The 63757-nt window shown below is 44.3% G+C and overlaps 2 protein-coding genes and 1 long non-coding RNA gene across 8 annotated transcripts; 2 read left to right on the forward strand and 1 right to left on the reverse strand.

Annotated features, from left to right (window-relative positions):
- The first annotated feature begins 13726 nt into the window (after positions 1–13726).
- Positions 13727–17064, forward strand: CDKN2AIP (CDKN2A interacting protein). Its single transcript, XM_075421818.1, has 3 exons — positions 13727–13993; positions 14099–14229; positions 14993–17064. Exons 1-3 carry the CDS (start codon positions 13758–13760, stop codon positions 16783–16785), a joined length of 2160 nt encoding a protein of 719 aa, XP_075277933.1. The 5' UTR covers positions 13727–13757; the 3' UTR covers positions 16786–17064.
- A 4974-nt stretch (positions 17065–22038) lies between these two features.
- Positions 22039–28796, reverse strand: LOC142361461 (uncharacterized). 5 transcript variants are annotated; one of them, XR_012764096.1, is made up of 6 exons: positions 28099–28305; positions 27285–27375; positions 23694–23936; positions 22969–23043; positions 22702–22882; positions 22039–22621 (listed from the first exon to the last, which is right to left on the reverse strand). It is a non-coding gene; the product is annotated as an uncharacterized LOC142361461 (long non-coding RNA). The 5 variants fall into 5 exon arrangements; XR_012764097.1 differs by having other exon boundaries at positions 22039–22384; positions 22480–22621; positions 22702–23043; XR_012764095.1 differs by having other exon boundaries at positions 22702–23043.
- On the forward strand, positions 28586–35842 carry ING2 (inhibitor of growth family member 2). 2 transcript variants are annotated; one of them, XM_075421819.1, is made up of 2 exons: positions 28586–28790; positions 31431–35842. In XM_075421819.1, the coding sequence occupies exons 1-2, from the start codon at positions 28601–28603 to the stop codon at positions 32099–32101; spliced, it is 861 nt and encodes a 286-aa protein (XP_075277934.1). In that variant the 5' UTR covers positions 28586–28600; the 3' UTR covers positions 32102–35842. The 2 variants fall into 2 exon arrangements, 1 of the variants encoding a protein (XP_075277934.1); XR_012764093.1 differs by lacking the exon at positions 28586–28790 and adding an exon at positions 28900–29048 and having other exon boundaries at positions 31431–31512.
- Positions 35843–63757: the final 27915 nt, after the last annotated feature.

The following is a 63757-nucleotide window of genomic DNA, read 5'->3' on the forward strand; positions in this document are numbered from 1 at the left end:
TCACATGACACTGTCTTCTCAGCATAGTAATGTTTCATCTGGTCTTTGGTGGAACACAGATAGGTTTGATATCTTTGTTCGTTATCTGCTATATGAATTTATTGAGCAACTCTTCTTACCTAAATAAAAGCATAGGTCTACATTTGGCATTCATTTCTTACCAATAGATTCCTTCGTACTGAATTATGCAATGGTTACATTGTCTTAATTCTCTCTATACTGTTTTCAGCTGTAGTGTTTTTCTTTAAGAAAGGGGTTTATTTCCTCAGTTTTGAATAGATTAAATTTGAACACTTTTAAGCCACTGTTCTGCATTTAAATAGGAGGACAAGAAAAGAGAAAGTACCCTTCTACAAACTCATCAGGAGTTCCCATCTTGGAGATCATTTATCTTATTGTTTTACTGTATTCAGCAGATAAACAAATACAAGCTTGTGCTTATGGCATCAGCAGTCAAGGCTATAGCTTATAAATGAAATGAATAACGTGGTATCCATAAGTTTAATATTTTGCTTGTGTTGTTGCCAGCCCCTTCTTGTTCGTGTAAATGATCTCCAAGCACTTCCTGTAGAAACAAAACTCTGGTGCTGGCCGAGAATGCGAACATATTTGATTTTTGTACCTGTGTTAGATTCTGAGTTCCTGTCTGCAGTAATTAATTATAAACCATTGCTCCCAGGCCTTCTTCTCTATTACTGTTTTCTAAACAGCAGCTCTGGATTTTGTATATACAATTATTGTTATTTCTTCCCAGGTGTATTACCTTACATTTATCTATATTAAATCTCACATCTCTTTCCTCTGTCCATCTCACAGAAGTTGCCCCTAACCTTATTCTCCAGTGAGGAGAGATTCGTTCTCAGAGTTGCTTTGTTTATGGCATGCATTGCTGCAAGTGCATAAAAGGGAAAATAATTGTGTAGCTCTTCTAGACTTCTCATTTCCTCTTTTCTGCATTCCAATTCTGCTTCCTCTGATGTAGTCATTCACTTCAATTCAATCAAGAACAAGCATTTAAAGAGCTGGCTCATTGTCTGGATAATGGCAGTAGTCCAGTTATTGAAGTTTCTTAATCCCTTGTTTGGATTAAATTTCTTGTTCTCTTCTGAAACAGGCATGGGGGATGAGAGACGAGATTAAACTATATTACACTGCATCCCAGGCCAACAAAGAATATTTCATAAAAGTGACTTGTAAATACTCTCAGTGTCTGCTGTTTTTCTGCACCTGAAGGAAGTTGTTTCATTTCGTGCCAGCACTTTCATTTTGGCCTGTCTGGATTCAGTTGTCTCTCTACTGGACTTAGGTTTGATTTTTACCTGACAGATTTTTGGTTCTGGGCTAGCTTTTGGCACAGCAGCCCCAGTACTGTACATCCATATTGATTTGTACCCTGATGTCTCTCAAGTCTTCTACAATTCTCTCTGCATATCAGCAAAATGAAGATCAACTAGCTGAGAGCAACCCTTCGGGTTTTAGATAGCCTTTGACAAAATCTTGCCCAGGAAGTAGATTTGCCTGATCCCTCCCATCAGCCTAACTGAATCTGGGCAAGCCCCTCAGACAGAGAAGAAAGTGAATCTTTTCCACCAGTGTCACTTTAAATGTTCTTGAAAGGCTCTGTAGATGCCAACAGTTGCTGCAGTAGCCTGCTCGGGGGTTTGGGAGTGCCTGCTCCCTGCCTGGCTTTACACTAATGATGCTGCAGTCCCGCAGGGAGTCAGCTGAGCAATGATGCTATTTAATTACTGCAGACAGACGCTCAAAATGTAACATTGTTGAAAAAATCAAATACCTGTCTTGTTTTGTCTGCAGCTGGTCTCTAATGGCTGGATTTGGGGAAAATCTTCAGCACAGCTAACAGAAAAGCTCTCTCTCACTCTGCTGTTCAAGCAAGTAGCAAATCCAACACATTAGAAACTGGCTAAAGTAAAATACAGAATAAAGAAAAATTAGTTCTCAACAGTTTTAATAGTAGGGTGCTCTTAGGAAGGAAATTGCTAGAAACACAAGACTGGGAGAGACCATCTGGGTCACTGAGTCAGTCTCTGTAAACACAAGCTGTCATTCAGTAGTCACCGAGTCCAGAATGATCCACAGAATATCAACTCCGCACGCCTCCAGATGCAACAGGCCTCTTTCAACATCTTACAATAATTGTAAGATCTACCGAGAACACTAAAAGCCACATCAATAATGTGCTTCAGCAAAAGAACAAATGAAATCATGGACACTGTCAGTGTCTGAGGACACAGATTCACGATCCGGCCTTTATCCCTTCCCTTTCTCACCCCACGTACCAGCACAATGCATCAGATCACGTCACAGCTTTGGCTGAAAACTCACTGTATAAAACAGTGATTCATTTTCAGCCATATCAACTCCCTGAAACCAGTCGAGAGGGAGCAGTTCTTTTTTTTGGCAAGCTTAGTTCTTGGCTGCAGAGCTCGCTGGACCAACCTACCGCTCAGCTGCACAAATACCAAGAGGGACCATGGTAGCTCTAACTTAGATAAGGATACACTGCTATGGAACTGCACTCCAGAGATGAAATTTGTCATTGCAGCAAAGCCAACCAAATGGCTAGCTGCCACTGGCAGGAGTGGTTCCATCCAAGTCTGTCCCAACTGGCGCTGCTACTCCACAAACCATTCAAGAACTACTCACCTTTTATGGTGAGGTTTGCTGTCCTCTAGCTCAGCTTGCCATGGCCACCAGAAAAGTGGAAATGCATGGACAAAGAGGTGAGGGAGAAGTAGAACAACCTCACTTTTTTGTACCGGCAAACTGCTACAGTTGTGTGGTTGCATGGCAAAGCTGTGCTGCATAAGCTGCTCCCTTTGGATGCTCATATCTGCTCCTGTACCATTTGTATGCCAGCATCCATAGTCATACAGCCTTGTGATGGACAGGATCAAGGACCTAATCAAACTCAAGAGGTCTGGAGAAAAATAAAGCATCATTTTTTTCCAGGCAGGGGTGTTCCCTCATCAAGTTCACATCAGAGGCGAACAAGATTTGCCTGCATGATGGCAGAACAAGAAAAAGCGGATAGATGCAGTGGACAAGGAGTTGTGGACAAAATTTTCAGATGACCTAAGGAGACCCATTCCCAAGCCAGTGTTGGTGATTGCCTGCTTCAAGCATAGAGCTGGACTAGATGAATTCCAGACGTCCCTCCCAAACAACATTTCTGTGATTTTATAATTCCCCATTACAGGAATTAAAAGCCATACACCAGCACTCATAGCAGTTTTTGTACAAGTGCTAAATGAACTATATTAAGAAGTGCATTTTAAACCTTCACAAGCTATTAATGACAATGTTTCTCCTACCAGCTTTTCATGTGTCCGGACTCAAGCCAGCCAGCTCTGTTAAATTTCAGCTCTTCTTGCGGAAATCTCCCAAGTGGGTGTTATTTCCACTCTCCTTCTGCCCAAGAAAGCAGTCACTCAGCGCCTTCTCAGAAGACTGCCACTGCACTCTCTCAGTGCTTCTTTGCCCTTATTCCTCCTTTATTTCTTCTGCTCTGAGCACAGCAATAGAATAGCTCCTCTGCTTCTCTTCCTAGTGCAGGACCTCTCCTACAGAAAGGACAAAATTCACTCTTTACAATGTAGCCTTTCACTCTTTATTTAGAAAAAGTGGGATTACAATTTATATGTATTAGTAGGATTTATGGATCAGTAAAAAGGGACATAATGTGACAGAAGGTCTGGCAGGCATTGTTCCTTTAATTTGCAGCACACATTAGGGTAATGCGAGCACACATTCCGAGTGCAAGTGTCACACCTCCACAGTTCTAGGGACTGTATCTACCAATCTATCAATACACACAATGTATCTAGCAAATGTCAGCTGCAATACATGATAACTGTTTATCAGCTGTATGAAAAAAGAATATAACTATTAGGATTTGACCTTGCTCTACACAGAGCATCAGAAAAAAACAGTGCCCATGGTTCAAGAAGGATATGTAAACCCTAGAAAAAAATCAGAGGGCAGCAAAAATGATCCAGAGGTTGAAAAACAGTCTCTAGGGTATCAGGTTTAAGAAATCTATTAAATGTATCCAAGAAGAGTGGTGACTGGCTCACTGTGCACATATATATACATATGGAAAAGATACGTGATAGCAGGGGGGGCCGTTCAATCATGCAGACAGAAACATAACAAGATCTAATGACTGGCAACTAGAGTTAGACAAATTCAGGATTGAAATAAGATGCAATTTCTTAGCAATGGGGGTAATTTAAACACTGGGAACAACTTACGAGGGGAGGTGGTAGAGTTGACCACTGCTTGGAGTCTTTTAAGGCAAAATGAGGTATTTCCCCAGGAGACATACTTCAGCCCAGCTTCTAGGAAAACTCTGGAAGAAAATTAGGCAAAATGATCACTAAGGTTGATTAGAGCCTTCCAGCCAGCAAGCCATTTCATACACGTCTATGAATGAACCCCAACAGAGTGCCTGCTACACTGTTTGAGTTGGGGAACTAAGGCTGGGCCTACAGTGTCAAATTTATAATGTCCCTTCTGGAAGAAACAGCACCCTCGTATCCCAGGCACCAATTTGATATAAATATTTCTCATCTGCTAGGAGCAGATGGATTTTTTTAAATTTAAAAAAAAAAAAAAAAAAACCAAACCAAAAAAGCCCCCAAACATATACTGCCTATAAATATTTACATAACTTTCATGGATAATGTTGGCTTTTGTGTGTCTCTCTTCAAAAGCATTTTGCTAAGTAGCATGACTTTATAGGTTAGAGATATCTAGCTGTGCATGCATAAATTTTCCTGGCAGACACAGTAGAAAAAAAAACTAATTGAAGATAGTATCAAAAAAGGATTAAAGAAAAAGAAAAAAATACCCAACTTTGTTTTCTTGACTACTTACTCTGTGTCTGTCTTTCATTTCGCAATATTAGTTTTTAAAATCTATGTTCCTGCTATCATGCTCTCACTACCACTGTCATACCTTGGATAAAAAAAAATAGGTTGATGACATTATAAAAGTTTACAATCATTGCTCAACTCTTCAGGGAACTGGATCCCTCCCCGTGACATTAAACAATTTACAAAACGCCAGGAACAACCATTCCAATATCAAGAAGCTATTAATTTTCATCATTTTCATAATTTCACTGGTGTCAAATCTTAATCCATTATGCCCAAGCATATTATGCTGCATAGTTCCTCGCTGACTTGCCATGGGCTAATTATGGATGGTTCACTACATTCTAATAAAATCTCTATCTCATCTGTCTGTCAAATGGAAATGAAATAACAGAGAGAAGTTGCCAAAATGACTACTTGAGATCCTTTAAAAAATACACAAGAGGAGAAGGATGTTCTATTACCTCCCATCCCACAGCTCATTCTGAACACTGCCTCTTGAATGGTTTTGTTTGCTTCTTCAGTTCACCTTTTTCTTGCTAATAAGCACCAGCCTTCCTACAAACATCAACCTGAATCTTCGAATTATTTTGAAAGAATGCTATGTTTAGGGATATATTAATCAGTTCTTTGAGTAGACAGCAATTCTGCTGGTAGTGCTTTGGGAATACACTTGCCACCCTGTTACACAGTCAGAATTTACGCTGTAGTCACGATCGTATCTCTAACCTGAAACATTGCTTTGTCTCACTGAAGGGGGAAGGTAGGTCTCCTGATAAATGTACCAGAGGAGACTGTGCTTTGCTCTTTGCCGTACTGCTGTCTGCTTCCATGACCTCGCAGCAGATTCACAATTTCTGTAAAGTTATGGTGGCTGAAAAAATTACGATACTCATCTTCCCTGCTCCTCTGTCAGTACTCACTGTCTTAATTAAGATGTAAAACAGAACAGTTTTAAGAAGCAGCTACATTGGACGACCATTATCCCACAGCAACAACTCACAGCCTGAAATACACACTTAAAAGGGCATCTTCTGTTTTTACCAAGAGGGAGGTAATCCCTGGCACAAAGCCACATCCGACACCTGTATGTGGCAAATGCATCTGCTACTGCGGCTAAGCCCGACAGGCATCGTGAACAAGAGGCCACGGGCAAACGATTTCTCTCTCTGGACACGCACATATGGCTTGATGCAGCACTATGTGCGGAATCCTCCAGCCAGGTCTGAGCCAGAGTCACAGGCACCGTGTTATTTGCATGACCACAGTGTTGTAGCTAACCTAATTAGCACCGTGTCCAACCTAATTAGCACCACCTACCAACAGGGTTAAGTACTTCGGGTGCAGCAGCACACACATGCGAGTCTAGAGCTGCTGCTTCCTATTCTGCAAGTAACTTGATGAGTGTGTGCTCTGTTGCATGGTGTAGAGGTGCCCTCTGTCATGTTCTTTTTTAAATAGCAAACACAAATAATTTCACTTTATTGCTTCCAAGGCAGTGTGAAGCTTCACTCACTGCTGATTTTCCATACATTTTCTGTTTAACTGAATAGGATAAGAAATACTTAGCATACCAAAACACCAGGATAAAATATGTTTAGGATATGCTTCTGTATGTGCATGAAAAGAACCCAAATAATGAAAACAACTAGGTGAAAAGAAATCCCTAAGTCCTTATGCTCAGCTGCTCACGTAAGTGCTGACTCTCTGCTACCTTGTCTCTGGGGCACTAATTTACAATTCTGTAAGATCCTACTGTAAACTGCTTAGTAGCAATGCTGTGTCCATTTGCACAAGCATGAATGATGATCCAAGGTGTGAAGCAACAGAAAACCAGCCTCTTGTATTTATATATGACCTTAGGGAAGTACATCTCCTTCAAGGCATAGCTTTGGGAATTTCTGTTTTCCAAAAAAAGGATTCTGTGCAAGTCTAATCCCTTTTAGCTTCTCAAATAAACTCAAAGAGTATGCCCATTTCAAGCTAATACATGGACACATGCAGCGTAGTAGTGAAATCCAAGTAACTAAGGTGGGCACTATCAGCTGGCAGTTTAACATGTGTGTCATGGTAGAAGAAATCTTGAGAGATTTGAAGGCTGCAGCGACTGCTTCAGGGAGGGGATTCCGTATGTTGAGGGTGACCAGAAGGACATCATTAACACCGCTACAAGAAAAGCAGATGGAGTAGATACAGAGACTGAGAGAGGACAGCAGATGACAGGAAAAGGCAAAGTTGTGAAGTGCTGTGGTACAACTGAGAACGCAGCCGAGCTGACAGAGCACCCAGCTGCTGCTGAGCGGGTGGGCTCCACGGGCACTCGGCAGAACAACCAGGCAAACCCTTGCAAGACGTGAATGCTTCTGTGCCGGCTTAGCTCCCAAGGCTGGCTCGCCGGGGTGAGATGAGCACCGGTGTTGGCACAAGTGCCAGGAACCAGCCCACGAGGAGGGGTGAGCAAGGAGGCGCAGCACTACCCTTTCAGCAGCAGCAGCTAGCTACCAGCTTGGCTTAGCCCTATCATCCAAATCAGGTCACGGCTCGACAGCTACCAACCAGCATAAGCCACTGCTGCTCTGCAACCCCACGTCTCTCACCGCTCGTCTCTGCCCCAGACCTAAGCCCTCAGCTGCACCAGCACAAGTGCTGCCTGACGGACCATCTCGGAGAAACAAGCTGGTTGAAAAAGGTGCCTCTCCTCCCTCCCCCACGCTGCTTTTCAGCCAAACCAAGTTCCTAATCTGGTTTACCACACAGCTGAACAAAACAACTGCGCCAGCAAACTAGCGGGTGTATCAAAGAGAGAGGAACGAATGGCTGGGAGCTGAGACTGGCTTAGGCCAGCACAGCTGCCAGAAAAATTGTCAAACTGCACTCTCAGAGGGCTAGAGGGCTTGCGGAGACAGGGAAATCTATGGAGACACGCTAAAGAGGTAAGTACAGAAAGGAGCCACAGAAATAGGCCAGGGAGATAAGCGCAAGAATGGTGTTTCAAGGGACCCTTTTGACAGGTCAGGTCAGGTGTAGGGAAAAAGCTGTCATAAGCAGAATGAGAGATAACAAAAGCCTAAAAAAAGCATATCTGTGATGTGGACAGAGATAAGAGGCAACTTTAGAGAAGAAAAGGAAACAAAATTCATACACATGAAGATAAACAGGTCAAAAAAGACAGCAAAGATGACTCCCAGGTTATAGGTGCAATGGACAGAAAGTGATTGTGTGCTTTCTGGACAGAGGCACAAACTCCCTGCCCAGGCGAAAAAAGGGGTGCTTGTGTGGGGACTGCAGATGGAGTTTCAAGTCGGGAGGTTCTCTGAAACACTATACATTTCCTCAACAGGTGGAAGCTTTTAATTCTGAATGAATTCCTACTTATTTCTTTTTTTTTTTTTTTCAAATGAGCGTAAAAGCTAACATACTTGCACTTGCTCATGATGGCAGAAGTGGCCAGTATTGACAGCACTGCCATGGAGGGCAGGCACCTAAAATTATTCAGATGTTTTGCAAACCTTCACATAAGAATCCAGAATGGGCCAAAGCTGCATCTTTTGTCCCTTACCTTTTTGAGGGGAGAAGCAGTATTCAGATTCAGAAGCCCTGTCTCTGCCTCTGCTGTAATTCTGCTACTGTCAAAAACTAGAACTACAGCTAGGAGTGTTTAAGAGTTGGTTTTGACGACAAATTATTACATCAGGATGGAAAATGAGTCCACATTTGTCTATTTCAGTAATGGAATGAAAAAGTAAGCTACTCTCACTTTTTGGAGTTATACTCAACTTCTGCAGACATTTTATTGCAAATCTTATCTCCTTCAGTGCCATCCAGTGGAATTCCTGTGAAATATCATGCCTGTGCACAGGGAGGATACACAAAAATACCACAGCACACAAAACAGCTCTGCATTTTCGGGAGGTGCTGTTCACACCAGGTAAATTGCAGGTTGTCAGGGATATTGGTATAACAATAATGAAAAACAGAACCATGATTTTCAATAGCAATAATTCAAATTAGATCTGACATTGTTGCCTGGAGTCTCAGGAAAGCTCCTTACATAATTTCTAAAATAGTTATTTGTGTCTGCAAAATATGTAGCGCATACAAAATTCATTCTGGTACAGCATGGTATAAAGATTTAATAGCATCCATTTGTGTAATGTGCCTACCCACAACCCAAGCCAATAAAATATTAGTTGCAATTTTTCTTTTCCTTCAAGGCATGATAGTTTGACTGAAGGAGTAGGGGTATAGGTACATACACTCTCAATAATACAAGTATTTTTAAAACATATTCACACATATCTATATTGTATTACATATGCGTGTGTAGACATGCATGTGTGTTGTATACATACACATGCACACACACATACAAACAAAAGTTCAGTATGTTATAGCCTCATAATAGATCCCTTTTTTCAGGTAAGACCTCCTTGTCCTTTTAGTGCTTTCCTGAATCCTCTTGAATTACAATGAACTCGTGCCAATATTTGCATTAAGATTCCTAAGGCGGTTTTCTTGCTTTTTCCAACTTTAGGGTAGAGCTGCCTGCCAAAGGCCTAAGGCTTCCCACCTAAAAACTCTTTAAGGGTGGCTTGCAAGACAGATTTCTGCAAACAAATGGATTTCTACTTCTTTTGTTCCTTCACAGCACACAGAAAAGACATGAAAATATCTTATACTAAATTAGAACGGCAGAATATTTTCTTCGTCTTACCCTAGCAGATGTCTACTGCAATGGAAAAAGCCATTGAAATGCTAATGTCTCTGTGCTCTCTGAGTTTTAACTTTCCTTTCTCAAAGTCTCTGTTCAAATCCCAGTGGTTCCTCTGTCAATGCTTCCCTTCCCATCACAGCTTGTCCCTTTGCTCAGAGTCAAGACCTGATTCTGTTTGATTTTGCCTGCTCTGCCAATGTGCTCTCACTCTTCTGGTTTCCTCACTGACTTCCACATCAATCCTCTCTCGGTTCTCTTGGTCCTAGGCTCCTGGCATACAGTCCTCCTCCAGTTCTTCATCAATACATACATGTCCTCTTGCCTTGAACTTCTCCTTCATTTCTCCTTGAGTATTTAATTTCCTTCCTCACCTAATCCCAGTATCCTATCCCTATTACTCTCCGGTTAAGCCTTTCTATCCCCTCGTAGTTTCAGTCCCAGCATATGTCCCGCCTCCACGCTCACTGCTTCCCTCCCCTCAGTCGGGTCCGTGTCCCCTCACCATCACGCGCAAGCACCTGTGCAGAGGAGACAACGGCAGCTTTTGGGGAGTGCAGGGGATGGTCTCCACAGCCTCACCCTCCGTCCAGAGACACCCCCAGCACATAGTGGCAAAGACAGGACTCTTTCAGGCCCTGCAGCCCACAACTTGGGTAGCAGCAAGGAGGGTGGGAGCACATGCTAAGTCAGGAATCTGGTAAATTTATTTCTTCAAAGGCTTATAAATTATGCTAAGTGTAATCAGAAGCTCAGACACCCCCCTCACAATTCAGTTTTTCACGGCAAATTCCAAGTCTGCTCTAGAGCATAAAGGCATTTAAGGACTTCAGAGATAACATCTCCACAATATTTTATTCTAGACAAAGCCCTTTTTTTCCTGCCTTTGTTTAGATCATGTCTGGTAGCAGTAAAGTCATCCTAAATTCCCACCCTCAGCATGGAAAATTTCACGCCAAGCCACTGACGTTTAGTAAATGGTATGGCATGGTTCAGCAAGCAAAATATAGCAAGTGGTACACTACCTTTAGCTGTGGTTAAAGCTTAACAAACTCATTTCAAGGAAAAGACTGACAACCCTATTGTAGACATTGTTATGTATTTCAAGTATAACATACTACTAAATGCAAAATAGTATTTAAGCTAGTAATAAGAGCACGCACATGTAAAGGAAAATTATCATCAATGAAGCTCTTCATTTTTACCTTTAGTTTTATCCATTGCAATTACACAATATGTTTTCCTCAGTTGGGAAATCTCAGAAGAGTGGATGATTTTGTAATCCAGAGCTGCTTACAGTAGCGTAACAACAGTTGCATAACTGTGGTGAAATAAAAACACAGATTTTCCCTAACTTCCCTTCCATTGGCAAGCCTACACACTCATTAATGCTCTTTTAGCAAGCATTTTCTTTTATTCCAAGGATTAGCTTGCTGAACAGTAACGACTGGCTACCTTGGCACATGCAGACATGTCTCCCTGGAAGTGCTGTCCCTTGCCTGGCTAGGAGACCTTCAATGATCTGCTCCACCAGAACATGTACATTATCTTAGAGAACAGCAAAATGCCTCCTCCTCACCCTTCCTCGAGCTGCGTTTCTCATGAACTCCAGCCAGGGCTCTCGAGTGTGTATTTACTAATTACAGCAGGGACCGACCTACAAGCGGTGCTCAGAGGATTTATTGCGACGGGCCAGTAAGATCCCACTGCCACTGCCTTTCTGCGGCAATAACTCTGAGCTTTATCTTCCCGTTGTTGGGATGTTAAGGGCACACTTCTCATATTAAGCTGAATAAAGAGTGTCACTATATATTAACCTTAACTGCACAGAACATAATCGAACTCAGTGGGGCCACTGCCCTCTGTGTTTCAGCGGGACTTGACTTTGAAGAAATAATAATTCACTGGTTTACGAAGGCAGAAATAAACTTCCTTTATTATACAGGAAGTGCAGGTGCAATCCTGTGATTATAGACACTGGCATGATTCACCTTGAGATTTCAGCTGTATCTTGCCAAAAGAAGCTATTATCAAGCCCCAAATGACTCTAACACCACTACTATCAATGTGGCATTTAGAAGTTTCTTCCCTAGTGGGAACACAACCATCTCTTTTCTTCCGACGTTGAAAATTAAATGCACAGTATTATCACCACCAATGAGGTGTTTAACTTCAAAATTGCCTTTCCTGGTGAGAATGAAAACGCTACTTGTTTCCTTTTTCAAAATTAACAGCAGCTTTTTTCTCTCTTTTCTACTACACGCACTTGTTTAATCAACCCGAGACACAGTATGTCTCTAGTGCTCGGAGAGCACTGCGGGAACACACCTATGCTTGTCTGTGCGTGCACGTGCGACATCCCATGCCCCGGTGCTGGGATCTAGCCTGTTCCCAGTCTGATTCAAGCATATGATAATGAAGTAGAAGGAACATGTCTGGAAATAACAGCTAGGGAAGGCAAAAGGCCTGGCTGGATTCCTGCTGTCCCTGAGGGGCAGATCTCAAGCCCGGGCCAAGTCTCAGCTGGCTTCGTTAGAAAGCAGCCTGGTTCACTGAAGAGTGTGTACAAACGGGCTGGCAGCACGGACGATCTCGGCTCGAGTGAACTCAAACTGTTTGCCCGGGATTCCATTCACCATCCCCTTCTGGGGTCTGTATCGACACTGGGGTCAAAGACCGTGGTACCACAGACCCAGGGGTCTAGGAGACAGGCTCACCGTGCTGCTAGGTGGAAATCCTGATGTGACAGATCCTGTCCTTCATATATTCCAGGCTACATCACCGGACAACCACATGCAGGACTGACACAGCTAAAGCCTGGAAACAGACAGGTAACACTAGACTGGTTGGTGGTGACCACACCGCTGTCCCTAAACCTTCCCACAGCGTTTTTAAACAAACCTGCTGCTCCAAGACACCCACACCAGGGAGTATGCAAACTTTCTGCCCTTTGCTTCCTCTACGTGCAAATACAAAACAATAGTCAGTTTGTCAGGTCCCATCGCGCTCACCACTGCTCGCTCGTGCTCTGCCACTGAATAGTTCTTGCCAATACACCAACTAACACTGCGTGGGCTAACTGAGAAAGTGAAGGAAAAACACTTCCACTCTAACAATGGATACAGAGCAACAGTGCATAGGACGATTTTCTTTTTTTCCTGGCTTAGTTTCCTTAATCCCTCTGTTTTGCACCGTAGAGGTACTACAAGTCAAACCGCTGCACGACAATTTCTGTGAAATAGGACACTAACGTCACGTAAGGGGAAACACTCCCTCCTCAAATGCAATCTGTCTTGTAGTTCACGATGACACGTGTCAAAAATTGAAAACTGAAGCAAACACAAATTTTGGGGAGAAATCAATACAGCTCTCCTGTGACAGCCCTTCACAATTTAAAACTCCCTCCTCTGTCGCACTCATTCAGCAAGTACGATCTCGGCAGACTGGAGCTTGTGGTATCTTGACAGCGCGCTTATTGCTTTTACACAAGGAATTCCCCATCTGGTTTTGAATTAAATTCTGGGGTAAACTTTTGCAGCGTAAAGACAGCCGGCGGAGCTGCAATCAGCAGAACCCTTGGCGGCCAGCAGCCCCCAGCACCCCCCGTCTCACGTTCCCTCCGGGACGCTACAGCAACCCATTCCCTTGGCACCACCTTCCCACCGCCCGCCCTCGGCAAGGCGGGAACGCGCTGCTGCAAGCGGAACGGCGCAACCAAACAGCAAAGCAACGCTTTCGCCCACGAAGGCCCGGGAGGAGGGCGGGGAGCCCGGCGGCCCGCCACAGGCCCAGGCGCCCGGGGAGGGGGCGGCAGGCCAGCAGCCCGCCGGCCCCTCCCGGCCCCGCCAGCCCCAGCCCGGCGCCCGGGGAGAAACCTCGGGCGTCCGCCACGGCACCGGAGGGAGAGGTGAACAGGGAGGGGGAGCGCCGGAGGCAGCCCGGCCCGCGGCGTGCTGAGGGGGCGCGCGCCCAGTCCCCCCCCTAACGGCCGGGCCGCGGGGCGGGGCGGGGCCGCTGAGGGGATGCGGGCGCGCGCCCTTCCCGCCTCGGGCGGCTGGCGGTTGTGAGGTCATCGCGCGCGGCCGGAAGGAGCGGAAACGCTGTTTCCGTTTGGGGGGGAGGAGGAAGAGGAGGGCGGCGGGGCGGCCATGGCGGCGGGGAAGGCCGCGGCGGCGGCGGCGGGCGAGCCGCTGGGTCGGACGGCGGCGGAGGTGGCCTGGGCGGAGGCCCTGCGCGGGGCCTGCGAGCCCGAGCACCACTGGCGGCACCGGCGGGAGTTCCTGCTGCGCAACGTCGGGGAGCCGCCGGCGGCAGGCAGCGCGCAGCTCCAGCGCCTGGTCTCCCTCTCCATGGTGTGGGCCAACCACGTCTTCCTGGGCTGCCGGTGAGTGCGGGCCGCGGCGGCGGGCCCCGCGGGGAGGCGGCGCGGCCTCCTGACGACGCTCCCCCCCCCGTTCCCCCCCCTCCTGTCCCCTTGTCGCCCCTCCAGGTACCCGCCGCAGGTCATGGGGAAGGCGCTGGAAATGGCCGAAGGCATCCAAGTGACCGGCGCGCCTGTCCGCACCACGAGAGATGAACTGGTTGCCAAGGTGAAGAAAAGAGGCATATCAAGTAGCAATGGTTAGCAGATCATAGCTGTGACAATACATAGGAGTCTAGAAAATGCTTGTTTCTGAATGTTGTTCTTCGTGTGCCTCGGGCGTAGCCGAAATCATTGACTTCCAAAGCCTCCCTGTCAATCGTTTCCCCTCTCTGAGCTATGTTTTCCCCCCTCGTAGAATACCTGTAAAATAGATGCGATGCGTAAGCGTTCCCTCGGTAATGTTGAGCTCTCATTTCGAATTCTGATGACCACGACCGGTGCTCATCAAGCTGATTATTTTTTTAATGCGATGTGGGCTGTCGTACTCCAGCTTAAACGTGTCTTACTTTGCCTTTCACTCTAGTCGGACGTTGTTGCTTTGTGAGAAACTTGGTTTCTTAAAGAAATTCTTAAAGTGGCATTTTAAAAGACGTTTTTTATGATACTAGTAGACAAAATACACCTTTTTTTTTTTTTAAGGTCAGATGGTCTATTTAATGCACTTTGGTCATTTTTGGTTTGGACTTTAAGAATAGAAATACGTACTGACCTACGGGTCCCAAGCCAAAACCTGAAATCTTGCACCTGAGTGTTTTTTATGTTTTTGTCAAAAAATACTAAAATATTCTGAAATCGTAGGTTAATGCTTGAAATTCCAGTTCAAGGTGTATTCCTGATATGTACCTTTGAAATTCCCAGAGATCGTTGGTAGAAGTTTTTAGCAAGTAGGTAAATTGTCTCTAGATGGATGTTTCACAGCACAGAAATTACAGAGGGTGACATACTTCACTTGTTTTGCAGAAGGGGTAGAGGAGCCTGCCAAGAAGCGAGCTGTTGAGAAAAGCAAAGATTCTAAGGATGCTGGAAAGGATGTGAAAACAACCAAGGCAGAAGCCCGGAAGCAAACAGAGAGTGCATTGCCAAAAAAGCAGGAAAAAGGTACTAGCAAAGATCCAGAAAGCTCTCAGTCAACTTGCAGTTCAAATCAAGAAACGGCCACAGCGTCAGACGTAGAAACTGAAGGAAAACCTCCTAATGCTGAAAATACCACTGAGCAAAATCCATCTTCATCTGAAAAGGAGTCGGGAGAGAAGCCTTGCTCGGATTCGCCTAAGGAAAGCAAACGTGAAAATGTGCCGTCGCCTGAAAAGAAAGCTACAGTAAGTGCAGTGCCACCGGCTGCCAAGAGCACCCCACAGGCAGTGGCAGTGGCACCGGCTGCCAAGAGCACCCCGCAGGCAGAGGCAGGAGCGGTGCCACCGCCTGCCAAGAGTCCCTCGCAAGCGGTGGCGGTGCCACCAGCCGCCAAGAGCACCCCGCAGGCAGAGGCAGTGGCAGCAGCAGTGCCACCAGCCACCAAGAGCACCCCGCAGGCAGAGGTGGTGGCAGCAGCAGTGCCACCAGCCACCAAGAGCACCCCGCAGGCAGCAGCGGTGGCAGCAGCAGTGCCACCAGCCACCAAGAGCACCCCGCAGGCAGAGGTGGTGGCAGCAGCAGTGCCACCAGCCACCAAGAGCACCCCGCAGGCAGAGGTGGTGGCAGCAGCAGTGCCACCGGCCACCAAGAGCACCCCGCAGGCAGTGGCAGTGGCAGCAGCGGTGCCACCAGCCACCAAGAGCACCCCACAGGCAGCGGCAGTGCCACCAGCCACCAAGAGCAGCCCCCAAACAAGTGCTACCTTGCTGTCTTCCAAAACCCAAGCGAGTGCCCCAGCGTCGGTGTCCAGGAGCGGTGCCCAGGCGGGCACCTCGCTGCTGCTGGCCCCCAAGAGCGGTGCCCAGGCAGGCACCTCGCTGCTGCTGGCCCCCAAGAGCTCCACGAAGGTGGGCTCCTCGCTGCTGGCCTCCAAGAGCAGCGCCGAGGTGGCTGCCTCGTTGCTGGCCGCCCGGAGCGGCGCTCAGCAGGGCTCGTCCCTGCTGACGTCCAAGAGCAGCGCGCAGGTGGCTGCCTCGCTGCTGGCCGCTCGGAGCGGCGCTCAGCAGGGTCCCTCGTCGCTGGCCTCCCGGGGCGCACCTCAGGCCGGTGCTTCCCTGCTGGCCTCCAAGGGTGGCACGCAGGCAGGCTCACCGCAGCTGGCCTCCAAGAGCGGCTCGCAGGCGGGTGAGAGCCCCGCTAAGGCTTTGTGCAAACCGTTAACCAGCGAAGATGCGAAGGAGAGGCAGCCGTTTTTCAACAGACTGTACAAAGCTGTAGCCTGGAAACTGGTTGCTGTGGGAGGCTTCAGTCCGAACGTAAATCACGCAGAACTTCTAAACTCATCTATTCAGTCTGTAAAAGCTACGTTAGATGTTGCTTTTGTTCCCCTGAAGGAACTTGCAGACTTGCCTCAGAATAAGAGCTCTCTGGAAAATATAGTTTGTGAACTGAGGTGCAAGTCTGTGTACCTGGGTACTGGCTGTGGTAAAAGTATGGAAAATGCCAAAGCGGTTGCTTCAAGAGAAGCTTTGAAATTATTCCTCAAGAAGAAAGTTATTGTGAAGATATGCAAAAGAAAATACAAAGGTAGAGAAATTGAAGATTTGGTACTTCTGGATGAAGAATCAAAACCTTCGAATTTACCTCCAGCTTTAAGAAATCCTCGCGAGATCTTGTAGGGGAGGATCGCTGTTTGTACCGTGTATAGTATTTCAACACAAGGACTGAAGGTTAATTTTGTACTTTAAAAACGTAGGCTTCCAGATATTTTGTATTTCTTTCTCAGTTTTGCAAGACAATGAGAGTCCTTTCACTTGGTAGCAATTGTATAAAACTTGTTGGAGATGACAAGTGCGCATTTAAAGGTATGCCTTAATATATAGCACACTAGTGTGCTGTTTTGTTTGCAAAATAGTCTACCTAATTCTTCTATTTTTAATTAAACGATGAAGGTACAATTTGCTGTTCAAAACCTGACAGTTTTGTAATTCTTACGATTTGATGGCAGTGTGCTCAGTTGTCTACCATGCCTTTTTTAGCCACGTAGAAGTATGCGTGTAGGGACCATAATACTTGAATGATTGGAAGCTGTTTAGAAGTTTCGGTCGAAAAGTTGAATCATCCGTTTCAGGCGCGTTGCTCACCATGTTCACTGTTGCTCGTACTAGGGGAGAAAATAGCCGGCTGACTATTCTGATGGGCTGTTTTCGTAACACTCGCAATAGAAACGAGACTGACCCCGTTTAACACTATGCTAGCAGGTTAGATCCCATTCAACACTGGACTGGCAAAGCATCACCTGGCAGTCAAGTCCCAGCTACTTCAGCCACCCAGAACTCTGTAAGCAGATTTAATTTATGTTGTGAAATACCATTTACAGTTTTTTCAAATAAACATGGATTTCTATACTAAGCATATTTTGACTGCTACTAAAACAATAAAACCTCTGGGATGTGCTTTTATAGTATTTTGGTTTTGGCTATTAAATATTCCGGCCATTTCAATAAGTCCACAACACCTTAAGGACAGCTTCACGTTGAGTGGCTTCAAGGTGTAATCCCCCAAGATGAGCTGTGTTCTTTGGATGCGTAGCTGAAATACTGTAAAACTGATAGAGGGGACCTATAGAATATCTGTTTTTCCTTTGTAACACCAAGGTAAGCAAAATGAAGGTGCTGCTGTCTGGTGTACAGCGTTCACACCAACTGCGCCCACCCTTTGCTACATTTTGACACCATCCAGAGTGGTTTGGAGCAAAGAGAGTGGGAGATGACCTTTTATTTTCAGTGTTACTGAAATACCTGCACAAACTGCATGTTTTGGTATATTGGGTAATGACATGTAATTGTAAAAACATAATGTCTTCAGTGCTAGTTTGAATTAATCTTGTCCGATTACAGTAGTTGGCATCATTTAGTGGCGACCTTACCACTTGACCGGCAGACCCGTAGACCGAGTACTACAGGAGTAAGTAGGAATTCCTGGGATCTCGGTAGTATATACGTCCACTTAAAGGCTTCAAGTTCTTTTGTGCTTTTGGGACTGAACCACAGCGGCGGTGTCGCGCTGGTTTTGAACAGCAGCGGCCGTCCGGCCCGAGTCACCCGCAGGCAGCAAGGTGCTCGCGCGTCCCGACGGCCGGCGAGGGCTTGCTCCGCCTGACCCCTGTGCTGCTGTGCCCTCGGTCGCCCTTCGCTCCATTGGGCTTCTCCGGAGATCCCCCTCGGTGTTCCCGGAGCACCACCCGACGCTGCGAACGCAGGGCGTCAAATCGCGTCCTACGCCACGTGAGAACGGGTGCGTGCTGCTGGCGCGGGGCGAGTTCCGTGCTGTAGAGCGGAGTCGCGGTGTTCGCGCCCGGAACCACGAGATCTGTTCCCTGTCCTCACCCTGCTCAGGCGGCGGCACAGTGACGGGAGTCGCGGGGCAGCAGTGGTGTCCTGTGCCCTCCGGAGTGCAGCTTTTCCAGCTGTGAGTCTGGCTGCCTCCAGGTCTCCAGCTGAGAAGGGCAGCGGGTGCTGCGACGCGGCGACCCGTGTTTCCCACCTGCGCAGCGGAGCTCGCGGCGTTGGCCGACCCCGGGGGGGTGCGGGGTAACGGCGTTAAAAGGCTGAGGTGCTAGATGCCTTTTTTTAAAGTCTTGACTTTAGCTTACTTTTTTAAAACTTTTTGAATGTTATTCCTCTTTGATGTTTGGTTGTGATTCATTAAAGGACGAGTCTAGCTACTCTTGGTAGAAACCGAAAGCTGAAGTGTGTTATTTTTATTTCGCGTTTTGCACGGAAAGCAGCTCCACGAGCAGATTCTAACACGCGCGTGAAGGATTTGAATGAGGATTTATTAACATTTCGTTAACCCCAGAGGAGGAAAGAGAGAATCTCCGAGCGCTGGCTGCGGCAGCAGTGATTGTGCAGCCCTGTCAGTTCCAACGCCTCCGGGTCCCCTTCCGGGTACGGGCCTGGCCGGAGGCTGTCGGGGGGGTTAAGGGCCAGGCCTTGCTGAGGAGCAGCTAGACGGGTGCACCCGCACCGCAGAGGCGCGGGGCTGTCTCGGGGGTACACCGACCGTGTACTTTGTGCAGGGGTACGGTAAATCGCAGCCGTTGGGAGCGGCTGCCGGTGCCTTGCGGGCGGCTGCCTGGGACCAGGCACTCGCCGAGCCCGGCCCGTCGCCAGCGGCTCCCTGGCCACAAGGCGGCGCTAGAGGAGGGGCGTGGCTCCGCCCGAGCTGCCCGCCTCGGGGGCGGAGCCGCGGCGTTCAATTTGCTTAATGTATTCCCCGGGCGGCGCCGCGCCCGTATGCGCTCAGCGGGGCCGGTGTGGCGGGCACCCCGGGAGCGCGACGCTCCCGCAGCGGCGGCCGGATGGTGTGCCCGGCTGGGCAGGCTTGCGGGGACCAGCAGAGGGGGAAACGGGTCGGCGGCCTGGCCTCGCTCTGTCCTGAGGGCCGCCTGCCTGCCGCGGCATATAAAAGGCAGGCGGCGACAACCATTGAGCGGGATGCTCTGAAGACCTGCTCTCTAGGCCACGCACGGAGGACGCCGTTCCTCACGGGCCCCGCGCCCGCCTAGGGGAAAGTCCCCGGACCGCCGGCAGAGAGTGCCGGGCGCCGCGCGCGCCCTGGCCCGCCCCCGCCTCAGGCCTCACCCCGCCGAGACGCCCCCGGGCCGAGCGGCTGAGCGCGGGGCGGGCGTTCGTCACGGCCACAGGCACGCAGGTGGCGCGGAGGCGCGCTAACACAACGGGGCTCACTCTCAGGCCATCCCCTTTTGGGGCCGCGCTGAGGCGGTGGCGGACACCGGGCCGGGGCACAGCTCCGGGAATTTCTCCTTTTCTCCGGTGGAGAAGCTGCACCGAGATCCCAGCGCCCCAGTTCCAGATGCGCCTCGGGCCCCCCGAAGAGAGCGTTTTGGGCGCTGCCACCCCTCTGCCGCACGCTTGCGTGGACAAGCCGAGGCTTCTGCGGTGACCCATGGGGGGGTCTTTTTTGGCCTGAAAGATTGCACTGCAGCACCTGAACGATTCGGGCCGGTTTTCTCTGCCTGTGGACAAAATTCTCTCGCTTATGGTCCGGTAAATCTTGGTCTTCAAATTCATTAACAGGAGAGAATATGTCAAACCCCGAAGCCACCTCGACTACAGACGACAGTAAGCTGACAGGACACGGCCAGCGGTCCGGAGACCGAGGGGGAAAAGCAGGCGCTGGAAGGGTTCTGAGGCTGTCTCTCTCTCAGCAGGCAGATCTATCCCCCGGCTTTCTAAGTTGCAAACTGCAGAGAAAATAAGAGCAATATCTGCTTTGCAGAGTGTTTTTTAAGCTTTTCTTTCAGCTGAAACACGCATTTTGCATAGCGTGTAACACGCCTCACATCGTGCCCGCTTAACAACAATCAGCTTGTATTTGTGTGCCCTCTGGATGGTTCTGTGCGCTGCCACCACCACAGCAAAGGCACCGCCATTAGCTGGGCTGTACATTTTTAAGAAAATATTGTCATTCGTGCTCGTTCCCCCTGCACCACCCCCCAATTTAAATCTGCTGTCAGGAAGTGCCCACTTTTAGGCTGTGATTAATCCCGCTCCCCTCCCTCGGCTGAATTTAAACCCGTGCGACCCCAGCGCGCCGCCGCGAGCGCAGGAAGCCGCTACCGCCCGCGGCCGGGCTCGGAGGCTGCCCAGCGCAGGGCCGGCCCCGGGGGCACGCTGCCAGCACCCGCGCTGACTGCTCAGACACGCGGCCGGCCTTCGGTGAACGACAGCAGAGGTGTCCCCTGCGCCGGAGACACGCTCACCGGCGGGCGTTCAGGAAAACGGGTGTCACGTCGACACGTGGTAAGAGTTACGTAGGTGAGAAAACAGAGATTTCAAATTAAAATGCTACCAGAGAACCCATCCCAAAGGAAACAGCTAAATCACCCGACGTTGTAGGCTAATTTTGAAAATGGCGCATGACAATTTCCGAGCACAACTGCCTGTTGCTCAGGCAATGGAAGGCTGCGTTCCAGCGGTTACCAGTTAGGTATTTTCTTCCTCCAGTAACATTCCTGCCACTAAAAATGCACTGTTCAGCTCCCACGCCTGGGCCCACAGCCCCTTAAAGCGTGAATTGTCACCGATGGTCAGGTAACATTGTTAGACCCAAGCGGACTGCGAAACCACTTGCTTTAAACGCCGCTGTCACAGATTAATCACATTGGGCAAAAGACAGTTTGTCACTAGTAAGAAAGCCAAGCTAACCAAAGTTTGCCCGATTTTATAAATCCTCTGGTGTTTTACATTTTAACTACAGTCTAAGAGACCAACTATATTTGGTCAGATGCTGCCCATATTTTAACAACAGCCTTCCACCCTGAATCCTTCCTTGGTTTGGAACAAATGTCGCATCTCTATTTATTACTTTGGGGAAAAGGATGGTTGAGACGCTAGGGATCCATTCATCTTGTTTAACCAGTAATTTCCCTGGCAATTACAGCTGAACAATAAAGCAAATGTAAACTCTGTCAGTTCTTGGGAAAAAGGGTACTTTGGTCGTATGTTAGTAGCATAGAATAATACTCATTTTGGCAACTTGAAGTAAGTTTGCAGTGACTTTTCCGTTGCACTACAGATTAGTCATTTGTACTGGGTCTGGATAAGCAGATTCCAAAGAGGAAAAAATAAAAAAATCCCCACTAGGAGGGAAATGAAATGAGGCTTCGTCCTGTTTGGTGTGGAGTTTTAACGACATGGCAGAACTCTCCAGTGTTCGGGGGAACTCTGAAATTCATAAATGATTACTACAGGCATGTAATTACCCCCTTTCAGCACATGGAGCGGAACTCATCTCACTGACGTCTGTGACAAGAGACCTGGGCTCTCGCTACAGCCAATGGGGACGTTTTTAGGGTAAAAGGCCTATCTATACTAAGGTTCTCTCTCATTCAACATACTTGGTTGGATGACTCCCACCTTTATTTCCTGAGGCGGAAAGGAAAATTAACATCCACGTACAAGAGAGTATTACGAATGTCTTAAACCACCAACAGCTGAAACTTCCTGCAGGTGCACTGCCTGCCCTCATTTCACAATCTGGATTACAAAGGTGCGATTGTGTACGCTTGTTCCTCACAACAGGAAGAAGAAAGAATGTCTTTTTCACATGATCTGTGCTGAGTAGCAGAATCACAGACACGATGCATGTTAGCCTGTAGCTCAGGCAAGAGCACATTAAAAACCCTTTGTTTATTGTGGGCAAAAGGGGCTCAGTTCTTTTCCATTAAAGTCACCTGGATTCTTCCATTTACTGGAATGGAAGAGGATCAAGCTTCAGGGCTCAAGTAAGACAATAGAGACGGTTGCCACATATTTGCATAAGATTAACTTGTTACCACGCCTCACCTGGCTTCCCTAAACATCACCTGCACGCTTCCCGAGTTGTCTGGCACGGTGACTGGCTCTGGAACCAGAAAGCAAATCCACCGATTGCTGATGCTTCAAAACACTAGGAGAGGAAGAAGAGCCACTTTCTGAAAGCTGTTTCCTGGAGAGGAAAACAGGGATGCGTTACTTCGGCCACGAGTGAACAGACCCGCATTGTAAATGACAGGGAATGATCTCTACCCATCGCAGCAGCCAGATGCTGCTGCTCAGCTGGTCAGCAGTGTCCCCCTCCTCCAAGGAGCTGCAGTTCTTGTGCCAGCCAGCATGCTCCACAGCAAGAAGTCAGTGTTGTCCAGCTCCTGCTGACTTCCAGAGGGCATTCTGAACAGAGCGGACACTCTCAGGAAGGAGCAGTGTGGTTCTGCTCAAAACAAAGTGGCAATATGTCGGTATGCTCCGATGGAAGAAATAATGTCATATAAAAGTGAATTCCTTAACATCTCCCACCTTGGGCCTATCAACTTCTCAAAACACTTTGGGGTACAGCCATGGGATTAGAGTATGGAAGGCGAATGGGAAGAACTGTAAAAACAGATAAACAGTTATCACAAAACAAAGCACGAAGTAAACTTAGTTTGCATGCTTTACTCCATTTTTCACTCTGTTCACACTGAGATAAACAGAACCCATCACTCTGAAGAAAAAAAAAATGGGCTGGATATTGCAGCTACCTTCTTCCTCAGTCTAATACAAGTCATCTGATCACTAATTTGGGCTCAGGAAGACATTTTCTTTTAGAGCATATTGGCAGAAATCTTGGAAGTTCTCCAGTTTTCGAACAGATGTTTGCACTTGGATGAGGAAGAACACACATCAGTGAGGGATGTTTGTTACTTGGTGCTAGAGAGCTCTTGCTGAGCTGCTTCTTCTTCTGAGCTGAGGACGAGGCTAGCTGGGAAAAAAACCCCATGCCAGTGTTTTCAGGAAAAGTACTGGTTTAGTTTATCACCTTATTGAAATGATCTGGTGTTGGCCCATGTCTGATTTTTGGGTGTCCTACACTTGGGTAAAAGAAAAAGAAAAATAATAATGGTTGTTTCCTTATGATTTGTGTTCCACCAGATTAACCCAGCCTAATATTTAAAGAAAACAAAAGCAATGACATCTGCCATTACAGAGAAGGATCTTTTTTGGATGACCTGATGTTAGAGAAGTTTTCAAGAATAGCTTACCCAGACAAACATGCTACTGTCTCTGTAGTTCTGGCAAGGATAGCCTTCTGCTGGAATATCGCCTACATGAAGGTCAACTATGGCCTTTCTGTATGACCCTTCTATGGCCTATAGCTTTCTTCAGCTGACTTTTTAAAAAGCCCATCTGGCTTGTATTCATTCTTTCTTTTCTTTGTGTTTCTTTTCTTGGTATCTTGGAGAATTCTTCATCCTCTTCATCCCATGGAAACCAGAGAAGCATACCTGCCAAGAAATATATATCATCAAAAATCCATTCTGCTCTGTTTGCTTAAAAGAAGCACCCTGTTCTCATCCTTTGAGCATTTCCACTAAATGCTAAGTAGGTCTTTCACAATTACAGCCCCTTATGGACTTGTCCTCATCAATAATGCTGCTTTTCATTATTTTTTCCATGGGCTGAAACTCTTCCCGGGCTATCAGTGGATAAAAAAATCTAACCAGCTTGTTGTGTATTATTAGGTGAAACGGGACAGGAATCAGCTATGATTTGAGGATGCAAAATCAGGATTACAAAAGATGAGAGGTCAAATTACAAGTGGGGAAAATAAGATTTGGATTAAATATCTGGAAATATTTTATTACAGTAAAATCTGTAATATAATGAAATAACCTTTCACAAAAAGAAGGGGAATTCTCTGACCGGGACTTTTAAAAACTGTTCTGGGAAATGATAAAGAAACAAAACTGTTTGGATCTATTCTCCATGAAAAGTGGGGGTAGTTTGCAGACATATAAATAAATCTAGATAAATGGAATATATGACTTCTGCGTATTATTTACTCTTGGAAGACAACCACTGAGGCGGGTTTTATGCAATGCACCCTAATAACACGTCCCTGATAGCACTGCAAATGCCAACCTCAAGCTGACAATTCTTGACTTAGTGGAGAGGGTTGGTGGAAATGTATGGTCATTCTGCCTGTCCGTCTCTACAGACTGCAGGGTTTTGCTCTACCATGACTCTTCTTACCTCCAGATTATTCTCACAAACAAGTCATTGAAAGAAGAGAGAAGCTGGGTCGTAGAGGCTATCAACCTGCAAACTTGAGTCCAATAGATAAAAATTCTCCCATGCTGGCTCCTAGCCATTTTGAGGCATGATCAAACCAGAGAATTCAGCCTGCTATTCTTGCTTTCCTTTCCCCTGAGCTCAAACATGCAGCAAACTAGTGCTTCTTCTTCTTAGGGAAATCTGGTCTAATGTGACTGCTGCACTCTCAAGACTACTCAAAATTTGAATCTTTATTTTAGTGTTCAAAAGCAGCAGACAACATTTAAATTCAGGAAACATTAGCTGATCTCTGCTGTACCTTAGATACAGCTTCCCCCATAGTGACAAACTGCAAGCTTTTAGCACAGAAAACACCTGTAACAAATGTTATGAATTATCCTGAAAAGATTTTCTTAGCTATTTCTTCACAACGGTGCATACATTGTTCCTTGTCAGAAAAAAATCTTATTTAAAAATTAACATTTAAATAACATGTTAATTTTTAATGAACATTTTTGCTTTACTTTTCTGCTCTGTAGGGGAAATCTCTGTTTCTCAGCTTTATTTATTCATGTGACAGCAGAACGATACAGCCATTCAAACTTACTACAAGCAGAAACACAACCCCTGAACAGAGCCAACATCCTTCTAAAGAATACTGTATTACTTATACTGACCCAGGTCCTTTTGCACTGGTATACAGGTAGCGCTTTTTGCCCGGACGGTAAGCGTTATCTGTCAATATTGTATGAAAGTATTCAATTGATCAGGCTTCAGTTACTCAGAAGCGACAGCGATGAACGCCACACAATACAGTTTCAGCGGTTTGCTGCCGATGGAAGTAAAAGTAACTAGGTTGTTTTCACTTTCTATTTGTGCAAAAATGAGATAAGCAACATAAAATGATCCGAAGCTTAGCTTCACTAACCTGAGCTGTCACAATACACAAAAAAGAAGCAGCTGGTTTTACTGGTGTTACAGATTTTAAGATGAAAGTGTCCTTTTAAGAACAGGAACACACTGAGTTGTGAGACTTCCTGGTTTTTTGGCCAGAGTGACACCAGTGTAATAAAGCGTGTTGTGAAAGCACTGCCTAGAACTTTGTTTTCATTCAGTTTTATGAACCTGCCAACGCATTGCTGACTCGGGCAAAGCCATCCAACTACAGCTACAATTACTCAACATCTTAGATGTAGATGTACGAAAATCACTGTTGTGTAGGATACCAGCTTAGCAGCTGCATGAGTTGAATGTGTTTAAATACTTTCGTGAACCGAGGTCGTAAGAAAGTAATACTTGCAGACTGGCATCACGTGAGATGCTGCTCTGCGGGCTGGTCAGACGAAGTCAGCGAGGCTCAACACACTAATTTTGTTGCAGGACTACCCACGGAGCCATCTGGTGCAGATCATATATTTACAGAATTGTAGAAAAAGAGTAGGCTGGAGGCCATCAGAGCAGAGCCAGCTTCACAGCCAGATCAGCCGGTCCCAGGCCTCACCCAGTCAGACATAACCAAGTATGGAGACCATACAACCTCTCTGCGCAACCTCTGCGGCTGCTTAACCACTACTCTAGATCATGCCATCCTGACATGTTATCTACAGGATTGGTATGGGTTCTCTTTTCGTGCTGGCCCCTTGCCCATAGGCAGGGATGTAAGACAGAAGGACTTGGGGGGGGGTTGTTTGTTTTTTTATTTTTTCATTTTACCCTTTAATTCAATTATCTCTGATGCTGTTTTTCCTAAGTTTGCCAGATGTCATATTTTTCCCCACTTTTTTTCTCCTGAAATACAAATGCAAAACACACAGGTCTCTCCTCAGGATGATTCAGGACTCCACAAGACCTTTTTTTTTCCCTGATGCTTACCGATTATTATTCATGTATTAAAGATCAGAAAAATGTCTGAGAGAGACGTGAGGATGAAATCTCAACCTTTTAGCAATTCTACCTGCTTTACATCATTCTCCCGGTAGGAAAAAGTACATAGCTAAAAAGTATATTTCTGTTTTTGTTTCCTACTATATTTGTTGTGGCCAGCTTTTGATACAAATTCTGCAACAGCCTTAGGGAAATCAGGATACTCTGTCAAAATCGGAAGATTTGTTGGCAGGCGAGTGGGTTTTAAAAGGCTGAACTTCTTTGATGCCTTATTTAAAACTCTCCGAAATGATTCCTCAGGAAAAAATGTCACTCAACTTCCCTAATAGTTTATCACAAATCATTTGGCTCTTCTTTAAAGCTAAAAAAGGTAGTGCTTCTTATGGGCAAGAACAGTCTAAACTGCTGCTTTTTAGAGTTGGAGGATAGGAATTAATTAGATGCCTCACCCTATCAACTGCTACAGTGAGAAAAGCTTGACTATGAAGCATGCTCTTGTGTACCAGGCAGAAACTTGCCTTCCCTGCAGATAGCCTGTCACTATGCTATTGCAACAAGCCTCACCTCATGACGAAAAATGCTCTTCAGAAATAAATTGTTGTGGATATGGCTCACAACAGCCTCTGGGAGAGAAATATGCAAGCCATCTGCAAACAATTTAATGTATATATACATTTGATTGCAATAAAACTTACTCGTGTTCCCCTCCTGTTGGGCACAATGCCTTCGGAAAGGGGCATTTCGGGAGATTTAGTACCACCAGCGCTGAAAGATTATTTGGCATGCCTGAATATTCCAAGGAAATGAGAGCACAGGGTAAGGTTTCAGCATCAAATGTAAAACTTCTGCACTTTTCTGCTTGCTCAGATATGTTTTGTACGGTCTCATGACAAGGTGGGAAGGCTCAGGGTTATGACTGAAAATCACAGAATGGTAGGGGTTGGAAGGGACCTCTGTGGGTCATCTGGTCCAACCCCCCTGCCGAAGCAGGGTCACCTACAGCAGGCGGCACAGGACCTTGCCCAGGCAGGTCTTGAATATCTCCAGAGAAGGAGACTCCACAGCCTCCCTGGGCAGCCTGGGCCAGGGCTCCGTCACCCTCAGAGGGAAGAAGTTCCTCCTCATGTTCAGACGGAACTTCCTCTGCTTCAGTTTGTGCCCGTTGCCCCTTGTCCTGTCGCTGGGCACCACTGAAGAGTCTGGCCCCATACTTTTGAAGTCTGGCCCTAGCCCCTTGAGTCTGGCCCCATCCTCCTGAAGCACCGCGCAGCGCTCCACGGCCTACACAGGGAACCAGGAGACAAACCCCTCCGCGGCTCCGGGGGCAGAGCAGGCGTCGGGAAGAGCGCGGGCCCGCGGCGGGCCCGATCGCAGGCGGGCGTTCGCCGGTGCCTGCAAACCCACCCCCGAGAGCGGCATTCACGGACCTCGCCCCTCAGGGACTCGCGCTCCTCGGGGCCGGGTGGCAGCGCCGGCAGCACCCCCACCCCCTCCCGCCCAACAACGCACCTGAGGGGACAGCGGGCGGTCGCTCCTGCTGCCTTCGCCTTTCCCCTCACGCGGGTCGCCTCAGGCCGGGCCCCCGCCACCCCCTCAGGGCGAGGCGCAGAGATGGCGGGCGCAGACACCGGAGGGGGGTGAACGAGACCCCTCCCCCGGGGGCACCTGGCGCGAGGCGGGGCGGGCGCCTTTAAGCGAGGCTCCGCCCCCGCGCCGGCTCCCGCCCCTCGCCGCTCGGCGGGCCAGTAGGAGCGGGCGAGAGGGGAAGGCGGGAGAATGCGAACCCCTGGCGGCGCCGCCGGCCGCGCCTTATAAGGGCAGGGCCTGGCGCATGCGCGCAGCGCGGCGGCCAGGGGCGGGGGCTCTGAGTGGGGTTTCGCTTCGGCGGCGGCACCGCGGCGGGAAGGGGTGTGGGACCCCCCCCCTCCCCCCCTCAGCGCCCCGGCGGGCGGCAGGAGGGAGCGGAGCGGGGCCGCGGCGGGGACCCCGCGCCCGGCGCGGGCGGCGGCGGATGTGCTGCTGGCGCGGGGGGATGATGCTGGCGGGGCCGCAGCTGGTGGCGGGGCCGGCGGCGCCGGGCGGGGAGCGGGCCCGGCTGCTCTCGCTTTACGTGCAGGACTACCTGGAGTGCGTGGAGTCGCTGCCGCTCGACATCCAGCGCAACGCCTCGCTGCTGCGGGAGATGGACACGCAGTGCCAAGGTGGGCTCCGCCGCGGGGCACCGGGCGGGGGGGGGCAAAGGGGGGCCCGCCCGCCGCCGCACATGCGCCCGGCGCGGAGAGGCCGGAACCGGGGCGGGCCTGGCGGAGGGGGTGGGCGCCGGGGTGGGCCCCCCGCCGCGGCCTGAGGGCTTCGGCGGGGGGAGCCCTGGGGGAGCCCCTGAAGGCCTCCCGGACGCTAAGCAGCAGACAGCGATGGTGAAGGGCTTCCTCCGACCACCTTTCCGCGTGCCCCGGAAGGTACGCGCCGACAGGCTTTTGTTTTCCTCATCTTTTATTGAAGTTTCCGTCTCGTAGGTGTTCCTCCGGCCGCCGCTGCCGTGCCAGGCCAGAGCGGGGGCTCGCTGCTGGCTTTACCGAAGTCTTCAGCTGTTATAAACATCCCCACCCCCTAAAAAATGCGGTCACGCTTCAGGCCCGAGTCTGAAGACGCGAAAGCAGCGCCGTGCGATTTCGGCCGGTTTAAAAGGTAGCGATGGCTCACGGGGGAGAGACAAGGCCACCCCTGTGCTCAGAAAACCGAAATCCTTTTAGCTTTTATTAGCTCCACCAAACTTAATCAGATTGTCTGTAACGAATGCTTGGCCCGGGTTTGTGTTATGTTTGAGTTTTTTATCTTATTTTTTTTTTTTAAACAGCGGTTTCAGAGCTTAGTTGGATGTATGGATGCCTTCTATAATCTTAGGGACCAAGAAAGCGTTTGGTGAACTTGCATCTCTCAATCCAAAAGTGATTTGCTCTTTTTAGTGGATGGTGATTTATTTAAAGTGTTTGGTATATCTTCACAGGCTGCATCCAGGCAGTCCTCAACGCAGGGTGAATGTTGTTCTGTCACCGTGTAAAAAAGCAGTTACTGCTTGTGGGTGGCTCTGGGCAGGGCATTCCCAATATGGGAAATCTGTGTAACTACACCTATGCTCCCCCCCAGCTTATAGAAAAAGTCTGGGTGGGAGATAATGTGGCTGCAGAGCACTGTGCTCTGGTCATGCCTTTCTAGCTCAACAGCCTACAAAATACCTTACTCCGTGCTTTTTAGGAGCAGGGAGTAAGATATTTTTATTCTCCCCCCACCTCTGTCAGGGCAACAGGCAAGAGATATAGCTGAAGATGCAGGGAAACAAAGCTTGTGTTTTTAATGGTAGCTGGAATGCTACTATGGAGAAAAAAATACTGAGTTATTGGACAGGCCGAGTAGTGATTTTCATCTTCCCCTAGTGAAAGCCTGGAACAGAGCAAAATGCTGCTGGCTCCTGTTGTCATACAGGTTTTGGAATTTATAGTAAAAAGTGGCTGTTCACGCTTAAGCTACTGTTTCAAGATGTCAGCAGAAAAAAAAATCACTGCGAACAATGTTACCATAATATCTACGGCTTCCATTTAGCACAAGCTCGAATCATTTCACAACTGTACAATGCAGACAAATTCTCCAGAAATGAAACCCAGTTTGTGAAACGCAGTTCTTTAGGAAGAGATGGATTGTAGTGCTTATCTTCTCGCTTTAGAAGTAAACAGTCTAGTATCATTCATAAATTCTCTTGCCTGTCGAAATAAAATCCTTCGGTTGTGTCTGAAGGAGCCAGTACTGTATCTAACACTGTGCATCAGGTTTCACTGTCAGTTCTACTGATCTGTTCCCTTCCACGTTGGCAATTTCTGTCTTTTATGTGTAGATCTAGTGTAACCTTTGGTCTGGAAAGTACTGTTTTAAAATCCAGCAATATAGAACAATAGAGTACAGGCCAAGACTGGCTTATACGGCATTTGCTAATCTCGTATTTGGGTTCATTAAACTTGCCTCTAAGAATGAAATTTTATGAAAGATTCACAGCCACTCATCCAGTTATTTTGCATGACTTGCAAGAAGAAAAGCTTAGAAGTCAAGCTGTGAGCCGCTCATTACTAGTTGCTTAAAAATACCCTATGATGTACTAAACAGTAGGTCACCTATTCTGAAAAGTTCAGCCTTGATTTAAAATGCAGCTTGCTGTAATGTGTCTGGGTAATAGGAAAAGCATTTTGAGTAGTTTAAATCCTGACTGTGAATTTGCTGTTGTGTAACTTCAGTTGTCACACTCCTCTTATAACTACGTCTGCTTGAGAGTGTAATACCAAACCTTCAGGTGAGTAAGCAGAGAAAGGCAGAAGACCTGGATATCCTAATTCTGGAGTGTTGTATATCACGATATAGACTGATTACATGAATTCTGCATTTCTTCCTGCAGATGATACAGTAAGCTATTGCTTTGGTTTGTAGGCCAGGGTTTTCGAACTACTGTGACGAGGACTCTCAATGGAAATTCCTGCTTTTTCAGATGGAGGCAGGATCTGGACTACCCACGCTGCAGCAGCTATGGTCCCCTTTCTTGGGTTATCCTTTCTTTTTCCAATGGCTAAAATAAGCTCGATTTTTCTTAGAACTTGAGAATTTTTTCTTGCAGCAGATTGTGATCTTGAATGCTGACTTGATGACCACATGCAACTTGAATAAAGTATCCGATCTAGCCCACCAGGGTTTACTATAATTAAAGTTTTTACAATTTCCCCTTGGTTAGAAATACATTTCTATATTTTCTTGAGTGTGTTCCATCTCGTGTAATTATTCCTATTATCTTTATTTTATAGAAGCGTTAAAAGAAATAGATGATGTCTATGAAAAATACAAGTCAGAAAATGATCCTGTTCAGAAGAAACGCTTGCAGCAGCATCTTCAGCGCGCTTTAATCAACAGCCAAGAACTTGGAGATGAAAAAATTCAAATAGTTACTCAGATGCTAGAACTGGTAGAGAATAGAGCCCGGCAAATGGAAACACACTCTCAGTGTTTTCAAGATCTGTCTGAGAACGAAAAGCCTCTAGAAAAGGCAAAGATGGAGTCCTGCCAGCCAGAGAGATCTTCGCGTAGACCTCGTCGCCAGCGAACCAGCGAAAGCCGCGATCTGTGCCATATAGCAAATGGTATCGATGACTGCGACGATCAGCCGCCTAAAGAAAAAAGATCTAAATCTGCCAAGAAGAAAAAACGCTCCAAAGCCAAACAAGAGAGAGAGGTTTCACCTGTAGAATTTGCAATTGATCCCAATGAACCGACTTACTGCTTATGCAACCAAGTGTCTTATGGCGAAATGATAGGGTGCGATAACGAACAGTGTCCTATCGAGTGGTTCCACTTTTCGTGTGTTGGACTCACCTACAAACCAAAGGGGAAATGGTATTGCCCCAAGTGCAGAGGGGACAACGAGAAAACGATGGACAAATGTACTGACAAATCAAAAAAGGATAGAAGATCGAGGTAGTGAAAGCAATTCGTGTTTTAAAGAGTTGCTCCTTTTATATTAAAATGTTTAATTTCCAGAGAACGCTGTTTTAGGAAATGCATAAGACTATGCAATAATTTTTAATCTATAATATTAATGGAGTATTAAAAGCTGTTATACCTTCTGTGGTCTTTAACTTTCTGCACTGAATAACCAAATAGTTGAAACAGGGTGGCTTCAGACCTTCACAGAAGACATTACAAGCATATGGCGCTTGGTTTCAGTTTAACCCCGTTAGTGTTTTAAAAAACTTTGAATCTTGAAATAATGACGGTGGGAAAGATACTGAAGAACTTTTCATATTATGGGAAAGGCACTGAAAGGCCTCGTGTAACTGCTAGAATCTTAACAACTGAATTTGTTGTTTATCCCAGGTCTTAAGTTTTTGGGTTTTGTGTTGACATCACAGCTCTGGAATTAGGGTTTCTGAATTCAGCTGTAACTGTAAAAGTCTTCCGAGCTAAAAGCAGACCTCTTCAGTGACTTTCATATGACCAGTATGTTATTTCAAGGAAGAAAATACCACTAACTTAAGCTTTTTTTTTTTTTTTGGTCAATATTAAACTCTTTTCTCTGTGACTTTACATTTGGGAGTCAGTTTTTGGATACGGTAGAATTATGGTGTATAAGCATTTTTGGATATTCTTAGTGGGTTTTGTTGGGGTTCTGTTGAACATCATGATGTGGTCTTTATTGTTTAAGGTGGTCTCTCTAATGCTGAAACTATATCCTTGATTGATTGTTTTGTCACTGCCTGTATAAGCCTTGGAGTGGTGTAAGGATCCCTTGAGAGGGCATATTGACATCTTGGGGAACAGAAATTGCAAAGGCAATGAAATCTTCCTCATAATCTCTAGAGAGCTGAAACACGACTGGTATTCTGTGAGATGTAAACTTTGCTTTTCCTTTAGTGATATTTGGGTGCATGTGTGGCCACACCTGGGTTCAGGCACAGCACCATAGTTCTTGGACTTGGGCAACTATCTAGAAAGCCTGAAGGGAAAAGCTTTCAGTAAAAGTTTTGATAGGTAATAAAAAAGAAAACATAAGCCTGACTGGGACAGAGCCAGCAGACAAATCCCAGCAGGTTTCTGACAGACTAACAGTGTTGTCCTGAAGTATGCTAGTAGTGTCTAGATGCTACTTGGTTGGTAGTTGAAAGTGAATTTCCTCACCCCCACACCTTGGAGGAGGTGGAAAAAAAGATGAAAACAGCTGTTTCTGCTCCTTTGCAACAGGAGATGCTAGTCGAGGAGTGAGGGGTGTACCTGGTGTACCAAAGCTCACACCTAGTGTTCCTGCTCAGCAGTGTTCTTCCTTGAGGCTGCCTGTGCTGTGGCACTCTCTGGCCAAGACTGACTGAAAAGCAGTTGTGCTGAGCTGAGAGCGACCCAGAAGGCAGATGAGCAACAGCAAGCTACGATGGATGAATGCTATCAAAACTCCCTCCTGCATCCCCACTGGAGGGCTGTGGCAGCCGGGGCTGGAGGGCTGGATGCAGTGCGCTTGGCATAAAGAAAGCCTGGGTGCTGTCGGGCCAGATGGTATGAATCAATGCGCAGGACTCTAAATATTATAAGCTACGTAAAATACCGAGCCTGTTTCCACAGTTATGATCTGATTGCTTAATAGGGTTTAGCATTTGCAAGTAATACGAGTTAACATATGGCAGGGGAGCGTAAAGCCGGTGTTTTGAATTTTTGCTCTAAAATTGTAGGTCTATGAAGTGGACTAGCTTCACTGGGGAGACCTGTACCACAGTAAGCAAACAGCTCTTGCAGGAAACTGCTGTTCCCAGTCTTGCTTTCCAGGCCCAGTGGCTAATCTGAGGTTGTAAAGATAGACTTCTTGAGGGGGCTGGATCATGGCTACTGGTGGAGAATGATCAGGCCAGCTGCTGGAGACAAGTGTCATAAATCCTCCTCTGTGCATTTTACTCCTTTTTCTACGTGTTACGGCTCGATGATTCTTAAATTTTCTTCTTGCGAGAACTGGTTGGAAGCCTTGGGCTGGGAATTGTATCAACATCTAATATCTACCTAAAATGGTGATGCTCCCTAGTATTAAAAAACAAACTTCACTTAAGCATGCACTGAAGTCGCAGAACAAAGTGCACGTGAAATGGTAACTCTTAACACTACTAATTGATCTTGAAAAGTACTGCTTGAATTTCTGCTGGCTAAATCAAGAATACTTTTTTCCAAGGCAGAGGAGAAAGCTGGGACCCTTATGTAATTGTTCATCTGGAATAATGGCTAAAGTAGGAAGTGTATGTTGTGGTGTTACAGAAAGAAAATTTTGGATTCTGAAAGTGGTCCAGATAAATATCTCTAATGCGGGGATGCTGGTGTTTATGCTGATGGCCCTTGTAGTGGGGAATATGAATTCTGAAAGTTTCTGGTGAAGATGCTGCTGCGCTTGCTTGTGTAATACATGAAGTTGCTCAAATGTAGAAATAATTCAGTTCCTAAGAAGATTAGCAGTGTGCCTCAGATATACCTGGGTGCATCTAAAATTACCTCTTTTAAATACTCCGGCTAATTTGTTGTTAAAACGTACATGAGAAAAGATCTGATGTTATCTGGTATTTAGCACTTCACCACCTCTTTTAACCAAGCCCAGATTTTGTGGTTTTGCATCTGTTTTCATAGAAGATCAATGGTAATTGCTGAAGACGCACATAGGACGCTAATATGAAATCAGAAAGGTAAGTAGAGAGCTCTTACGTTGCTTCTTAGTGTTGAGTTCCTTTTCTCGAAGGGATGAAGCTCACTAGTGAAGTGAAAATGAAAATTAAATGCTGTTAAACCAGTTCACCTTCAAGATGTGTATTAACTGTCACGAAGTACATCTAACTTTGTGGAAAAAAAAAAAAAATCTGGGCAACAAACACTTTGGAAGTTGATAGCAGTGTATGTAACTACACAGGAAACTGCTTCCTCTTTGTGAAAATTTATGCTACATCTGAATTCAGCGTGGGTTACATTTTGTTTTCCTGAAGCTTACGGAAATGCTGTGCACTTCTAAGTTCTTGCTTTTTTTGCCCTTCAGTTTTGCTCCTGATGAACCTGCATTACTTCAAAAGGTCCCCATAAGCTATTTAAAAGAAATGGTGTCAAAGCAAGAGTGTTTCTTGATCATTGTCTCATGGTGCAGGTTGATTAATCTTGACAAAATAGTCATTTAATCAAACTTCAAAGCAAACCAAAAAATACACCTAATGGAAAGCTTGCTGTTTTGAAAGCAAAATGAGCACTCTAATAATATTTGCTGTCTATATTATAAGACAATCTTGCTATTGCTTGCAGTTACTGTGGGTTTTTTTGGACTCTGGGATCCTGGCAGGTCTGGAATATAGTACACAAGATTAATACAGGTGTCCTCTGGTTGCTGTCTATTACTTGATTCTGTCATGTAAGCTGCCTGAATCCAAATACAGCTCATTACCAGCCATGATAAGTACAAACTCTTTAAGTGTAGTCTTCTGCATGCTGTTGTACGTTCATACCTGTTCGTTGCTAAAAAGCAAATTATAATACCTCCTTATTTAACTAGTTGTACATTTTCCTGCCAAGCGTTAACTAATCTGCACATCCAGAAACAGTAATGTGGTACTGACAAGTCCTGAAACTGGTACAGAAGGGCAGCAAGTGAAATGCTCCATCTTTCCTTGAATTTATCTAATGATTTTCTGGTTTGGATGTTCTCGTAGAGCTGAAGTGGGGCTTTGTAAAGATGATGATGCTTTCTAACTGTGAAGACTTTTTCTTCATGTAAAAGGCTCTAACTTCAGCTTGAAGGAAACTACTACAGTTTGTCTGAATTCATACTTACAAGTGAGCAGTTTGGCACTTGTGGCTTGTACCATTTCTGACTGCAACAGATCTGATTCTGAAAGTCTTAATCTGGGTTTTTATTCTTTAGACTCAGCTGGGCTGAACTGCACCCTGTTCGGTCTCCCCTAAAACCCAGCCAGCCTAACTGGGACAAAACTGCAGCCATCGCCACACCAGCAAGTTAAGGGCTTCGAGTTCTCTCTCCCTCTTACGTGCATACCTATTGCTTTTACTAAGAGGTCTCATTTCCAGTAGCTCTGCAAGTCTTTGACACTGGCACCTGAGACTGAAAAAAATATTGCAGGTTTTATGTGAAAGCCCAACTTGCTTTAAATGCTGCAATCTAATCTAGACCTTTTTTTTTTCATATATACCTGAATCTAACAGAACGATGATAAAAGCCCCTGCAAATAATGAAGATACTTTATCCCATCAGGTAATATATATCTGAAGTTCTTCTATTGCATATTTCAAAGCTAATATTATCTTGGTAGCTATTGCATGCTGAAGCCTGATTTAAACTCAAGTTACAGATGTATTAGTCCTGAAAGGCAGCCTATCTGCTTGGTGAGTCTCAGAAAAGAAGTGTATCGTGGGCAGAGAAAAAGCAGCTTGCTTATGCTATAGCTTAGAAGCAGCGCATCCTCCTCTGCCAGGAGTAGCAACCCTGGCCAGTCTGCGCGGAGGAGACTTCAGGCAGGCCAAGCGTGGTTTGGGCTGTGGCGTGCCATGGAGCAGATGCCTTAACCAAGGGGCGTGTTGGGAAGGTCTGCGCTAGACCAGTCAGATGAGGTTAGGAAAGTGGTGGCGGTTGCTGTTTTGTGAGAGTCTCCTAGAGGAGCCAAGCTCAAGAAAGGTTTAAAACCTTCAACGGAGTTGGGTATCTCACTGCAATTCAGAGTAAAGCACCTGCTCTTGAAGGTGCGCGCTTCCAATCTAATTCACCTCGCCTCTCAAAAGTCCTTTTGAGCTACTTCAGGCAGTTTCCTTGACCATTATGGGTTTCTGAGTCCTATTCACAGTGGGAACAGTGAACAAGTACATCTTTAATCATCGGACAGTCTAGTTTTCTTCAGGTTCTTCCTGGCTGCTGGCAGATACTTCTCCAAAGGAGCCTTTTTTCAGTGGAATGGACAGTTGGTTTTGATCTGATCCTCTCAAGATGATGGGCAGGGCTGTCACTTAAGCCCACAAGAATCGTTTCTCTGTCCAGAGCTAGTTAGGTAAGACATCTTGCTGTCAGTTCTAAAACCAGCTGTCACTATGTAACTGTTGGAAGTCCTACAGACTTGGGTATCCTAGAAGGAAAATGATGTTTATTTTTTTACTATTATCTTGCCTCTTAACACATGCCATGAAAGAGCTGAAAAAGTTTGAAATGCTCTCTTTTGTGCCAATTTTCTGATTACCCTGCAGTCTTTGGAGCAGCTCAAGGGCTATGGATTTCCACTACAGCTGGCCAGTAAACACTTCTATTACATGAAAATTCTGGCAAATTTTTCATTAAATGAAGCTGTCATTTGCCTTTGAATCCAAGTTTCTTCTGAACATCAAGCTGATATTGCATATGAATCCTTTCTAATTGTTGGTTGGGGTAGGGTAAGAGTTCTAAAAGCTTATTTTGACAAATTCTGCTTTTTTTTTTCCCCCACCTATTTCTCCATACTTTTGGTTTACTAGGCAGGGCAAGTTCAGTGTTAAGTCAGTCAGCAATGTTTTAACTGCAAGTGTTAGACTGGACTGCATCTGTTCTGCTGCGACTGTGTTCTAGCAGAACGTTACTGACTATAGCGTGGCCGATTTCATACTTCTCAGGTGCACTTCACGCCTTGCATGCTGCTTCTTAAATATACATCAAGGAGGCTATAAGCGGCACAGACACAGATCCAAACTGCAGTTACTTCTGCTCTGAAGGCCCGTTTTCCGGTGTAGGGATTAGTGCTTAGCGGGCACATAGAAAATAAAATCCTCCCCAAAGTTTTGCTTCTGCATATTTAGGGAGTATCTCCACTGAAAATGGTAAAACCGGTGAATGAATTTGACTACAGTGATTAGCTGTGCACATTAAGACTAGTATGAAGGTACAGCTTATAGTTGGAGGAGTTTGGGGGGGGGGGGGAAGCAACTCAGGTACTTCCGTGGTTGAATGTAGTGTGATTTAAGAAGCCTGAAAGGAAACTTTCATCTCCTGCCAAGAAACAGAATAAAATAAATTCTAGAACCTTTGAGAATAACTTTCAGTAGAGAAATTAGGATAAATTCTTGTCCCAATTTAAATAAAATTCTGTTGAGCAGGGTTCTACCCAGCATACAGATTTCCAGCTTCCTTTGACTAAAGCCTAAAAAAAGATTAAAGCTCCATGGCAACTGCTATCTTAACTCCTGACAGCCATAGTATAAATTACATCTTGGAAAAACCTAATACTGAATGTTTTATTTAGGTCACCAGTCAGGCTAGGAAATGGTAGGCTTACAGATACCACCCCAAAGTTCGTTTTGCCCCTGCACGGTCTCAGTGAGGCAGAGGTTTTTGCAGGAGGCAAACTGGATGCTATATAATTATATGCAGCATGGATTTAAAAATCTGACAAGTTTTGAGTGTGTAAATTTGTTTCACACTTTGGGGGGAAAAGACTGCAATCTACTTCCAGCTGTAATCTTCCGGTGAGGAAGACAGCAAGGTTCATCTGGAAGACAGCAGCCCAGGCAGGTACGGCGTGAGGTTACCACAGCAGCGGCATTTGCTAGCAGTGGAGGAACAGTATTGGTTGGTTTGTTTATTTTTTTTATGGAGGACGGAGATGGACAGAGGTTGTGCAATTAATTCATTTGCCCACAGGTGCCCCAGCATTCTTCATACTTGTGCCACAGAAGCGATGTGTCCCTTTTGGACTTGTACGGAGATACTGCTTTCTTGCTGTTTGAGGTTAACAACGCATAGGTTATTATTTGAGTGATGGGAGTGAATATAAATGGACATTAAAAGTCTGGAGTAAAGGGAACCTGTGGTAAACAACAACAACAAACCTCCAGTTTCTGCTATTTGCATTAAGATTGTCTGGTACTCTTATTTTCTTAGTTACACTTTCTTGTTCTTTAACTATTTTTGACCCTGTCCTCTGTGGACTAGGTGCTTCTCAGGCCTTGAAGAATGCCTTTAATTATTGTCTGAGGCACACTTTGTCAGAGCCATTAAAATAGCCTGGTGCCCAAGACAGGGAGGGATCGGTAACTGGGATCATCGATCCTCCAGTGCAGGGCCAAAAAGGGGGGCTGCATGCTCCCTAGTCTGTCAGCTGCTGCTGGACAGACGCAGAATTATTCCGAGGCTCCTTTTGACCTTATCGGATAGCAAAGCTTAAGTCCTCAGTATCCCATTTAAAAGGAGAAGGTACCCATCATTTCTCAAATAAAAATAAACCTGAGATAATATCAAAACCATACTAGAGTGGCAGCCCGCTATATACCTACATTATTGCCTACTTAGAAATTTTTGCCTTGTAAATGTTTAATACTAACATGCCAGCTATTACTGGAGAAGGATGGGAAATGGAATTGTAGAAGCATTACTGGTATAATAGTCGGTTTTACAGACCTGCAGGTAGGACTGCTTTTGCCCTTTGCTCCAGCAGCTGGAGTTTGCTGAGCACAGTATAATGTACGCCTTGGTACCCTGCAATAATGGTATGCCGGTGTTCAAATGGAGCCCAACCCTTTATCCTGTGAACAGATAACAGAAACATACTCAAATACACATAGATAGTAAATTCTATGAGAAAAAAACTAAATATGTTTCTTCCTCAAAGGTGTATTATCGAGATGCTAACAAACAGTTGCATTGTCAGTTAACCAGTAGAGCTGGGACAAGGGGTGCAAAACAGTCTCACTATTAAATGGCTTTTGGGAGAGTCTTTAAGAAGTTTAAGAAACAGTAAATTACTTGGATTTCTGAGTATCATTTAGAGCTTTGCAATTTCTGCATTGGTGAAGAACTTAATTTCATAAAGCTTGGAAATGTTGAATAATAATTGAGCATTTTTGAAATAAAAATGCGTATTTTGGTTATGATTTTTGATGCAGTAATCTGTAATCTAATGATAGTATATGCCGGAGTTGCAAATTTCATCTACGTTGTGATTGCCTTTTATTTAGCAATAGAAGGTAAGAACAATATTGAGTCTTTCCCCTCTTACACTATTAAATTAGTAGTAGTAAACTGTGAAGGTACTGCTGGAGGATTTTCTGTAAAGAACATTGCAATAAATTTTGTGGTATCATCTCAGCTATTCTAACCTCACCTTGGGAAGATGTTCCCTCCCCCTTCCCAAAGCCCTGCAGCTCAGGTAAGTCAGCAGAGCACACGTTGGTTCCTGTGCCCTGCGTGCCATGGGGAGCGTGCTGGACATGTCGCCTGGTGAAGCTTTATGAGCCACAGGGCTCACCTTCCTGTAAACACGCTATGCACTTCTGAAACCTGCTGGAGGATAAAACACGATGCTTCCTGGAAAAGTGACATTTTAAGTATTTAAATTTTTCTTTGGAGACATCCTGAATGTTTTGTCACATGCTTGTGGCTGTTGCCACGGAGACAGAATTGGTTTGGGGGAAGCAGGTCAGACTGAAGTCTTGTATTTAATAAATTTTTTTTTTTTTTTTGCTAACACCTCTCCTGTATTTAATGACTTGTCATCGGTACTTGCTGGCATGAGGTACAACAGCAGAGAAGAAAACACCCACGGATTTCAAAGGCTTGGCTTTGTGGAGTGCATCAGAGTAACTGAACTGCACCTTCAGTAGCTGCCAACTGTAAAAGGCCATTAAAACTTATGAGAATTAAATGAACTGAGAAGAAACTTAAAACTTTTTTCTTAACAATTCAAATCATGTAGGTCCCTCACAGGAGGAATGGCCTGACTGTAACCAGAAACATTCCTGCATCTGTTCTGTCTCTGGATGAAGGATTAAAAAAAAAAAAACAACAAACAATTAAATTCTGATATTTGGAATACAGTCTCTAGGCAGAATTTTATCTGAAAAAACTCAGTAGGCAAAAGTTGTTATTAAATTAAGATCAGGTTAGTATGCTTGCCAAAACAACAGATCATTTGGTAAGACTCCTTCAGCCTTATGGCCCAAGTCAATCTGCGTATAAAGATATGTGAAATATGCCCAGATTATAGTCCTAGTTCTCCTTTGCACTAAATCAGGCAGAGCTTCTGAATGGAATTATTTGATGAATACAAAAATGGAACTACTGCCATTTGACTCTTTGTAGCTGAAGCCAAGTTTTTTAGGCTGACAGGGTGCATTCAAACACCTTTTATTTTCCCACTGATATTCTTTCCTAACAGCTTGCGCCTTTCCTCTCTGCCCACTTCTTCAAAGGTGTTGTGCAGTCGTGCTCTTCAGCAGATGCTTCATCTCCTATTCAACAGCCTGAATAACTGCTAAGACCGAGGTGCAATTTTAGATGGTGGCCTTAGCAAAATACGGAATCTGCACAAAGCAGGCTCTGTCTCTGTTCAAAAGCTGGCTCTATTAAAAAAATTTAAAGAGCCATGAACCTATAATGATGTTGAAACTGTTTATTTTTGCCTTGCATAGCAAAAATGAGGAGAGGCAGCGGGTACAAGCTCCTGAACTAAAGCCAGTCATGCAGATACTAACTAATGAGGTGGCACTAAGCTCATTCCTGTAAGACACTGCTTGTGTTTTCAGCAAAATGCCCAAGTTTCTACTGAAGGCTTAAGTGCATCAACTGAAAGCATCTAATTAAGGTATCCTAGTTGAAGTCATCTAACTCAAGGCTCAAAATGTGGCTAAGCTTCTGCTGAGTCAGCATTCTTGCACTCCATGGGAAGTAACTGAAGCAGTAACTGCGGTACTATTTCTGCCACACTTCTGAACCGCGTAGGAAGATACAACATTTAATGGAGTGTTAGAGTTTCAGTTGAAGATGGTGCTGATATAGACCACTCCACTGAAACAGACTGTATAATAGCTTTGGCACAGTTTTATTTCACTGTATCATTTCAAGCAGATCTCTGTTTCAACCTTAAATAAAACCCATTAGAAATCACCACACATGCTGTTATACTTGGAAAGATCACGAAACAGCACAAATGTAGAGGCTGAGCAGACTTCCAATAGCTCTAACTAAAGGGCGTGCATAGGTTCTCTCAGTTGTCTCATTACTACCCTGCAAGACTTAAAAACTCTTTCTTCTGCGTCTTATTTTCATATAAATGTAGGCACTAGAATCCTGTCACCTTCTACTGGAGTCTCACTGGATATTTTGGGATGGCTGGGTGCCTTTATCACTAAATTCTCCCTAGATCCTTTTATTTTGTTTGATGCCTGGGCTTCTAAATTGGACCTTGTTCAGCCCAGCTTCTCCCCATGTTGTTTGTGTCGCTGTGATTAGATTATTTTAGTCCAGAGGGGAATGACCATCACCTACTTCAGCTGGGAAAAGAGGGGGCCATTCACAAACAGTCATACTTAAAACCCGGGTCCCATATAAAGGGAGCACTGCTTAATAAAGATGACACACAACAAATCATGCAACTCTTTAGTGCCCAACATTCCTGCCCTTTTCCAGTTTAGAAAATCAGAACATGTAAGCAGACACTAATATATTTGTCATTATAAAACATCAGTTATCTGTCATTTTTCTCATTTCTTAAGGTAGCAAAAACCTGGCAAGATGACCAGCCATAGTTTTATCGTACTTAGTGAAAGGATACAAGTGGAAGAAAATTATGTCATTTGGTTTGAAAAGATAACTCAAAGTAATTTCTACAAACGTGTAAAATCCTTGACTTCTCAGGAGAAGTGCAAAATCCTTGACTTGTCAGGAGAAGCACAAAATCTATTAACTTATTCTTTGCAGTGCATGAAGTTACTTTATCAGCATTAGCCAGCTTCCTCATTTTTCCTTTCTGAGCAAGTGATCTGGTAGAGGAACTTGATGGTTGTGAAGTGTACCACTGATGTAATAACAAAAGAGGAACATATTCAGGAGTTTACCCATTTTCCATCATGACTCCAAAAACAATTCTACTGGCATCATCTGTAATTGTCAAGCAGTACACATCTGGCTCATTTTTCAATAATTCTTAAACCTAAAATTTAGAAAAATAGTCATTTTAAGTACCTGACAGGTAAACACCTCTACTATTAATCTGATACTAGTCTTACGGAATAGCACTTCAATGATTGTTTAATATCGTACAATAATCAATGACAATTAAAAAAGCCCTAGGATTTGAAGAGAGTAAGATCAACATGTCACTAATTTTGCACCATTGCAAAAAAACCAAATCTTGTGAGATGAATAAAGAGGAATGCTGTTTTAAGACTTGTTCAGTAGTTATATACCATTCGGTTTTGGAAACCGCACTTGAGGGTGGATGGCGTTCAAATAAGCAACGAGATAGAGAAGAGGTGTAGAAGACAATGACTTCTAATGAAAAACAGAACAAAGCCTAGAAACAAGAGGACTGAAGTCAGTAGTCCTCAGTAATGTGACAGTTTGCTTCCGAGAGGAAAGGGACAATCTAAGTGAAAAGGACAATAATTAATGTCCTTCAGATGGAGCACTGAAGGCTTAAATAGGACACGAGGGAGAAAACAAAACAAAAAAGAACTGTCCAACCATAATGACAGTGAAGCACTGGAATATACTGCTTTGGAAACTAAAGATCTCCAGTGATGAAGATGCTACAAGGCAGGCTACACAATCATGGCAGTATCAGTTTAATTATAACTGATCGGGCAGGGGAAATGGTTTGGATCAGCAGTTCTTGAGCTGTGGGAAGGCACTGACATATGTTTGGAGGCCCAGACAAAGCTCCAGGAGAATTTAATCTGATATTTCTCCTTCTTCTTACCTTTTCCCCTGAAAGTTCTCTCTGAAAATCATTTGAAGAATGCAGCATTTACTCTCAGCCATCCGGACAGGAGCGGAGCAGAGCCATCGGCTCCATCCCATCTAAGGGCACGTTCAGAGCATCGCCAGTGGCCAGCTGGGTGGACACTTGCTGCATGTTCCTTGCATTCCCCTGGCAAAAGTGCTGGACTGTGTTGACGGTTGTGCCACAAAGTCCATGGGGAAGGGTGACCTTTTTCTTCCCAGTGACGTGCAGAACCACAACTGAGGAACATTTTAAAGGCACAGGATGTGAGGGGTGGTGCGATTTCCCAGGGGCATCGAGACTTGGATGAGGGAGAGGAAGCTCCTAACGATACCTGGCGATTCAGGTGATGGCTGCAGAACACAGCTACCCAGGGATGAGATTCTAGCTGTTGCACAGAAGTATGACCTCTTTGCTGGAGTGAAAATAGCGATGTTTGTATATATGAAGGGCCTGTCCCATGACAGTAGAAAGATAGGCCCAATAATAATAAATTTCAGTGCTGTTGCAATAAATGACCTCCTAAATGGATTCCCAGCTCTGCTTTCTGCTTGTTGCATATGTAATTAATTAATAACAAAACGGTTATATTCTCCACACTCATACAAAATTTGATAGATGTTCAGGTATTTTAAGCAGGAAACCTGGATACTATGCTCTGGTTTCTACCTATTCAAGAAACACCAGAATAATGTTTCACAGTATTTTCTCTGACAAATCTTAATTTTTGATGGAAGGGACTGGCAAAATGAGTACATGAATGCTCTGGTTTCGAAGTTCCACAGTATGATACAGTCGATTGTCTCTTCCTCAGTGTGGCGGGAAAGCACCAGACAGCGGCCCATGTAGCTCCAGGCAGTAACGTATAGAAAGAGAATGGCTGTGCTGGTTTCAAGAAGATGGAGTTGGCACAGGGCTTGCAAACTGACCTCGGAGAGATGGTGCACGTGGTATGAACACACTGTGACCTAGGGAGGAGGAGATCGTCTGGCAAGTCAGTCACAAGCTCAAGAGCTTTTTGCAGATTTATGTCAGCACTTTTTGTTTTTATGTCATTTAGATCTAATTAAAAATACATACCCTTTTCTAAATCCAAGCGTATTTTTTTGTAGAAGTGGTTAAGTGGCATTGGTGTTGGTCAATGAACCTTAAAACAAGATTGACCTCTAGGCATAAGTCATTTCATATGGACATACAAATTATTGTATATGTACATATAAGCACTCATAATAATTTCTCCAGCTGAAAGCCAACCGTACCCTGGGCTGCATCCCCAGCAGCGTGACCAGCAGGTTGAGGGAGGGGATTCTGCCCCTTTACTCCGCTCTGGTGAGACCCCACGTGGAGTACTGTGTCCAGCTCTGGAGCCCCCAGCACAAGAAGGACATGGACCTGTTGGAGCAGGTCCAGAGGAGAGCCATGAAGATGATCAGAGGCCTGGAGTACCTCTCCTATGAGGACAGGCTGAGGGAGTTGGGGCTGTTCAGCCCGGACAAGAGAAGGCTGCAGAGAGACCTTCTAGCAGCCTTCTGGTACCTGAAGGGGCCTACAGGAAGGATGGAGAGGGACATTTTACAAGGGCATGGAGTGATAGGACAAGGGGGAATGGCTGTAAACTAAAAGAGGGCAGATTTAGATTAGATATTAGGAAGAAATTCTTCACCATGAGGGTGGTGAAACACTGGAACGGGTTGCCCAGAGAAGCTGTGGCTGCCCCCTCCCTGGAAGTGTTCAAGGCCAGGTTGGATGGAGCTCTGAGCAACCTGGTCTAGTGGAAGATGGCCCTGCTCATGGCAGGGGGGTTGGAACCAGATGATCTTTAAGGTCCCTTCCAACCCAAACTATTCTATGATTCTATGATTCTACAATCTGTCTGTTGACTCAATGCAGTGACAACTGAGAAAATCAAGGCAAGTCATTTCAAATGAACACAGGGCTGAGACTATCTACAGTAAGTCAGACAGGAAACTCTCCACAGTAAAGCCAAACACAGCCTACCAGTGATACTTTCATATGCAGATGACAATAAATAGCAAAAATTATTAATAAACTTTTCAAACTTGTGAAAAAATGAATTCTAGTTACAGCACAATGAAACCGTAAAATTCTTATTACAATTTAAAATTTGTTCTTGAGGAAGGAAAACCATAGAATTTCTGATTAGAAAATTAATCATCAGTGTAAATTAACCAATCAAATGGTGGACTTAATTATGATTATGACCCCAGAGCACTTACCTATTTGAGACTTTCCTCATACCAGATCACAATGGAAACTATGGAGTGAAAACAAGATAGAAGTAAGTGACATCATAATAATAAAAAAAAGGAATACAAAGCAGGACAAAATAGCTTCTCAGCATTCTAACAGTTGTTACATAACATATCCATCTCTTAGCAGAACAATGTCTTGAGATTTGAGAGAAACTATATAAACAAGATGCATCAGGATGCTTTCTCAACTTTTCATTTCTAAGCAAGTACTGATCAAGTTTCCTGTCTTAATTCCCTTGCACCTTTCCTGTAGGGTCCAAAGTTCTGAAAAAATATTAAATATTGGCATTTGTCACCTGATACAACCTTTTCATTACATTCATTGAAGCAAAATTCCTCAGAAGGAAGGATGCACAATTTACTTTATAGGTGATCACTGCAATTCTAAGGCTTCTGGAAAACCTGCTTCCTTCTCATCTTTTGTATATCATAAGCAGGTGGGGATAGACTGCACCTTAAGTAACTGCTGTGAACGGCAACGGTAGATTGAAGATAAATTCCTTGCGCTCAGTCAGAAGTCAAAACAGGCTGTCTGCAGCTCCAGCCCTTAAGAGGTGAACGGAAAGTAGTGAGGAAAACCGTCAGCGTGCTCACCTTCCCTTCACCCAGGACTGCCTCACCAGTCGACAAAACTTAGGGGTTACAGATGGAAAAAAGATTGGAAACCACTGGTTTAGACTGATGTCTAGGGAGATAGTAGTGTTACTTCAATAGTATTTAAGTAAGCCTAGTCACAATTCCTCCTTCCCACTGCTCAGGCAGCTAGGGTCACCAATTCTTGCAGTTGAAGGAACATAACTGTGCATCCATCTGGTCTTTGTCTCTTTGATCTCTCTGCTTCAAGACAAGGATAACCTGGCTTTGAGGAAGGTTACAATGACCTCATTTACTTATTCTATTAATTCACATTTCAGTGCAAATCCATGGCCTGGACACTGGATGTTTCAGCTCCAGCCCTGCCAGTGCTCAAGAAGTTAAAGCTGTCACCTGTCGCTCCCTTGCTCATTCTGCTTTCGTGTGGGGTCTCCTGGTACAGGTCCCTGGTGGCCTTTGACAGAAGATGGCCTGCCAGACTAGGTTGCTGCAGAGTTTTCTTCGTATTCTGGCTCAGCCAGCCCTTTACAAACAGTTTCTAAATTCCCAACGACGAAAAGGTCCCTGGCGAAACATCAGGATTCCTTGATATCACATGAACCCTGTTCTGGGAACAGCACCAAAAGATCTTATCCAAACATTCCTCACAAACCTCACAAACGCTAGGGAAAACCAATTCAGTCCAACAGGCACAGGCAAGAACGAGTTGCGTCTTTCTGCTACAGTGAGGTCTTTATTAGAGGGTTTTATCCCCAGAAGGTGATTTCTTTTGTCTTCCTCCATTTCTGGAAAAGGAGCCTGAGCTGACAGTTTGGGTCCCACAGTGGCTTTGAAACTAAGAAGTACAGCTGACCTTATCCAGATGGAAAAGTTTCCACTCAGATACACAATATACTGTAAAGAATTGCTCATTTTCAGTTTCTAATTCAATTTAGAGACACTTCCATGAGTGTCTGATGGATTTTAAGAGAATGCCCTTAATGCTAATGACTACTGTGACTCCAGAAGACAAAAAAAAAATTAAGATGGTTGACTGAACAATCATTCTATTTAAAAGTATTTAGCAGTTCGTTGTACGGAGCCTGAACATATGATTTGTTCTATATGCAAAACTTCATGGGTGATGGAGTCAGTGCCAGAGACAAACTCTTACCTATTCTCAGAGAGGCGCAGCAGTACCCTCCCTCAAGAATCCTGTACTCTTTACTTTGGCACAGAACGATCTAATGGCCTGACTGTTTCTTCTCATACTTCTGTTACAAAAGGTCATAAGTTAACAGAGTAAAAATATAAAAAACCCCACCTTGCCTGCTTCCTGTAATAATTTATCAAAGTAAATGTCTTAATTAGGTTTTACAGACATGTAAAAAAAAAATCCATAAGGATGCACATCCCCCCTCAACTTACTTTCTGAATAAATTTGCATTTAGCCCCTGAAAAATGAGTGTCAGAGAACCCGTAAGAGAGGCCAATCCTTTGTCTGCAAAGACAAAGAGCTTTGTTTCCCTCACCAGCACAATTTCGGTGCTTTCTACGAGCCCCTCTTCCATTCAGCATGGCATTTTGATTTTACTGCATTCCACACTGCAGTCACTCCAGCACCGAGGTTCCTGCACACAACGTCTCTCCGAGGCAAACCCCCAAACACCCACCAATCTCTGACTAGTGATTATTCGTCCTACAGAGTTCTCCCTGTTATGTTTTAAAGCTTGAAGTGGCTTGGTTTATGGCCCTTCTGAACACTCCCATGACAGCGATCTCCAGTTCCCCAGCACAGATAGATACGCATCCAGTTGCAATGTAGAGCTGAAATCCTGGCCTCACTGAAACCGGTGGGAATCAGGAGTTCACTTTTGGAGTTCTGAGCTCTCACCATTAAAAGAAAAATATTTTTCTTCTTCTTTTTTTTTTTGCTATAATTTGGCTGAGACACATTCTAAAATAGTCTCCACATCAAAGGAGTTGAGAGGATGAGTCCTTGGCTAACTTTTAACGTTCGACTTGTTTTTAACTGGATGATTCCAGCAGTGGTTAGCCTTGTGTTCATTTATGTTCGCTCTGAATCCAGCCCCTTGCAATGTGTAATCTACTTCAGAAACAGGCGAGGCAATTCAGGCACAAGTTACAGGAATCAGTATACTTTGTTTGCTCTTTTTGGCAGAACCACCTTCTAAAGGGTTCAGTCATGTTTCCCAATACAACCTCACGCCTGTCACGTTGTCTTGTCTGCTACCCGCCCTAATCTGACAGAAAGAGAATGTGTAAACATCAAATACCTGTCTATTTTGAACTTGCCTGCGACAATTCTGCACAGCCACAAGGTCTCAAATTCCATTTGTGCTTTTCCCCTTGTTTGTAGTAACAGTCAAAAGCTGGTCACTGATCTTTGCAGCCAAGTTCCACGTTTGAAGGTAGTTCTCTCCACCACAAAAGGCGAAACAAAGAAGTTCAGGACAAACACCTTCATATTTAAGGTTAAATTGGAAAAAAGAACCCAAAACAAACCAGTGCATTTGTAGCACAGGAATAGAATATTCTGCAATTAACACGTGTGTCTGTGGTTGTTCTACTGGGGCTATCTTGTGAGGTTGCTTAACTGGTCTGCCAGAATTTTGCTGTCCACCTTTTTGGTAAGTACACAAAGGCCAGGTATGCAAATGTCTGCAATGGTGATCATTTCACTTTCTAGGTCAAGTACCGGGAGCTGATCAGTATGTGTAAAGCCTGATGTGATCTGGCTTTGGAGAGAGAGAGAATGTAGAAATCAGCAAAATTTTCTCTCTGCAACTGTCTTACCACCACAACTGTGTTCAGAAGGAATGTTTCCACATATCTTTTCCTGAGCTAAGCTGCACAGGATTTAAGGACTTGGAGATTTTTTAGCATAAACCATTGTTTGACTTTAACACCATCAAATACACATTTGAATCTTGTATTATTTACAAGAAGATATAAAATGTATATTCAGTTACAGATCTTTGATCATAGTATTCAGTTTACTGATAAAGGACTGAGATAGACAGCAGCAAAAGCTTGAATTCAGCACTGAAAATCGAATCTTTGGTTTCCAGAATGTGGAGATTTTTAGGGTTAGAGAGTACATTTCAGTGATAAAGAGCAATCATAACCTTTTTAAGGTTATGATTAAAAACTTTTAAGTTTTTAAACTTCATTTAAATTCTCTTAAAGTTCCACAAAATTACCATGAAACTTGGTTCGGATCTCTTGCATTCTCACAAGAATGAGTACACCTCTTCACCACTTCAGCCCGTCTCCTTTGTCACATGATTGATTTCAGAGCACTCCACTCATTTGGTGTCCAGTTTTTAACCGCATGGCACGCTGTTTTTCATTGCAATCTTGTTACAGATGTTCATGTGAGACAGTAGGAAATTAAATAATGTACCATAGTAAAGTAGAAGAGATTATTGAAATAATAGAATGACGTATAATAAATAAATAATAATAATGACAGTATTGCTAGTTTGAGATTTCCATTTGCATGATCCTTTCGGGAGTGAATCACTCCAAAGAAACAATTCTCCTTTATTTAACAAATGGCAACAGAAACAAAACCACTCACCTCCAAGACGAACTGAAGGTAACTCGGCCGCATGCCTCTGGTCTTCAGATACCAGAGTATTATCTCAGTGGTGTTGGTGCCTGGAACGCGGCTGAGCGCCACGAGATGATAGCCCAGATGATTAACGAAGCAGGTGTAAACAAAGTCATTGCACCAACCCCAAAGAGCGCGAGAGCAGGCAAAGGTGCTTACCCTGAAAATTTCTGCTGGCGTAATAACCCGCTGCCCTGCAAGGAACTGCAGAGCTGTTCACAGCGAGAGAGAGGCTTCCGCCACACCGCTACAGGCACTTCTAAAACAGCAATTGCTTTTAAACCTGTCACACAATCTGACAAGAAAATGTGCTCTCTCAAGAATATTTTAGGGTCAAACTCACCTTAGTGTAAAGCAAGGGCAGCCCCGCTGACCCTTCTGAAAGTAACGGAGTAATACGGAATTTGCTCCTGGAGCAGCTGCCAGGCATGACGGGATGCAGGTACCAGAATCACGGAGGCATGAGAGGGCTGAAACCTCCTGCCCTCACATGGAACACAGCTGGGTGAAAAAGTCTGGGTAAAAGCCCAGATTTTTAGGAGGAATTAGGCACCTAAAGTCGCTGGAAGGCTGCCAGTGAGATTTCCAAAAACTCCAGAAGAATTTTGAAAAGATGCTCTCAAAGACCTCACAGGCTGCCCAAGTATTTTAAAAAATTGGGCACAACTTCCTCTTCTGGAGAAGCAAGAATATAGCTTCTAAACATTCATTACCTAACGATCACAAGGAAGTAGTCATTAGTTACAGCTTCTCCCTGAACAGCAGCCACAGAGCCTTGGCGTATCAGCTTAACAACCACATCTCCTTTGCTAGCGCTGAACACCATGGCTTCTGTGCTATTCCTGTACAAAAGAAGAGTCAATTAAAACAGAGAAAACATACCTGTAGCCTTATTCTGTCACACTACTAAATAAAACTTGAAGACTAAGTGCATGTACAAGGAAGACCGAATTGTTTCCCGATGTGTATGCACAACCCAGCGCAAGAGGTATATGACAACATCAGGTCTACACTGTCAGAATCAGCTAGAAGAGCAAGGTATCAAATAAACCCCAGACGCTCTGATGCAGCCTGATTTGGACTTTTTATACCAACAATGACATGACTGGCAGGGGGAGGACTGGAAGGGCAATCTGGCTGCTATGGCGGTGACAGTTCAGGAATAAAACACTATTGGATTGCCAAATGTGCTAGTTAACTGCACATTTTAATGCTATAAAAGATGGCCATGTACAGTAGTTGGAATTTTTAATGTGGTTTGATTTTGTCTCTTTTGAAGTATTTTGCCCCTTTCTCTGCCTGCACTGAATCTAGATGCAGCATACACTATGACTTGCTGTTCTCCTAATGTCATTACCATCTGAAAATTTTAAGCCCTTCAGACATGCCAGTGATAAAATACGGGACTGAGTAAGGACATCAACATAGACTTTGGATGATTCTTTTTATAGTCTCTTCTGTGGATGGCCTATTGCTTCCTTCCTCTTTCATCAGTTTTCTCCCTAACACTTTGTCTTAACTCTTTGCAGCTGGATTTGCCTTTGCAAACTATTTCTGCCTTTGATATAGAATATTGCGAGTGCCATTTGAAAATCAAAATTAATGTGAGTGGCAGACACTGGACTTCTCCTAAACCTCATCGTTCAAATCCTGTCAAACACACTGCACCAGTAATGATGACTATCCTTTCCTACCATTCTATGCTATAGAAGTGGCCTAGTCACCCTTAGAAAACCCATCATTTTTTTACGTGACTACAGTATTTACTCAGAACAAAGATGAATAACGAACTCCCGGCTGATACTGGGAACAGGACACCAACTGAGAGAACTCTCCTGCTGCACCAGCACAAATCTGATTCTCAGAAATTTCAGTCTGACAATCTCAGTAAAAACTGCGTAAAGCTGCATGCTGGGTTGGCATATCAAACCAGGAGGGAATGCCCTGCAACTTAGGTTTGGGAGAAGTACCTGAGTAGCAGTTTGTTAGTGGAAGATGTAGTAGGCTGTTGAAGGGATGAGGGAATTAACCCCTACAAAATGTACCCTTAGGATTAATCTCTTACAACACTTGGATCTGGATTATAGAATGACAACACATCAATTATAGAGGAATGGAGTAAATAGAATAAAGAAATTATTAATAGACCTGACTTTCACAAAGATATAATGGTGGAAGGCTGACATTCAGTTGAGTTATGAAGAGGAATTTTTTAATCCTAAATTCTCACTGGTTGTTGAGGTTTAACCCCCGCCAGCAACCAAGCCGCAGACTACCGCTCACTCACTCCCCTCGGTGAGATGGGGGAAAGAATCGGAAGAGTGAAAGTGAGAAAACTCACGGGTTGAGACAGTTTAACAGGTAAAGCAAACGCCACCTGTGCAAGCAAAGCAAAGCAAGGAATTCATTCACTGCACCCCACGACAGGCAGGAGTTCAGCCATCTCCAGGAGAGCAGGGCTCCACCACACGTAACGGTTACTTGGGAAGGCAAACGCCATCTCTCTGAATATGTGTCCCCCTTCCTTCTTCTTCTCCCCCCCACGTAACGGTTACTTGGGAAGGCAAACGCCATCTCTCTGAATATGTGTCCCCCTTCCTTCTTCTTCTCCCCCCCACTTTATAGATGCTGAGCATGGTGTCATACGGTATGGAAGATCCCTTTGGTCAGCTGGGGTCAGCTGTCCTGGTTGTGTCCCCTCCCAACTCCTTGTGCACCCCCAGCCCACTCGTTGGTGGGGTGGGGTGAGAGGCAGAAGAAGCCTTGACGCTGTGTAAGCGCTGCTCGGCAGTGACTGAAGTGTCCCTGTGTTACCAGCACCGTGTTCAGCACAAATCCAAACCACAGCCCCACACTAGCTGTGATGAAGGAAATTAACTCTACCCCTGCCAAAACCAGCACACTGGTGAAAAATACTTGCTACTACTCTACAAAGCACATAAAATACAATCTTGCACTGAATTTCTTGATACAGGTATGGAGCAATCCCTCTGTAGAGGAGCACCTGCTGAAGAAATGTGGCATGAGTTCATCAGATCGAAACACTGAAATAATAAAAAAAAGTATAGGTACGCACACAGAGCTGAGTACATTTCCCGAGTCTGCATCTGGCATATATTCCTTTCCTCTCCCTGATCTCAGAATAAAGTATGAGGCAATAAAACTCTGAGGGGAAGTCAGACGTGAAAACAGAGAATACGAAAGTATCACCCCCACACAAAGCAAGACAGTAAAATAAACCCAAACAAGAGAGTGAACGGAAACAAAGATTGAAATGACAGCGGGAATGAAGTGCAGAGACAGAAGAAAAAAGCTGTCAGAAATAATTAGGAGGAGTGTAAAAAGTAATCCAAGAAAACAAAAAAAGACAAGCAAAGAGTCATTTTATAGCTAGTTAACTGCATCTGAAAGAAATTACAATGTGTCTCCTTTTCCAAAAAAGTTGTAAGATTTTCTCCCCTTCTATTTTCATTAATTAAGAAAACCCTACAGTGCACATTCGACGTGTCATACAGCACTGCAATTTATCAAACAGCCACTGCTGAGGAGGTACAATTGTAAACTGCATAATTTAAGGCTTGTTTTGGTTTTCAGATTTATGAGTCTCCTGCTAATCTTTTTTAAATGTTTACATTTCTATTTACCACACTTGACAGATTAATATCCACTGAAATGTTGGAAAATGCCTATTAAAAATCCTGACAAGTTATGCCATTATTTAACTAAATTGACAGCAAAATAAATACAGAAAGAATTCCTCCTCTCTGAAATGCTGAAATATGGATAATGAGCCCTTAGTAAGTCAGATTGGATCCAGACATTTAATGAAATCTATTAAAACCTCATGCCCCAGCATATATGGCAACTTCTGAGGAAGCCATAGTAAAGCAGTCTGTTAGACAGCAATTTGATATACACTGTCTTGTACCTTCCTTTGAAGGACATGACAAAATACTGTCAAGGAACATAAAACTGAGCTAAAATTGAGGTTATTTGATGTGACTGTTACCATTTTTGTATGACAAGACTTCGAATTTGAAAAAAAAATCCCACGGGAGGTCTAATAGGCTAACTGTTTCCCCACCACAATGGGTGGTGTAGAAAGCAAATTTGACTATTACCTAGGGAAGCTTCAGTGTCTCCCATCAGTCATAATTCTTACGACAAGTAGACTAATGGCTTTGCAGAAGTCAAAGGATGCCACAGCACTGAAAAGTACAAATAACTTGAGCAAGTAGCAAGCAGCTTAGAGGCAAAAAGGACGAGCTTTGCACACAATTGCTCAGCTATAATTAACGGTGTGAGTTTTACCGCCTTTTGTAGGACAAAGAAGTCAACTCCACCTATTCCTGAAGGCTGTTTATATTCACATGGTCATCTACAACTCAGAAATGGTATAAGAAGCTGTTCCTTACCACCTTTCAGCTGTTAATTTCCATGTCTCAACATGTACTTATTTCTCTATGGATGACTTCTACCAAGTGCAGAAGGCAACACGTGGGAAGAAGCTCATTTGCCCAGAAGGACCAGTACTCCTCCTGTCCTTTAAGTCAAAGGAAGATTTTTATTGAAAGTTGATGAAATATAAATCAATCTTATGTTTTAACAGAAAGAAAATCAAGAACAAAAACAATAAAACCCCTCTCACCTTGACCAATTGGTTACCATAAAAAATCCCCCCAGGGAGTTCCCTGTTCATTGCCCATGTCAGTACTGGCACACCCAGGGCAAGGAGACGTATATGTTAATCCCTCATGTTTATTGGTAAATAAATTAGTTATATCAACATTGTCAAGATTTTTTTACAATTGTTTTTTACAAGACTTGTCAGGGTCCTAACTGTTCACCAAAGCACTAGGACTTAACATTAAATCATTTTAGAGGCTTGGGGTTTTTACGTGTCATAATGAAAATATAGCTTGATATAATTAAAAAATGGCTTCAATTTTAACAAGCCTCTGTCAATATATGTTTAAGAAACCACTGCAGTTGAGCTGGATAAAAAATCGGCTGGGTAAAAAAATCAGAACATTCTTCAGTATATCATCATGAATTGGGATAAATTGATGTCAAAATACTGTGGTTTTTTAAGGAAAAATGAAGATATGTACATTTGGAAACACTTAAACATTTAGTTCCAAAATTCTCAGTCAAAATAAACGCTTTAGACACTTGACATATTTCTGTGCTGAACAAAATCAAAACACATAATATGCATGAACTACACCTTCTATCCTTTTTCAGCCAATTTATTTCTTGATAAACAAAATGTCAGTTTAATATATAGCAGAAACATCCTACAGCCTGTTTGTAGTCAGGAATTTTGAGAGATTTCCTTTTAGAGACACAGATAACCTATTCACCTTTGCTTCTACCTGGCCTAATTTTCTCAGGGATAATTAGTTTACGCTCAAAGTTATTTCTATTTTATACAATTTTGGTGTCCTTATTCATGTTCCAAACAACAGCATACACAAATCCCAAAGAATGATGGCAGGTACATCACCAGGTTTTGCTTTGCTTGCTTTGACGCTGAAGCGATGGTTCTCAAAAGAGGTCATAACGTAGCATAGGGAGGTGCACTGATTTCCTACCTGGTCCACAGCTGCACCCAAGCTAATGTGAGCACAGATGCCCAAATTCAAAGCCCTGTGAAGTGTAAGAGAGGACTTTCACCAGGGAACCCCCTGGGAATTGAAAGGCCAACTCAAGTTGTGCCAGGGCAGGTCTAGACTGGACATTAGGAAAAATTTCTTCACCAAAAGGTTAGGCAAGCATTGGAAGAGGCTGCCCAGGGAAGCGGTTGAGTCACCATCACTGGAGGTGTTTAAAAGACGTGTAGACGTGGCGCTTAGCACCATGGTTCAGTGGTGGGTTAGGTGAACGGTTGGCCTCGATGATCTCAGCGGTCTTTTCCAACCTAAATGATTCTGTGAGTCTATGAAAATCTGACAGTTCTTGGCTTCGGCTCCCTCTGGTGGGTAACGAACACTCCAGAGAACAGCAACCACGGTGAAGCAAAGCGACGTGCGGGTTGCTACATTTTTCTTAAAACATACAGAAATACACCAGCTGAGTAATGATTATAACTGAGTTGGAGCTTTAAGCTGTAACTTGACACATTCGTCTTGAAAAGGGGAAGATGCAAGGTTTCTGCCAGAACTGAACTCCCTTCAAATTCAGAGAAGAACAGCGATGGGGGTTTTGGTCCAGGTGGAAACCTATTTTCAGGACCTAATGTTGATTAAAATAAAATAAGGAACTAGTTAAACCCCATTCGATGAGAACATTCGCTTGGATTTCTGTTCTTGACTGACATTTTGAGGCCTAAAGTTTGAGGTCCTTTCTCAAAAACGTTTTGTTTGCAGGACTCAGAAAATATTCATTATTTCACAGATCTCACACCCCAAAGATTCTTTATTTGTTACAGGGAGTTTAGTTCCAGTGGAAAAGAAAAACATGCTTTTAAATCTGTGATACCTTACCTACAAACTGTACACATCCACACATCTACTAGCTGAAACAACCCAAAACTAAAGCATATTTTACAATTGTATTCTTGGACACAAATCTAAGTCCTCCCACAGGAAAGATGCACCTGCTGTACTACCGTATCCCAAATGCATGGGCTATGATAATGGCAATGTGTGATAATTATAACATTAAAATATGCACCAGTAACCTCTACTCTACAAAACAGTACTGAAATTTTGGTTACCTCAGAAAAATGCATGGAAATTTTGCAAACATCAGCAATCTGACAGCAGAAGCTTAGAATTAACTGTACTTTTCTGCTCTCACCAGTGGCATCAACAAATCAACTTATAACTCTTGCATCCCTGTGTTAAAATATTTTTTTTTTTTCAGGAGCTTACTTGTTGATCTAAACCACATACTGACAGTTGTTTTGTTGGAGAAATAACAATATTCCTACCAGAAAACAGTAACTGAGTGTGAGAACATTTGGGGTAAGAATGGTCACATGAGTTCACATTCTTCAGTGGACCAAGTCCATATTGTTCAGGCATAGGACCAGCTGCAACAACTGTACAGTCTATTCATTAAATTGCTTATGGAGTTACATCATATTAAAGACAACTCGGTGGATGAAAAGATGGACATGGTCCGGCAATGTGCGCTCGCAGCCCAGAAGGCCAACCGTACCCTGGGCTGCATCCCCAGCAGCGTGGCCAGCAGGGCGAGGGAGGGGATTCTGCCCCTCTGCTCCGCTCTGGTGAGAACTCCCCAGGAGTCCTGCGTCCAGCTCTGGAGCCCTCAGCACAGGGCAGACAGGGACCTGTTGGAGCAGGGCCAAAGGAGGCCACAGAAATGATCAGAGGGCTGGAGCACCTCTGCTGTGAGGAAAGGTTGGGAGAGTTGGGGCTGTTCAGCCTGGAGAAGAGAAGGCTCCAGGGAGACCTTACTGCAGCCTTTCAGTACCTGAAGGGGCCTACAAGAAAGCTGGAGAGGGACACTTTACAAGGGCATGGAGTGATAGGACAAGGGGGAATGGCTTTAAACTAAAAGAGGGCAGATTTAGATTAGATATAGGAAAGAAATTCTTCACTATGAGGGTGGTGAAACCCTGGCACAGGTTGCCCAGAGAGGCGGTCGATACCCAGTCCCTAGAAACATTCAAGGTCAGGTTGGACAGGGCTCTGAGCATCCTGATCTAGTTGAAGATGTCCCTGCTCATTGCAAGGTGGATTGGACTAGATGACCTATAAAAGTCCCTTCCAACCCGAAGTATTTTATGATTCTATGATTTAGTGTACAACCCAATAGATTTGTATAGTTGCAAACAAAAAAATTATTCTTAAATATTTATATTGTCACACAGAGACAAAGGAATATAAAAATCAATAGGAAAGGCAAAATTTAGTTTAAGGGTTTACTTTTCCCCAAATCTACCAAGCTGATTTTCTAATTATTCTTCAGTTCTTCTATTCATAAAGTTAAAATATGTTGTAAACACTATCCTCACATGGTAAGCAGTATGCTGTCTGTCAGCTGACTAGAAACATCTTCCTTCATATCAGGTACATTGCCCACGTTTTTGTTATTCTCAAGAGCATTTTAATACTCACTTAAAGAGAACGAGATTTTTTTCAGTGCAACTTTTCGGAGTGCTTAAAACACAGCCTCGTCTGCAGCTCCTACATCTTCTGCTCTTTGTTACTTTCCCTCAGACCAGGTCCTTGTGGAGAGCTGACCAGTGGAACTGAGTGATGACAATTTTCTGAAAGTCATTGCACAGGCGTGTCAGGGTAGCAGGAACAGGATCTGCTGTTGATGGGTTCAATTCCATCTGTGCCCTAGCTTACACTTTTCTTACAGATATTGGTGTGATGAAGCTAAACAGAGAGAACAAGCGTATGAAGTATGGAAACTAGCTGAACCAAAACATACTGGAAGGCAACCAGTGATGACTCTCGCTACAACAAAGTAGTAGTACACTGACAAACACGTCTTTCTGCACAAGTCATACTAAATTAATTTCTAACAATCCTGTATGATATCTCGTGCATTACTATTTCTACCTGACAATTTTAGGCTTGCAACAAGAAGAGAAAATAACATCCCTTTATGCATGCTTTGAGTATGTTGAAGGGTAAGACAAGCAATGGCCAAACTTGTTTCATTGAGATGCAACAGAGGAGATGAAGGGGGCTGGGTAGGAAGAAAGCACAGAGCAGGTTTGTACTAAATAACGTAATTTTTGTTTTACAAACTTGTAAAGCCCAGAGCACATATCCACAGATAAGGAAGGTGATCTACGATGAGGACTGACGGGAAGAATTAAGATAAAGTGAAGTCAAAAATAGATACATCATATCTTGTGTTATGCCTCTTCTCAACAGATTAATACCGTATTCTGTCTGTGAGCTCATATAACAGAAAAGCATCCTGAAACCCCAATGCTGAATGAGTCCACTTCGATCTCATTTCACAGTTAAAAGAAAAGGTGTAATTCTTGGACATACCTAGCACTTTCCTTGGCTTCTTCAGATTTGCGAGACACAGCAATCCTTAATGAATTGGAAGGAAAACCACGTTTATTCCTTTACCAAACAACTCCTGAACAGAAGGAACTCAGCACTAACTTGGCAGGCTGAGGTTCGTCCATACTTCAAAACAAATTTTCATCCTGTCTGTAGCACTGGTTAAGAAGCTGCGGTTCTTTGTCACATTCAGCAGCAGGTTTATGCTTGAGGAACGAAGATGACACATTAAACAGATCCTGCTCATCTGAAATGTTTGAGTCTGATTTCGTGTTAGAGTGAATTCCAGTCATATTTTCTCCTGATGATTTGCCAGTTCCCAAAAAGTGTTGAGTAACACCTGCCTGATGATCAGCCGTCTGCGCTGCTTTTTCAGTCAGACCTGTCTCTTTTGATTCCCCATGAGATGCAACACTTCACATTTTCTGCTTTTGCATCATCTCAGTCAGTTTCATTCTTCCAATTATACCTTTAATTAATTCTAAGTTTTTCTTTCACAATATTCCTGGGATGACAGGATCATCAGGCTTTCGCCCATCAAAAGCCTGAAAGCAGTGAAAAAAGGAATACATACACAAAGGAGAGAAATACAACCTCGATTTACATGCAGCACAAAAGCCAACCTAACAGGTTTCTTACGGTGTGTATCAGTCAAGAATTTGCTTCGCCATCCCTTTTGCATTCTACGTTTAAAATATGCTTTTTCTTTATATGATAAAACCAGCAATACACTTATTGTACCCTAAAAATATAAACTCAATTGAATCCCAAAATTAAATAGAAAGATCCTGAGGACGTGACAACAAATGTTTGATGTCTCATCTCTCTTGACACTTCTTCAGAATTTCCAGATGTAGTGAAACCTTGTGGTGATCATTTCTGACACCACCTGGAAGTGCCCACCTCAGGTCCATCAGCTGGAGTTACAACCTCTTTCTTTACAGGAATCGTATAATTGAGGATAGGATTCTTCCATTAATGCATTTCTTTCTGCCTCTGATTCTAGCACAAACAAGTATAATAAGATCAGGTTGCTGTAATAAAAAAATCACTGCAGTTTTGATTATTTTGCTGCATTTGATGTCAGCAAAATCTTTGAATGAGTCAGAGGACAAATATTTCTCAAATAAGACAGATGTTTCTTACAGGGGATATACTTTGTATATTGGTGATTTAGGCGATATGGCATAATGATGCACCTTACCAAGATTGTGCATAGACGTACAAGCTTGGCAAATCACATTTTAATCATTCTGCTCACAAGACACACGCTTTAATTGGAGATTTAAATACTGATGAGCCAAATCTGCTTGTGCAAAATGTACATCTAAATCCAAATTTTGTGCACTACCTTCCCTTCCAGCAGATAAAATGAATGAAAAGAGCTGGAGAACTCCCATCACGCCATGAAATTAAGAGAGACAAGGTAACTGCTCTTGAACAAACAAAACCTGAAAAACATGTAGTCACAGAAATAAAATCTTCTTATGCTTTCTTTTTCCTACAAACCTCACACAGGCAGCTTTAATTTTGGCACATCCTTACTTCTGAGTAAGATTGATTTCCTTTGAGTGGATTTGTAACGTTAGCGCTATTTTAATCTAGGAAATAAATTTCTATACTACCTCCTGCACTTTTATCATCTAAAGACATATGGCATGAGGGGAAAAAAAATTATTATCCTGCTGTATGCCAGTTAGCTAAAACCTGGTAATATTCTAGTGCTGATCTTCAGAGAAAAATATAAAAGTAATAATGCTGTGCAAATTTGTTAACAGTCTATATAGGCTCTGTACTTTTTATCAATGGGCTGCTACATTTTCCCTGTGCTGTTATAAAATCTCTCTCTTCAAGGTCAGTTGAACCATAGTTCTCCGTTTAAGTAGAGATCAAATGGTTCCGTGTGGTGGAGACAGTGGTTCTTTGGACAGTAACGCTTTCTTCATGTTTGTTTTTCCTGCAGGAAATCATAAAGTGCATTACTGACAGAGACGCTTACTTGATTTAAAGTAAATTCTTGCTCTGGAAAGTGACTCCATACAAGACTCTGTTTACGTTTATCGCCTCTCAGTGATGCTATAACTGATAACTATTTGAGAAGGAAAAGATTCTCTTTTCTGGAATGTTATCTTCCAAACTCATCCTAGGCTGACTTTTTCCTTTCACTCATCATTACTAGTAATAAAGATACTGCAGAAGAAATTATGCCCTCAGAGGCACCCAGACAACCCCATTCCTCTCCACTAAGGCTGTGTGGTTATAGTTTGGCTTTCTCCCTCGTTGCTGTGATCTTATCTCATCTCACAATACAAGCAACTTTCGGTATCGTAGACGTGAATATTTAAGACGCACACTACTGTAGGAACCACAAGCATGAATGCTCAGACACGGTAGCAAGGCATAGCTACGCAAAACTTTAAGCTAGATGGACAAACCTTCAGTCTGACATAGGACACTGGTGTGTCCTGTGTCCTAGATTTCCACATGTCCTGTGCAATTCAGCTATTTGGAGTCACTCCTCACTTTGCTCTGGATGAATGAGAGAAGAGAAGCAAGCAATTCCCTTTCACCCACCACATCAAATATTCTAACATGATTTTGCAGTGCCTAGTCAACGTGTCTGGTCTTTGCTTATTTCTGAGAGTACAGCAGACTTTCAGAGGTTTCTTCCACGGGCTCAGAGAGTAGCAGGAGGCATAACAGTCAAACAGGAATTCTTCTCACGGCCATGGAGCAGCCCCGTTCTGAGATGAAGCCAAATCCATGTTGGTGACAGAACAGGTGACAGCGACAGACAGAAAGTCTACAATCTTCTTGTCTTTTACCCAACCTCACACCAGAATTTATAGGTCTCCAGCCACAAACTTAGCTTTGGCTTTGTTGTATTTCCCTGCAGCAATGAAGATTTTTCCCCTGCACTCTTCTAGTTTTGCATACAAGGATGTTTTTCACCCTCCACTCCCTCTTCCAGTCCATCCAGAACTCTCACAATTCTGGCAGTTTCTCTGTTGAATGAACATTTCCTCCCCCCTTCCTTCTGCTGGTAACTACAAGTGCGTAGGGTGCTGCACTATAATGGCGTATTTGAAACACAGTTGAAGGAAACCATTTCCGAATGGGAACTACTTCTGGTTCAGACCGGTTCAATGATTTTCACAGCACAAAGTTCACAGCATAACCCAAAACCACTTGTATTGCCTCAGATGAAAGGAGCATAGTCCCCCTACCTTTGCACTTCTACCAAAGGTCCTATATGAAGAAACGCTGGCTTTTCTCCAACTGTTCTTTTACTCACCGAAATCTAAGCACTGTCAGTTGGGCATGCTTTATCTAACCGCCCCACATACAATCAATGATGTGCCCCAGGGCACCATAATGACTGACAGAAGGGAAAAAAAGAGACAAAGAGACTCCTCGCCTCCTTAACAGCAAGCAAACAAGCCACTAAATGATAGCTTGCTGAGAAAAGTTTTGAAAGGGGGGGGGGAAGCACAGCTTAAAATTAATTGACTTTCAAAGGCATTAGGAATATTAATCAATTCAAATTTGCACTAAAAGACTGAAGAGAAAAAATATTTTAAGCTAAATTTCCATTAAAAACAACCCCCAAGCTTCATTTCATTTAAGCATTGGTATTGCCACCTCAATTTTCTGCACCAAATTTGCCGCAAGGGAAGATTTTCAGAGACAAATTTGAAAGAGGGAAAAAAGCAAGCTATGCTTGATCAGACGAGACTTCCACGTGGTTACCGCAACAACACTGCAGATAAAAAGTGTTTTGTTAAAAAGCCCTTTCAACCAGTGCTTCAGTAAGGCAATTGCAATTCCATGCAGAACCGAAAATTTTGTAAACTCCTTTTCCATCATCCTCTACTTTGGACACTTGCTACTTTTACTTTACTGTCACTAGTACTGACACTTGTCTTCTCAGGCCAACTTGTCTCTCAAAACCCATGAATTTAAATAGGTGGTGCAGCCCTACAATCAAGAGACTCTTGCCCTACTGAAATGAAGCATAAATCACCATTTTTCCACTGCCAGTGGGCAGTTACTTAAAAAAAGGTGGTGGTGGTGTATTTTTCAAGTGTTGAGAATTCCCTCAGTAGCCAGGATCTCTATTCAGTTGTGCCTTTCCTGAGCAGAATCATGACATTTTCCCTCCCCTCAGCTGTCAGTGCTCAGGCCTCTGCGTAACACCAGGCAGCTCGATTCTTGAAATAACCCTGTTCCAACCGTTGCATTGTATGACAAAATGGTTTAATGACATAAATTACCTTTGACATTTACACAGAAGTAAAAAAAGGATACAAAAATTCACAATGCAAGATATTTCCCTTGACAGAAGACTTCCAAACACACGCATTTACTAACAGTGCCACAGGAGACTGCTCGGGTATC

The sequence above is a fragment of the Opisthocomus hoazin genome, chromosome 5 (genome assembly GCF_030867145.1).
Source record: "Opisthocomus hoazin isolate bOpiHoa1 chromosome 5, bOpiHoa1.hap1, whole genome shotgun sequence".
Taxonomy (NCBI): domain Eukaryota; kingdom Metazoa; phylum Chordata; class Aves; order Opisthocomiformes; family Opisthocomidae; genus Opisthocomus; species Opisthocomus hoazin.

Excerpts from the sequence above, each read along its gene's own strand:
- CDKN2AIP (XM_075421818.1), top strand. The coding sequence starts at position 13,758 with ATGGCGGCGGGGAAGGCCGCGGCGGCGGCGGCGGGCGAGCCGCTGGGT. Across the intron at positions 13,994-14,098 it reads CACGTCTTCCTGGGCTGCCG|GTACCCGCCGCAGGTCATGG; the intron begins GTGAGTGCGGGC and ends TCGCCCCTCCAG. Across the intron at positions 14,230-14,992 it reads AGGCATATCAAGTAGCAATG|AAGGGGTAGAGGAGCCTGCC; the intron begins GTTAGCAGATCA and ends CTTGTTTTGCAG.
- ING2 (XM_075421819.1), top strand. The coding sequence starts at position 28,601 with ATGTGCTGCTGGCGCGGGGGGATGATGCTGGCGGGGCCGCAGCTGGTG. Across the intron at positions 28,791-31,430 it reads GATGGACACGCAGTGCCAAG|AAGCGTTAAAAGAAATAGAT; the intron begins GTGGGCTCCGCC and ends TTTATTTTATAG.